We start from the raw sequence: 68949 nt of genomic DNA, 5'->3' as shown, positions 1-68949 counted from the left end.
GTGTGCATGCTGCAAACGTGCGTGCACGCTGCAAGGCCCGTGCGCGCAGGGGCCCCGGCCCCCTCTGTGCGGGGCGTCCGCACGCCGCAGGTCCCACGCCAGCCCCTCGCCGCTGCCCCGCGCCCCGCCGAGGGGGTGTGCGGGGGCAGGGCTGGTGCGGGGCGGCTGCGGACGCTTCCTTCGCTTGCTGAGATGGTTTCGTGGAGTTTGCTCGGCCGGGTGGTTTTTTTTTTTTTGTTTTGGAGAGAAGTTGCCTTGAAACCTCTGCGGTCTGGGGAGAGAGGAAGGTCTCTGGGTGAATTAGCATTTATATAGCTGTGCCTCGCATTTCAAAACCCCCTTTATCTCTATTAGCACCTAATAAAGACAGAGCTTTGCTCTAATTCATAATTATAGCAATGGATGGAAATATTTGTGTTTCTATTCCCTGGGAGTTTGCCTCCAAACCCCTCAACCAATTTGGCGTGAAAGATGGCCGGTTCCCCCCGGCCCAGTGCTGGGGCCATCCCGCCTCGGGCGAGGGGCTGCGCCAGCACCCACACGTGCGCCAGAGCCAGGGTGTCACCCAAAATTCGGGGCCACAACTGTTTGCACGAGGGCTTGATTGCACAAGGGATGCTTGCATGAGGGGTGCTTGCACGAGAGATGCTTGCTCGACGGATGCTTGCATGAGGGATGCTTGCTCAAGGGATGCTTGCTCGAGGGATGCTTGCACGAGGGATGCTTGCACGAGGGATGCTTGCACGAGGGATGCTTGCTCGAGGGATGCTTGCATGAGGGATACTTGCTCGAGGGATGCTTGCTTGAGGGGTGCTTGCACGAGGGATGCTTGCATGAGGGGTGCTTGCTCGAGGGATGCTTGCTCGAGGGATGCTTGCTTGAGGGGTGCTTGCACGAGGGATGCTTGCATGAGGGATACTTGCTCGAGGGATGCTTGCTTGAGGGGGGCTGATACTTGCTCGAGGGATGCTTGCTTGAGGGGTGCTTGCACGAGGGGTGCTTGCACGAGGGATACTTGCACGAGGGATGCTTGCACGAGGGGTGCTTGCACGAGGGATGCTTGCTCAAGGGATGCTTGCTCGAGGGATGCTTGCTTGAGGGGTGCTTGCTCGAGGGGTGCTTGCTCGAGGGGTGCTTGCTCGAGGGGTGCTTGCTTGAGGGATGCTTGCACGAGGGGTGCTTGCTCGAGGGATGCTTGCTCGAGGGATGCTTGTACGAGGGGTGCTTGCTTGGGGGGTGCTTGCACGAGGGGTGCTTGCACGAGGGCTCGGCTGCCCAGCGCAGGGCCAGCAGAGGTGCCAAGACGGGCAGCGTGGGCAGCCGCTGCCCGCACATCCCTCGCAGCTCCTGCCCAGCCGGCTGCAGAGGACACAGCAGTGGCCCCGGTGCACGCCAGCCCCTGCCCACCGTGGCCCTTTGGGGTCCAGAAGCCCCCTGGGCTCAAGGGGCCACCGTCCCCTTGCTGGCTGTGGCCACCCAGGGCTGGATTCGGCCAGCAGCCGGCACCCACCGTGCCGCCGCGCCGCGGCTCCGCCTCAGCCGCGCAACCAGCTCGTTGTGGATTCACGGCACTCCCTGGCACAAATGGGTTTAAACTACCTTAAGTGTTTCAGCAGGGAACTGGCGCTGGCGGTGTAACACTGCATTACCGCAGCATTAGGAGTGAAGTATCGATCCTAATCCCCTGGTTCAAAAATAGGATTATCGGAAGGGGAGGGGGTGCGGGAGGATGCCCCGTCCCCCATCCCCGTCCCCGGCAGCCCGGCTCCCTGCGGCGGAGGAAGGGGATGGGGGACCACGGCGGTACCTGGATGACCCCCCCCCCACCCCAAGACAGCTGCCCCACGGGGGTACGGCCACCCCGGGCTCTGCGGGAAGGGGCCGAAGCGGCGTTTGGGTGAGGGTCAGCCGTCGTCACAGGGCTTCTCCTCCTGCAAATCAGGTCGGCGCCCGCTCGTAGCAGTGACCGCGGCATTAGCCGTTCCATCTGACTGTCTCCAGATGCATATTGCCGTTACCCGGCCCCTGAAAAGCCATCCTCCCCGATCAATACCCGCGCCTTTATTCCTGATCGATTGAGTGACCAACAGAACAAACCACCACCGGCTCAGCCCCCACTTTCCCAGGCCTGGGGGGCTTTGCTGGATTTCTGCTACATTTTCCTCTTGCTATTACTCTTTCTGTTAACCTTCGCTACCCAGCAAGGGGGGAGCAGCCCCCGCCCGGTGCTGCTGGTGCCTAACAGGGTTGGCTGCCAGATGTTGCTTGAGGATGGAGATGAGCAGGGCTGGGGGGCGGCTGCAAAGCTTGTGAAAATGGGGTCGCACCAGGAGCAGGGGGCACCAGGGGCAGGGGGCACCAGGGGCAGGGGGCACCAGGGGCAGGGCGCACCAGGAGCAGGGGGCACCAGGGGCAGGGCGCACCAGGGGCAGGTTGCACCAGGAGCAGGGGGCACCAGGGGCAGGGGGCACCAGGGGCAGGGCGCACCAGGAGCAGGGCGCACCAGGAGCAGGGGGCACCAGGGGCAGGGCGCACCAGGGGCAGGGGGCACCAGGAGCAGGGGGCACCAGGGGCAGGGCGCACCAGGGGCAGGGGGCACCAGGAGCAGGGGGCACCAGGGGCAGGGGGCACCAGGGGCAGGTCACACCAGGGGCAGGGGGCACCAGGGGCAGGGGGCACCAGGGGCAGGGGGCACCAGGAGCAGGGGGCACCAGGGGCAGGGGGCACCAGGGGCAGGTCACACCAGGGGCAGGGGGCACCAGGGGCAGGGCGCACCAGGGGCAGGTCACACCAGGGGCAGGGGGCACCAGGGGCAGGGGGCACCAGGGGCAGGGCGCACCAGGGGCAGGGCGCACCAGGGGCAGGGCGCACCAGGGGCAGGGGGCACCAGGAGCAGGGATGCACCAGGGGCAGGGGGCACCAGGGGCAGGGCGCACCAGGGGCAGGGCGCACCAGGGGCAGGGGGCACCAGGAGCAGGGCGCACCAGGGGCAGGGGGCACCAGGGGCAGGGGGCACCAGGGGCAGGGGGCACCAGGAGCAGGGGGCACCAGGGGCAGGGCGCACCAGGGGCAGGGGGCACCAGGGGCAGGGGGCACCAGGAGCAGGGGGCACCAGGGGCAGGGCGCACCAGGGGCAGGGGGCACCAGGGGCAGGGGGCACCAGGAGCAGGGCGCACCAGGGGGAGGGTGCACCAGGAGCAGGGGGTACCAGGGGCAGGGGGCACCAGGGGCAGGGCGCACCAGGGGCAGGGGGCACCAGGGGCAGGGGGCACCAGGAGCAGGGGGCACCAGGGGCAGGGGGCACCAGGGGCAGGGCGCACCAGGGGCAGGGGGCACCAGGAGCAGGGGGCACCAGGGGCAGGGGGCACCAGGGGCAGGGCGCACCAGGGGCAGGGTGCACCAGGGGCAGGGGGCACCAGGAGCAGGGGGCACCAGGGGCAGGGGGCACCAGGGGCAGGGCGCACCAGGGGCAGGGGGCACCAGGGGCAGGGCGTACCAGGAGCAGGGGGCACCAGGGGCAGGGGGCACCAGGGGCAGGGGGCACCAGGAGCAGGGGGCACCAGGGGCAGGGGGCACCAGGGGCAGGGGGCACCAGGAGCAGGGGGCACCAGGGGCAGGGGGCACCAGGAGCAGGGGGCACCAGGGGGAGGGGGCACCAGGGGCAGGGCGCACCAGGAGCAGGGGGCACCAGGGGCAGGGCGCACCAGGGGCAGGTTGCACCAGGGGCAGGGGGCACCAGGGGCAGGGGGCACCAGGGGCAGGGCGCACCAGGGGCAGGGGGCACCAGGGGCAGGGGGCACCAGGGGCAGGGCGCACCAGGGGCAGGGGGCACCAGGGGCAGGGGGCACCAGGGGCAGGGCGCACCAGGAGCAGGGGGCACCAGGGGCAGGGGGCACCAGGGGCAGGGGGCACCAGGGGCAGGGCGCACCAGGGGCAGGGGGCACCAGGGGCAGGGGGCACCAGGGGCAGGGCGCACCAGGGGCAGGGGGCACCAGGAGCAGGGGGCACCAGGGGCAGGGGGCACCAGGAGCAGGGGGCACCAGGGGCAGGGGGCACCAGGGGCAGGGGGCACCAGGAGCAGGGGGCACCAGGGGCAGGGGGCACCAGGGGGAGGGGGCACCAGGATCAGGGCGCACCAGGAGCAGGGGGCACCAGGGGGAGGGGGCACCAGGAGCAGGGGGCACGAGGGGCAGGGCGCACCAGGGGCAGGGGGCACCAGGGGCAGGGGGCACCAGGAGCAGGGGGCACCAGGGGCAGGGGGCACCAGGGGGAGGGGGCACCAGGATCAGGGCGCACCAGGAGCAGGGGGCACCAGGGGGAGGGGGCACCAGGAGCAGGGGGCACCAGGGGCAGGGGGCACCAGGGGCAGGTCACACCAGGGGCAGGGGGCACCAGGATCAGGGCGCACCAGGAGCAGGGGGCACCAGGGGCAGGGGGCACCAGGGGCAGGGGGCACCAGGATCAGGGCGCACCAGGGGCAGGGCGCACCAGGGGCAGGGGGCACCAGGGGCAGGGGGCACCAGGAGCAGGGCGCACCAGGAGCAGGGGGCACCAGGGGCAGGGCGCACCAGGGGCAGGGGGCACCAGGAGCAGGGGGCACCAGGGGCAGGGGGCACCAGGGGCAGGGGGCACCAGGAGCAGGGGGCACCAGGGGCAGGGGGCACCAGGGGCAGGTCACACCAGGGGCAGGGGGCACCAGGGGCAGGGCGCACCAGGGGCAGGTCACACCAGGGGCAGGGGGCACCAGGGGCAGGGGGCACCAGGGGCAGGGCGCACCAGGGGCAGGGCGCACCAGGGGCAGGGGGCACCAGGGGCAGGGCGCACCAGGGGCAGGGCGCACCAGGGGCAGGGGGCACCAGGAGCAGGGATGCACCAGGGGCAGGGGGCACCAGGGGCAGGGGGCACCAGGGGCAGGGCGCACCAGGGGCAGGGGGCACCAGGAGCAGGGCGCACCAGGGGCAGGGGGCACCAGGGGCAGGGGGCACCAGGGGCAGGGGGCACCAGGAGCAGGGGGCACCAGGGGCAGGGCGCACCAGGGGCAGGGGGCACCAGGGGCAGGGCGCACCAGGGGCAGGGGGCACCAGGAGCAGGGGGCACCAGGAGCAGGGGGCACCAGGGGCAGGGCGCACCAGGGGCAGGGGGCACCAGGGGCAGGGGGCACCAGGAGCAGGGCGCACCAGGGGGAGGGTGCACCAGGAGCAGGGGGTACCAGGGGCAGGGGGCACCAGGGGCAGGGGGCACCAGGGGCAGGGGGCACCAGGAGCAGGGGGCACCAGGGGCAGGGGGCACCAGGGGCAGGGCGCACCAGGGGCAGGGGGCACCAGGGGCAGGGGGCACCAGGGGCAGGGCGCACCAGGGGCAGGGTGCACCAGGGGCAGGGGGCACCAGGAGCAGGGGGCACCAGGGGCAGGGGGCACCAGGGGCAGGGCGCACCAGGGGCAGGGGGCACCAGGGGCAGGGCGTACCAGGAGCAGGGGGCACCAGGGGCAGGGGGCACCAGGGGCAGGGCGCACCAGGAGCAGGGGGCACCAGGGGCAGGGGGCACCAGGAGCAGGGGGCACCAGGGGCAGGGGGCACCAGGGGCAGGGCGCACCAGGAGCAGGGCGCACCAGGGGCAGGGCGCACCAGGGGCAGGTTGCACCAGGGGCAGGGGGCACCAGGGGCAGGGGGCACCAGGGGCAGGGCGCACCAGGGGCAGGGGGCACCAGGGGCAGGGGGCACCAGGGGCAGGGGGCACCAGGAGCAGGGGGCACCAGGGGCAGGGGGCACCAGGAGCAGGGGGCACCAGGGGCAGGGGGCACCAGGGGCAGGGGGCACCAGGGGGAGGGGGCACCAGGGGGAGGGGGCACCAGGATCAGGGCGCACCAGGAGCAGGGGGCACCAGGGGGAGGGGGCACCAGGAGCAGGGGGCACGAGGGGCAGGGCGCACCAGGGGCAGGGGGCACCAGGGGCAGGGGGCACCAGGAGCAGGGCGCACCAGGGGCAGGGGGCACCAGGGGCAGGGCGCACCAGGGGCAGGGGGCACCAGGGGCAGGGGGCACCAGGGGCAGGGCGCACCAGGGGCAGGGGGCACCAGGAGCAGGGGGCACCAGGGGCAGGGCGCACCAGGGGCAGGGGGCACCAGGGGCAGGGGGCACCAGGAGCAGGGGGCACCAGGGGCAGGGGGCACCAGGGGCAGGGCGCACCAGGGGGAGGGGGCACCAGGATCAGGGCGCACCAGGATCAGGGGGCACCAGGGGCAGGGGGCACCAGGAGCAGGGGGCACCAGGGGCAGGGCGCACCAGGGGCAGGGGGCACCAGGGGCAGGGGGCACCAGGGGCAGGGCGCACCAGGGGCAGGGGGCACCAGGGGCAGGGCGCACCAGAGGCAGGGGGCACCAGGGGCAGGGGGCACCAGGGGCAGGGCGCACCAGGGGCAGGGCGCACCAGGGGCAGGGGGCACCAGGGGCAGGGGGCACCAGGAGCAGGGGGCACCAGGGGCAGGGGGCACCAGGGGCAGGGCGCACCAGGGGGAGGGGGCACCAGGATCAGGGCGCACCAGGATCAGGGGGCACCAGGGGCAGGGGGCACCAGGGGCAGGGCGCACCAGGGGCAGGGGGCACCAGGGGCAGGGGGCACCAGGGGCAGGGCGCACCAGGGGCAGGGGGCACCAGGGGCAGGGCGCACCAGGGGCAGGGGGCACCAGGAGCAGGGGGCACCAGGGGCAGGGCGCACCAGGGGCAGGGGGCACCAGGGGCAGGGGGCACCAGGGGCAGGGGGCACCAGGGGGAGGGGGCACCAGGATCAGGGCGCACCAGGATCAGGGGGCACCAGGGGCAGGGGGCACCAGGAGCAGGGGGCACCAGGGGCAGGGCGCACCAGGGGCAGGGGGCACCAGGGGCAGGGGGCACCAGGGGCAGGGCGCACCAGGGGCAGGGGGCACCAGGGGCAGGGCGCACCAGAGGCAGGGGGCACCAGGGGCAGGGGGCACCAGGGGCAGGGCGCACCAGGGGCAGGGCGCACCAGGGGCAGGGGGCACCAGGGGCAGGGGGCACCAGGGGCAGGGTGCTCTGAGGAGAGGGTTGCACAAGGGGCTGCTGCTGTACCCGACCCCCCCACACACACACTGTGCCCCCAGACCGCAGCAGCCCCCCGGGCCCCGGGTAATGGCGATGGTTACTCAGACATGGCAGGGGGAAATGGGTTCGCTCGAGCCCCTGGTGTGCGTCTTATTGCCTGCGGCACCGGCCTGGATGGCCGCTCGTTGGTACAGATTCACGGATGTGATTGAGGCTGGGGATGGGTTTGGGCCTCTTATGGGCAGGGAAAGAAGATGGGGGGGTCTCTGAAGCCCCCCACTAGCCTTGCCCCCCTTCCTGCCTCCCCATGCCCAGCCCTGGGGCTTTCTCTTGCCTCCTTGGCCCCGGTTGCCGCTGAGCCCTGCGGCACGGCCGTCCCCTCCTCGGCTGTTTGCTTCTCCTTGCCTGGCTGGCTCTGAATACAGTTCGCATTTCACTCCTAAGCTCCTCTCCTTAGTTTTTAATCCCCTCTCTCCTCCAGGGCCGCTTTTCCCTCTCCTCCCTCGCCTCCTCTCCTTCCCTCTCTCCCTTCGCCCTCCCCCTCCCTGCAAGACAAATTACCCTTAATGATATGCTGAAGGCCATGACACCCATGTTGTCTCTTTGTCATCCTTCCCGGTGCAGCGTGAAAAGATAATACAAAATGCGGCACTTATCTACAATTGAGCGCCAAGACAACTTGCTAATCCCTTAATAACGCGGCGGCCGGGGCCCCATCGGCTGGTGGCTCCCGCCGCCGCATGCCAAATCGCCGCCGCGGCTGCCAGAGGCCGGCCGTGCCCCTCGCCGGCGCGGGCGTGCGGTGCGTGCCGTCCGCCGGGGCCGCCGGTCCCCCCCGGCTCCCGGTGGGGCGATGGCGGTAGCGGATGGGTCTTTGGCAGGGGGGTGGGGAACAAAACGAAACCCCAATAAATGGACCCAAAAGGATGCGGTGAGAGGATGGGGGCGTCGAGCGGCAGGGTGGAGGGGGATATGGCAGCCCAAAGGCTGGATCCCTGCGGGCCTGATCCTGGCTCCGCCGGTGCCCGTGGAAAACCCATCCCTGAGGGCTGCTCTCGGTCCGGCCCCGCCGCGGAGCGGAGCAGGACGCGGCCTCGATGCGCAACCAGCCCATCGCGCGCCAGTGCTGCTCCGGGCATCCCAGAGGGGTTTATACCCTGTGCCCAGCCCCCCACCCAGTGTCCTGGTGGGGGATGAGCATCGCCACACCCAGAGCACGACCGCCCGGGACGGGGTCAGCAGGGCCCCCCCAGTCCGGCATCCCCCCACGCCGCGCTGCCATGACGGACAGAAATTGCCACTTAATTTCCGGCTTCCTTTCCCCTTCCCACCCCCGCCGTGATTTACCTCTCCCCAGAGGGGCCCAAAAGCTGTAAACACACTTTTATTTGTCAGTTGTATCCCTGCAGCCGGCGAGGCTGTTGAAAAGGTAATATATGATTTCAGTCCTCTTTGCTTGATGATGTCGGGATTAGGAGCCCTACATATTTTATAGAAACCTCTACATGATCTTCCTTTATAAATCATTTAAATAGGAGTATCTTTTCTTGGTGCGTGATATAAAATATTTACTGGAGTGGATGAAGGCTATTCATCCGTGTTTACCCTCCCGCTTTCCAGGCCGGCTGCATTTACAAACAGCTCAGCCCGGCACAGCCCTTCGCCGGCTGCCTGCGAGGAGCCGGTTCAGCGGCAGCTCGGCCACGGCACAGGGAGGGCGACGCCGGGGACGGGCTACCAGGGGCTGGGAGCTCCCGCCAAGGGGGATTCTGGGGGCTGGCGCGCTCCCCCACCTCTGGTTTGCTACAAAAAGAAACGATTTTGGTACAGCACCGCAGAGCGTCCTCCCCGTAGCGCCCACCGGCCCCTGTGCCAGGGCACGCTGTCCTTCGTGTGGCCGGCTCCAGCCTGCAAAAACGGGGTCCCCCGGCAGCCCCCACATTCCCAGGGCCGGACTCCCCCACTCCTGCTCACCCCAGCACCTGCCCAGCCCCGGCTCCAGCCCCGGCAGCCTCCGCAGCATCCCGCTCCCTGCCCCATTAGCATTCATTGCAATTCTTTTCATTTGTTACCTGGCAGGGGAATGAAAACACGTTGTTCCCCCCAGCAGGGTGTTTCCTACGGCGAGCCCCAACTTTTCAATCATTTCTTGGCACCGCCGTGGCAGAGCGCGGCTCCCCCGCCCCCCCGGGCAGGAGCCATCGCTATTAAAAGGCTCACCCAGGGGCATGTATTTTACATAAGACGCCGTGTACATGCTGTGCAACATTCAGGAGGATCATGCTGGAGCAATTGGTCCGAATATAATGCCGGTTACCTTGCGAGAGCGGAGCTCGCCGAGGGGGATGGATGCTCACTCCGTGCTCTCGGGGCTGGCAGGGGGCAGGGATGCGGACGCTCGGCGCCTGCTTCGCCTCCTCCACCGGCCAAGCCGGGCTCAGGATGGGGACAAAAGGGGCAGGGAAGGTGTCCTGGGTGCAGGCGAGAAGCGCTGGCCTCCCGAGAGGCTCTCACCCATCGCTTGCTACGCTGCGGCAGCCCCCAGCCCACCCCTCCATCACCCTCCCTGGGAGGCCGCCCTCGCCCCCCTCCCCTTCCCATGGCGGGGGAATTAACAGCTGAAGAAAACTGAATGTCTAGTGGCCTGAAAGTTTCATTTCCTGCAAGCAGGGCCCCGCCACACGGCATGTAAAGGAGGCTGCCATCGCTGTGCGCAATTACACACCCGGCTGGGCTATTTCATGGCAATCAATGGCCGCAAAGGGACAGCGCGGGGGCTCCACGCACCCGCCTGCCCCTCCCCGCGCCGCCCGCCGGCACCAGGCACGGCCCCGCATCCGGAGCAGCCGGAGGCAGAGGCGCTGGCGATGCTCGGGGAGCGGCGATGGGAGCCGCCATCCCTCACCGGCGCGCGGCGCGTCTCTGCCGCGGCTCGGCGAGCTCCCCGCTCTCCTCTCTGGTGCTATTTTAATAAATCATCCCCCCACCCCCCCGGGTCTGGTATTTTCCCGGGCGCTCAGCAGCCGGCTGCTTGTTACATAAACGTTGCGGGTCGTATCGCTTGTACCTATCAGGAGATAAGGCTGGGGAGAGGGATGGCGGGAGGGAAGGCAGGGAATGAAGCGCGGATGTGACAGCCAGGTAGCAGAGAACAAGCCGCAGGGACGGCGGAGCTGCGGGAGCCGCCGGAGAGAAGTGAGAGAGCCTGGGAAGTGCCAGCGAGCCCAGGGTGAGCACAGGGTGCTGCGGCCCCCTGCGTGGGGTGGGACCAGGGGACGCAGGGATGAGCCCCCCCCCCCCAGCCAGCCCTGCTGCAGCCGGGTCCCCGCTCTGCGCAGCGGCTGGGGGCCCGCGGCGGCACCGGGAGCCGGGCGGCACCGCGCGACCTCGGTGGCCGCCGCGCGAGCTGGGGCGTCCAGGAGCCCGAGCTCGGCAGCATCCTCGAGCCACGTGCAAAGGCACAGCGCCATGGGGGACGCAGGGAGGCGAGGGGGCTGCCGGGCCTCCGGGAATTCATTTAAAGGGGGCAAATTGAAGCCAGACGCTGGGGAGGGGATGTGGGGCAGCTCGCAGGGAGGGAGCCCCGAGCACGTGGCGGGGACGAAGGGGCAGCGTATCAGCGGGTGGGAGCAGGGGTCAGGGTGCCAGCAAGCTTGGGGAATCGAGTGGGCTTTGCAGAAAGCATCATTTTTAGCACAAGGTGCTTCCAGCCCTCCTCTCTGCCTCGAGCAGCCCCGGGGAGAGCTCGGCTAACACCGCCCTCACGGTGAGCGTTTCCCTCGGCACACGGCGCTGCCGGCGGAGCCGAGGTGGCATCCCCACACGAGCAGGCGTGCAAATCGGGAAAACCCCGCTGCAAAGCACGGCAGGGATCGGACCTGCCCAGCTGAGCATCCCCCGGCTGTGTTTCGCCTGCAGGCTTCCGAGTCTGGAGCAAGAACAAGAGGAGGGACGCCAGGGAGGCGCCAGGGGAATTGGTGAGCTGCTGGCCAGATCCTGAGCCTCGCTGGGGTGTAAACCTGGATGGTATCACCGGGGCTGGGGGGGCTACACCCTCCTGAGCAAGCTGCGGATCGGGCTCCCGCGCTGCCGGCAGCCGTAGCTCTGCGCCAGGCGGGATATTCCACGGGCCAGCGGAGCGCGGTGCGCCCGCTGCCTTCATGGGATTAAAAGAAAAAAAGAAAAACTATTAATGCCGAAACGCTGAAGTGGAGCGAGGAGCGGTGTGGTGGCGGAGCCGCACGGTAGCTGCTCTCCTCGGAGAGGTGCTTGCCACGACCAGGCAGCTGCCGCCACGGGGGCTCGGGACCCCTGAGCTGCCCCAGGGCCGACGCCGGTGCCTTTGCACCCTTGGAGGGGGCCCAACCGTGCCCGTGGTCGCCAGCACCGCAGCAGCCATCCTGCTTCGCCCTCCCGGCATCGCAGCGGGCAGCTCCGGCCGCCGCGGCCACACGGAGGCGGGTGGTTGTTTGGAGAGAGATGGAGCCGAGCGTGTCCCGGGCTGGGAGGAAGAGGAGGAGGAGGGTGCAGAAGGGAGAGCACGTGCTGGCGCAGGGCCGTGCTGGGAGAGCAACCCTTCACCGCTCAGCGGAGGAATTATGGCACGTGGGAAAGCCGAGGTCCGCGAGCCGCTCTCGCCCCACCCCACGCCTGAACGTCGCACGGAGGGCGCAGCCCCGGCCCTGCCGAGCCCACGCCAAGCCCTGGGGTCCCGATTCACTGGTGCAGCCGCATCCCGGAGTCCGGGAGGTGAAGCCGTATCTCCGTCAGCCCTGAAACCCTGACCCCCGGCGTAACCGAGCTGTCGACCTCGGGGGCTGCCTGTGCCCACGCAGCTGGAAAGCCCTGCAGCAACGACACAAAACTGGTCCTAGAGGAGACTCAGGCCCGTAAAAACCCATTTCAGACACCACCAGCCATGTGTGACCCCCCTCCCTCCCGCCCATGGTGCTGGCTGCGCTCGGGGGCATCGCCCTGGCGGCTGCTCTGCCTGCGGTTGAGCCCCCCCACCCCCCAACGGCACCCCAGGGCGAGGGGGGTCCGGGGACACCCCATCCCATCCCTCAGCCCTGGCTCCTCTGCTCTAGCCGCTGCTCAGGGGGTGCCCAGACCCCTGCTCATCCGTGCCCCCCATCCTGCCCCCTCGCCCCCCGACTGCCAGCAAAACCCCGATTGCAGCTGGGACTAAGGATTTTCGGGGGGTCGTGGGCTGAGGGGACGCAGCGCCGGGACCTTGAGCTTCCCTCAACCCAGGGCTCGGCTCCAGGGCGACCCTTCCAGCCCCAGTTACCAGCTGCATTAATGACCTGGCTCCAAGCACCCACGCGCCAGCGCTGGCAGCACGCGGGCGCTGCAGCGGGTCCCCACGTCCCCTCTCCCCCCTTGCACGAGGCTGGCGAGACCCCAGGGCCGAGGGACCCCCCGTGCACGAGGCCGGAGGGAGCTGCGGGAGCCCGGCCATGCCCTGGCCTCGCCAGCAGCCCCAGCCCCACGTGTCCCCCTCCAGCCCCGGGTTAAATCGATAAAGGGCTGGACTGTGCCGGCGGGTGGCACCTGGCGGTGCCCGGAGCGGGACCGGCCCCGGCGGGATGCAGCGGGAAGGGCCGGAGCAGCTCTCCATCACCACGAGTCCTTAAATCAAACCTCGATGCCTCTGCAAGAGAGACGGGCTGCCTGATCTAAATGATCCCTTTCAGGCCTTAAAAATCCATGACTCAATTAATTACTAACGATGATCCATCTCAGCCTTGCGCCTGCCAGTTCGCTATTTTTAACTCCGTATTTCCAACCCCCAGTGTTAAAAAAATCATGAGTCAGGCCTCAAAAAAAAAAAACCACAAACCCCTACTGAGTTTTTCTTTTCTGGTAAGTCCCAGCCGGGCTCTTTCCCCGGCACTTTTCTCTGCCCGAGCCCGTCGCTGGCAGAACCGGCAGCAACCACCGAGGCTGACGTGGCACCTGCCTCCCCGGCCCTCGGCGCTGGGATTTCTCGCCGCTCCTGGCCCACGGATGGCCCTTATTAAAAAGCAAAATTAGTCTTTCACCCCCTCGTGGCAAACTTCAGAGCCTCAGATCAGCTGTACGAGCCCAAATTAATTAACGGCGGATCCTTCCTATTCCGCTAATTACGCTCAAATACGCATTGAACACCAGGAACGAACGCGGGCCGCGCAAAGAAGTTATTTAGTCCTTCTTAAGGTAAAAAAGAGCAGGTGTGGGGGGGGGGTCTCCTCCCCTCCCCGGCGGGGTCTGCTCTTCCGAGGGCTGGGATAGCCCCGGCCGCTTGCGATGCCCCGGCACGGGGGAAACTGAGGCAGGGACGGGTGAGCAGCCGGGGGCCGCGGCAGCGCCCGGGGAGACGCCGGCGCATCCCAGCCCCGAGCGCCCACCCGCCAGGCTGCATCGCCTCCAATAATTAAGTACTATCAACAATTGCATATTAATTAATTTAATATCCATTACTATTCATTAACGCGGTAATTAAAGCCTTCCTGTGATTAACACACCACCCAGCAGAGCGGTCTGGCGTCCCAGCCCGGTTGCGCCGGGGGAGAGGGCTGCGCGGGGAGCGGGGACGGAGCCCAGCGTGGCCCCCCCACCTCCAGTGCCGGTGTTGCCCCTCATGGCTGGGGGCTCCCGGTGCCCACGGAGGGGTGGCGGGGTGGGGGCCGGACCCCCCCCGGGGCCGCGGCCCAGCTCAGCCCTAAGCGCCGCGGTGGCGGGAGGGAAAGTCATTTCTCAAAAGCAAGGGCCTCACACGACATTAATTTTTATTTTATTATAAAAAAATACAGAATCCAAATGGGGCGGGCGATCCGGTTACCATCAGCACGACGTCGAGGACGAAAGCGGCGTGTCGAAGGACGAAGCTAGGCGGAACGGAGACCAGCACGCAGAACCAGCGCCCACGGTGGGCTGCTCCCGAGGGACAGCCCGGCCACAGCGAAGCACCCCCAGCCCCCCCCCACCCCCACCCCTCGCCTGGCCCCTGCCAGCCCTGCTGCCGCGCTCGCTCCGCCGCCCTCCCACAGTCGCTGTACACAATATAGATATTTATATATATAATCTATATATATATAAAACACAGACCGAAGGCCGGGTTTCGCCGTCGCCGCTCCCCCACGAGCCGGCACCGCGACGGCGGGCGGGTGCTGCCAGCTCCTCGCCGGAGCCCGGCGGGTGCTCAGCACCCGGCTGGGTGGGAGCCCTCCCTCATCCCCTGGACAAACACGGTGCTTTCGCTCGCCTTCAAGAACCACGACCTGGTCTGGACACACGGGGACGGGACGGCAGGGAATGCGATTTTTTTATTGGGTGGTTTCGTGGTTTGTTTTTTTTTTTTTTATTGTGTTTTTTTGTTTTTTTTTTTTAATATTTTTTGGATGGTCGAGATGAGCTTATTGCGAGATTTCAGCTTCCTAGTCTAAAAAATAAAAATAAAATAAAAATAAAATAAAACCTTCCATAAAATTCATTCTCAACAATACATAAAAAAAACCGCTCACAGTATAGCGCTGTATGTACAGGGACGGAGCCCCCGCCGGCCCCCCGCCACGGGAGGGGTCTGGGGTGCGCTCGGAAAAGGCGCCCGCAGGAGGGGCTTTGGCTGGGTCCGAGCCCATCGCCGTCATCCCCCGGGACCACCGACCCCCCCGGGGCCTGGGGGGGGGCTCTGCGGGGTGGCACAGGCCCCCCCCTGGGTGGGACAGCCCCAGATTTAAGGCGAGGAGGGGTCAGGCCCCAGGGCTGTGGGGGAACCCCTCCTTGGGGACCTGCCACCCCTGGGGTCGGGGCCAACCTCGGATTGCGGGGGGGGGTGGTTTTGGGTGGGTTTTACTTATTAATGCAAAGAAGGAAAAGGAAAAAATCCCCAAGCCCAGCCCCGGGGACGCCGGCAGCAGCCGCGGGATGAAGGGGCGACTACGGGGAGCGCCGCGATGGTCCCGCTCGCGGCCGCCGGCCCCCCCTGGGGCGGGGGGGTCCCTCTCACCCCCGCGGCATCAAGGGGGGTGCCGTGCAGAGCAGAAAGCTGCCGAGAAGGAAAACCCGCCCCACGGGCAGCGCCGGGGTCGGCACGCTCGTCCCGCGCCGGCGAGGTCAGCCCTGCCACGGACGGGGACTCCAGCCAAACGCCGTCGGAGCGATCCCAGCTGCTGGGCGAGCCCGGCCCGCCGGCTCCCAGCGCCCGGCGGTGCTTCTGGTGCCGGCCGGGCATCCCCGGTGCTCCTGGTGCCGGCCGGGCATCCCCGGTGCTCCACGTGCCGGCCGGGCATCCCCGGTGCTCCTGGTACCAGCTGGGCATCCCCGGTGCTCCTGGTACCAGCTAGGCAACCTGGGTGCTCCTGGTACTGGCCGGGCATCGCCGGTGCTCCTGGTACCGGCTGGGTGTCCCTGGTGCTCCTGGTACTGGCTGGGCATCCCCGGTGCTCCCCTTGCATGCGTCCAGTTTGCTTTGCTGCCTGCGGAGCTGCCCCGGGGTCCCCGGGGACAGCGAGGCATCCATGGCACGGGTGGTGGGGACAGGGACACCCCACCGGCTGCTCCGCGGGGGCTCGTGTCTGTCCGGGCCCCCCATCCCCACGCCTCCATGGCAGCGGGCGGCAGGGGGAGCGCGGCGGGGCCGGCACCGCGACGTCCTGCTGCCGCAGCGAGAGCCGGGCTGGGAAGGAGTCTGGGACAACGGAGCCGTCAGTGCCATCCCTGGCGTGCGTCCGTCTGTCCCGGTGTCCCGGTGCTGCCCGTGGCCGGGCAAAGGCAGGGTGCTGCAGCCACCCCGGCGAGGGGCTTCGGAGCCCGGCCCCGTGTGGGTCAGTCTGACACAGGGAAGCCCGGACTGAAACAACCTGACAAATAAAAATAAAAATCTTTTTTCTTAAAAAAAAACCAAACAAAACCCCCAAAACCCAACACAAACCAACCAACCAAAAAAAAAAAAAACCCAAACCAAACGAGGACTCTATATTTGGTCTAGAAATGTAAAAAGCGACATCCGATGGCGGGGGGGGGGGGGGGCCGGCGCCGAGTGAGCCGCAGCGCAGGGACGGGCGCTTTCGGCGTGCGCCGCCAGGATCTGTCCCACGGGGCAGCCCTTCACCGCCCCTGGCACGATGCCCCCGGCACGGGCGGCCGTGCGAGGACGGGGACTTCACTCGGCGGCGGGATCCCGGCGAGCTTCTCGCCGGCAGCACCAACCCGCCGCCCCGGCGACCTCCCCGGGCACCGTCCCGCGGCCGCAGGAGCCACGGCTCGAAGGCGATGCGGGGTGGCCACGATCCGTCCCCGAGCTGCTCCTTCCCCACGGAGCCGCTCCCCGGCACGTCGGCGCGGGTGCTACGAGGCCAGGAGCGTCCAGACGACCGGCACCACCACGAGCACGGCGTGCGGGACCCTGAGGCTGCAGCAGGAGTTGTTGCTGGTGAAAATGGGCTCCGGGGACTCGTAGAGGGAATCGTCTGCGGAAGGGGAGAAGAGGGAGGCGTGAGCCGGCGGCAGAGCCGTGCGGGACGCGGCGTGTTCCAGGGCAGATCCTGCCCCGGCAGGAGCGGGGCGATGCTTGGCTTGGTTAGGGTGCAGATGCTGCTGGTGCAGCAGCGTCCCCCGCAGCAAGGAGCTGGGTGCCGACCCCCGCCCCCCCAAACCCCGGCACCCTCTCCAGATTAATAGGATTTAAAAAAATATGAAGGATGCGGGGACTCCTGGCTTCCCCAAAGGCGCCGCTGCCAGACCTGAAGCAGGGACACCGATGCGGGGCAGCGCGGGGACGCTGCGGGATGGGGGGCTGGGGGTGCCCTCTGGGGCTGGGGGGGGTGGGCGAGGGCGCAGGGCGCTCCGGTTCCTGCCCTCTAAATGGGATTAGGCAGCGTTTCATCCCACCCCCTCCTAAGCCCCCCCGGCAGCCCCGTGTGCCAGAGGCGGGTGCCGTCGTGCGAGGGGGATTAGCTGCGGCGGCCAGGACGTGGCCGGGGATGGACCAGCCCGCGCGGGGCAGGGGCACCCCCTTGCCAAAAGCCCGGTGGTCCCGCGGCCAAACCCCAGCCGGCGGCAGCCCAGAGCGCGCCGGGGAGCAGTTAAACGATGGCTAAAGCTGTTAACGTGCTCCCCAGGCTCAGCTCGCTCACGTTTGCTTCTAGATTAAGGATTTTTACAGACCCGGAGCCAGGAAAAGCAGAGCCTGGTCCTGTCCGGGGATGCTCTATCCACCCCCCCCCACGGTCCCCGCGTCCCCCCGCTCCCGGAGGGTCCCCGTGCGGGGTCCCCCTGTGCCAGGCGCTTGCACATGAGGAGGTTTCAGGGTCTCATCCCGGGGCCAGACCCAATCGACCTGGGGTGCCCAGCCCGGGGTGGCCCTCGGGGAGCCCCCGCAGCACAACGGCGGCCCTTCTCTCCACGAGGCATTGGCATAATAAAATCCCAATATTATTAAAACACTAAAAAATAATATCAGGAGAGATTTCTCCCCCCCCATTATGCTCTAGTCCTGAACAAAACAGAATGATTTTTTACAGATGGTTTCATTATATTGGGTTTTATTTTAAAGCCATGCAAATAAAAAAAAAAGAAAGACATCCTTTTAAACGGTGACATTTCGCAGGCACTCAGCCCTTCCCCAGGGAGAGCTGCTGCCATTTGCTAATTACACGTTAACAGGAGAAGAAAATTATTAATTTGTTTTTTTAAATGGCTGAGTTATTTGATTCTGAAAAGTAGCCACCGTGCAGAGATTATTATTATTATTTCCACACCCCCACCACCCCCCCCTTCCCGAAACTCATCGGCAAACGTCCACCGCGCAGGCGATGCGCCCGCCGCGGTCCAGCCGCCGCCGCGACGGCTCTGCCGGGGCTGTGGGCACCGTCGCCATCGGGGTGCTGCCCGGGTGGGACCCGGGGCACCCCACCCGTGGCCGCTCCCCCCGGGCTCCCCCCAGCCCAGCTCACTTACTCGTTGGCCGAACGTAGACCTTCAGCTTCAGGCAGGGCATGTCCACCATGTTCGGGGGGGACGCGGCTGCGGAGAAGCAAAGGGGAGAGACGGGGGTGGGTTAGGGGGGGCAGCGGCTCGGCCCCCACCGTGGGGACGGAGCAGAGCCCGGCTTGGGGCAGGGACCCACCACAGGGACCCCCCCCGAGGGTCCGCGCACGCCGTGACCCCCTGCGATGCCCGGGGCCGGTGATGGGGCGCGGGGTGTCCGAGCCGGGAGGGGTTCAGCCCCCACGCGGGGGGTCACCAAACCTTAAAAGCCACCAGAGGGGCTGCCCTGCCCTGGCGCGGCTCCAGCGGCAAGCGCTGCCTGCCGAGCCCGTGCCGGGGCTGTTTCGGCTGCCCGCACCCCACTGGGATGTGGGGGGGACACACACACACCCCACAGGGGTGAGCCGGGCCCGCATCCCCTCCCCGGGTCACCTCAAATAAATGTGTAGCAGCTTGAAACACTGAGGGTAAGTGTCCCCCCACGGAGGGTCCCCATGGGCATCGCCTCGGGCAGAGGGAAACTGGGGGTTCCAGCACCCACCCACTCCAGGGGGAGCCCCCCCACCCCAAACCAAGGGGGGGGGACATCCCGCAGGGAGCGTGGGGGTGATGGGCGGGTGACTGGGCCACCCCACAGCATCCCAGCGCAGCAGAGCCCTCAGCCACCCCTCTGCCTGAACTCACAGTGGGAGGGCGGGCTGGGGCTGCCCCTGCCCGGGGGAGCCCAGTAAAGGGTCCCCGACGGTCCCAGCAGAGCTGGAGCTTCCCTTCGGGGACGGGGGGTGATGGCTTGTGCGGCTCTTGTCCCCGCTCCCTGTGACGGGGGGGCTGCGAGAGCACAGGCGGGGCTGCACGGCTCTCCCTCAACAGGCAACATGAGGATAAAGGCACAGAATAAAAATAATACTCACTGGGAGAGAGAAAGGGAGTAATTGCAATAATTATCTTGGTGAAAGTCCCCTCTCAATATGAGAAAATGTGATTTTTATATATATGTTTTTATAGGAATTTAATTTTCTTTTCTCTGTGTTTTTTTAATTAAACAAGGGGAGAGAGCGTTATTCGCAATAAAGTTTAATTTCAGCTGGAAGAAGGGGGAATTGGGACGCTGCTCGCAGGAGAGGCAGCAGCACGGGGCCAGCCCTGCCCCGGCACACGCGTGGTCCCCTCCGGCGGCACCGGGCCACCGCCGTCCCTCCCCTCGGGTGCTTCGGCGGGACACGGCGGGGTCCCCGGTACGGGGGGTGACACGGGCGTCACCCCCGCGGCTCCGCAGGACCCGGCTTGTTTCTTTTTACCGAATAAAACGGCGGGGCAGCTGCAGAGGGGCCACCGGCTCGGTCGCACTCCCGACCCCCGCCTGGCCCCGCTCTGCCCCCCCCCCGCTGCGCACCCACCTCGGGCACCCCAGCACACCCCCGCGATGGGGGCTGCGCACCCCCAGGCCCCCCCCACGGTCGCACCCAGCCCCTGCGCCCGGGTCAGCACCTCGCCCGCACCACCGGTGCTCCCACGAGCGGGTGCTCCCACGAGCGGGTGCTCCCACAAACAGGGTGCTCCCACGAGCGGGTGCTCCCACGAGCGGGTGCTCCCACAAACGGGTGCTCCCACGAGCGGGTGCTCCCACGAGCGGGTGCTCCCGGCGCCCCCGGGCGCAGCCGGTTTGGGAGATGCCGGGGAAGCTGCAGAGCCCCCGTGGGTTCTTTCTCTCCCCTTTCCCTTTCCCTTTCCTCCCTGGCACTACAGCCCACGCGGGGAAGGAGACGGTCACGCAAGCTGTGCCCGGCGCCTGCTGAGCCCATCCGAGCTGAGCCGAGCCGAGCCGGGCCGATCTGAGCCGGGTCGAGCTAAGCCGGGCCGAGCTGAGCTGAGCCGAGCTGAGCCGAGCTGAGCTGAGCCGATCCGAGCCGGGCTGATCAGAGCCGGGCTGAGCTGAGCCAAGCTGAGCTGAGCCGAGCTGAGCCGGGCCGAGCTGAGCCGGGCTGATCCGAGCCGGGCCGAGCTGAGCCAAGCTGAGCTGAGCCGATCTGAGCCGGGCCGAGCTGAGCCGGGCCGAGCTGAGCTGAGCTGAGCTGAGCCGAGCTGAGCCAAGTCGAGCTGAGCCAAGCTGAGCTGAGCCGAGCTGAGCTGAGCCGATCCGAGCCGGGCTGATCAGAGCCGGGCTGAGCTGAGCCAAGCTGAGCTGAGCCGAGCTGAGCTGAGCCGATCCGAGCCGGGCTGATCCGAGCCGGGCCGAGCTGAGCCAAGCTGAGCTGAGCCGAGCTGAGCCGAGACGAGCTGGGCCGAGCTGAGCCCCGCCGAGCCGAGCCGAGCCGGGCTGAGCCCCGCCGAGCTGAGCCCTGCCAAGCTGAGCTGAGCTGAGCCGTGCTGAGCCGAGCCAAGCTGAGCCGAGCCGAGCTGAGCCGAGCCCTGCCAAGCTGAGCCGAGCTGAGCTGTGCTGAGCCGAGCCAAGCCGAGCTGAGCCGAGCCCTGCCAAGCTGAGCCGAGCTGAGCTGTGCCGAGCCGAGCCGAGCCGAGCCGTGCCGAGCCGTGCCAAGCCACGCCGAGCCGAGCAGTGCCGAGCCGAGCCGAGCTGAGCTGTGCTGAGCTGAGCCGAGCCAAGCCCTGCCAAGCCGCGCCGAGCCAAGCAGTGCCGAGCCGAGCCGAGCCCTGCCAAGCCGAGCTGAGCTGAGCCGTGCTGAGCCGAGCCGAGCCGAGCCCTGCCAAGCCACGCCGAGCCAAGCAGTGCCGAGCCGAGCCGAGCAGTGCCGAGCCGAGCCAAGCCCTGCCAAGCCACGCCGAGCCGAGCAGTGCCGAGCCCAGCCGAGCAGTGCTGAGCCAAGCCGAGCAGTGCCGAGCCGAGCCGAGCAGTGCCGAGCCGAGCCAAGCCCTGCCAAGCCACGCCGAGCCGAGCAGTGCCGAGCCCAGCCGAGCAGTGCTGAGCCAAGCCGAGCAGTGCTGAGCCGAGCCGAGCCCTGCCAAGCCACGCCGAGCTGAGCAGTGCCGAGCCGAGCCGAGCCCTGCCAAGCCGAGCCGAGCTGAGCCGTGCTGAGCCGAGCCGAGCCCTGCCAAGCCGCGCCGAGCTGAGCCGTGCTGAGCCGAGCCGAGCCAAGCCCTGCCAAGCCGAGCCGAGCTGAGCCGTGCTGAGCCGAGCCGAGCCGAGCCCTGCCAAGCCGCGCCGAGCCCAGCCGCACCGCGGGCATCCCGCAGCCGCTCCATCCGCCGGCTCCGTCCCCAGGGCCAGCCCGTGCCCTTGACCCGGCATGGGGAGCACGAGCGCGTCCCCGTGCCTGCGAGGTTAATGGCATTCCAATTTGCGAGCTCGAGGAGGAGGTAATTTCTTTTCTTTCATGTCTGCTAAATACGGTTCCTCAAAGAGGCATAATTTCTAATGTTCCGCATGACATGAATTCTAACCGGTTTAGCAATGATCAGCTTCACCATTTACTTCTGTGTAATCTCTCCCTAACGACATTAAAAATAAAAAAATAAAATAAAATAAAACGGGGAGGGGGGGGGGGAAGAGAGAGTTGTAGATGCAGTTATTTCGCGAGTGACATTTTACAGGGGGAGGGGGGGGAAAAAAACGGTAATTTAATATAGATAAAAGGAACAAATTAAGTGGGCTGAAAACAGATGCTTTAGGAAAAAGGGGGAGAAATAATAAGGAAGACAAGCACGCCGGCTGGCTCCTGCGCGAGAGGAGTGCCAGCCCTCTCTCCCTGCGACGCCGGCGAGTGCTTGGGGGTCACGGTTTCTCTTTGGGGGTTTTTTTCCCCCCCTTTATTGATTGCCAGGCTCCCAGCGCCTGATCTGAGCCCCAGCAGCTCGTTCTTCCACGGCTCCGGTGGGCTCCCGAGGAAGCTGGTCCGGCTCCTCTCCCCCGGTCCCCCGTGTGCAGCCGCTCCGGAGGCGGCCATTCAACGAGGGGCCCGATCCGCTCCCTCCCGAGGGTCCCGACCCCGCAACCAGTGCCCGGGCGCCTGCGGGCCAGCTTGGGCTTCATCGGCTGGGCGACAAGGGCAGCGCAGCCCCGCGAGAGCACGGGAGCACACGGGAGCCACTGCCTGGGGCCGCCGGGGCTGCGCCACCGCTCCGGTGCCCGGCGACGGTGCCGTGGGGATGAGACCGGTGTCCCCATCCTCCCGCAGCCCCTGGAAAGTCCTAGTCACTCTTGTGGCCACGCCGTGCCCAGGGCTGCGACTCAGCCCCGGCGAAGGCTTTCAGCGCCGAGCGTCTGCCGGCCGGGACCTCCACCTTGCGCCGGACACGCCGGGACCGCCGGCACAAGGGCGTGGCTGGGTTTCGGGGCTTTGCAGTGTTTTGGGTCACCAAGGCAAGCAGAGCCGCGGCTCAGCGTCCCGGTCCGGTGTAGGCACCACCGGGCGACGCGGGGGACGTCCCCGGGATGCCCTGGCCGGACCCCCCCCACCGTCCCCACCGTCCCCTACTCACAGATGTAGTAGTACTCGTGGCCGGGTCTGAACTCGAAGCCCAGCGAGAAGGGGGTGAAGAGCTGGAACTTCTCCGAAAACTTGAGGGGCCCGTTGGGGGAGTCGGGCCGGTTGCACTCCCAGCGCTTGAAGCCCCTCTGCCGGTGGTCGCAGGACGCGTGCCCCTCGTAGTTGACCATGTAGAGGATGTAGCGCTCCATCCGCTCGGGCAGCGGCTCCTCGTAGTGCGGGCAGTAGATGTCCAGGTAGTCGTTGATGCTCACCTCCACTGTGTAGTCCCCGCGGTGGAACCTGCGGGAGAAGCCGGCGTCAGCGGGACCAGATCCCGCCGCGGGGATGCCAGAGACCCCGGGGGGTGCCGAAACCTCGGTTTAACCACCACCCAGCCCGGCCCAGCCTTGCACCGCTCTCCTCTCCCCATCGCCCCCTTGCAGGCACCCCAGCCCGCTGCCCACCCCAACACCCCCATTAACCTACAAGATTAACCCAGACCCTCTTTGTTTTACGCCCGATAAACCGGCACCGCTTGGTAGTAAGTCACGAGAATCATTATTCACGGCGATGCCGTCGAAGCGTTGGCATCGCCGCAGCGGTGCGCTGCAATCCCAGTGTAATTTGCGTTTCTGGCGCTGATTATCTGAGAGATTAAGGGATTAGCGGTGCTGGAGAACGCCGCGGCGCACGCCGACAGCTCCCGCCCGGCAGCCCCCCGCCTCCCCAGCTCCTTGGGGCGACCCCCCCCACCCCCATCCCCACACTGCACCCCGTGGGGGGGACGTTGCAGAACCCCCAGCACCACGGGCACCGCAGCCGACGGAGCTCACCGGCCAAACTCGCCGGCTCCCCCGGAGCCGCCCTGGCAGCTCGGCGTCGCCCCACTCCCCCCATGTCGAGCTCGTTTTCTTTGCTAATTAATTTGAGGCTCCTGCGGCGTGGCCCTCCCGCCAGCTGAAAGCCCCCCGCCTCGGCATGGCCGGGGGTGGGGGACGCCCCGCGGCTCCAGGGCCCGCGCGCCCGAGGAGCAGCCCCCCATGCACCCCCACGGCTCAGCCCTGGGGTGGCCGGAGGGGTCAGCACGGCCCTGGGTGGGATGGGGACGGTGGCCACCGGCCCCCCAGAGCAGCATCTCGGGGCTCGCTGACGCCCCCTGAGCCCGCCTGAGTTTTCCAGCAGCTGCGAGCAAGGCTGAGGCTGGCTCAAACTCATCACACGGGATACCCCAAGCGTGCACCCATGCGTCCGCGGGGCGGCTGAGCACCGGTGGGGCAGGCAGGGGTGGCAGCAAGCCGCCGGGGGTGGCAGAGGATGGCCCCAAGGCACCCAGCGCCCCCAAAAAAAGGAAGGGGGGACCGAAGACGGGAGGCGGGGGGACGGGGGGGGGGCTGGTCCTCCAGCCTCGCGGGCGGCGGCGGGCGGCCCCCATCCAGCTCATTACCTGCTTCATAAGCACTCTGATCACACAGGGAAATACACTAATTAAGGAGAAGGGTTTTTCTCTCTCTCCTTCGCTCTCCTTTCCCGAGTCAGTTGTGCCAACCCTGCCCCTGGCAAGGTAACATTTTAAAATGTAAAATTAATACAAAGGGCTGGGATTTACTGGGAAACAATTTTCAAATGCATACAAAACAATAAAAAAAATTGGGAAAAAAAAAAATCCCTCTCTTCTCTCTGCCTTTTATTTTAAAAAATTATTTATTTTAATGACCGTTATTAAAGCCCAAGCAAAGGCAGTTGTAACGGGAGGGCTCGTGCTTATCAGGGGAATAATAATAATAATAATTATATTTTTTGGATAAAAAAAAATCAACTAACTCCAAGGGCCTTCTCCAGACTGACAAATTGCTGAATTAAAGCTGATTAGCCGTGCTAAATGGCACAGACGGAGCCGGGCGCTGCCGGGGGTGGGTCATCCTCTGCTGCGGGGGTGGCGGGTGCTGGGGAGCTGCGGGGACCCCCGGCACGGTGCGCCCCGGCCTGCGGCGGGCCTGGGCTCCCCCCGCCCCCGCCGAACACGGGAGAGACCCCCGTGCCCACCCGGCACCCCCGCCCGGTGCCCCTCGCTGTCCCCGTCCCCACCACCTGCGAGCCCGCCTTCCCGCCCAGCCACGCGCTTTCGGGGTCACAAAGCTGGGTTTAAAGCTAAGAACAGGTTTTGGGGGGGGGGTGGATGGTGGGGAGGGGGTGCTCTGGCCGTGGAAGTGCTCGCAGCCCCCCCCCGCCCCGGCCGGCTGCTCCCCGGCAGGGCTGGCCGAGGGACGGTGGCACCCGCTGGGTGGGGGTGCCGGGGCAGCCCCCTGACCTGTCCCCATCCCGCCCCCAGCCCCACAGACCCCCCCGCCAGGGCCGGGAGCGGCTCCGGATGGATCAGCCGGGGTCAGGGAGACACGCTGTGCTCGAGTCCGGGACAGGGCTGGATGGGGGGGGGTCCCTGCCGTCGCACCGCAGCCCCGACGGACCCCGGCGCGATGGGACGGGCGGGGGACGTCCCCGTCCGCCGTCGCGGGACCCCCACACCACAGCCCAGAACCTCCCGTCTCCCCTCGAGCGCCGGAGGGGCACCGCGGCTGCCCAGACCCCCGCGTCTGGCGAGCGGGCAGGGGCCGGGGCGCTGCCACCCCCAGGCCCAGGCGTCCGCAAGCGCCGGTGGCTTTGTCTGGGCTCTGCCCTGGCCTCTCCTTGCCGGCAACTCTTCATTCATGGCACCGGGCACCGCCGCCCCGGCACACCGGGCCAAACCCAGCACCGGCGGCGCCACGGAGGAGGGAAGCGGCTTATTCGGAGGTGCCCTGGGGATACCCTCCGGAGGGGTATGCGGGGATGGGGGGCTGTGCCATTGTATGGGGGACGGGGCACCCCACGGCTGGGCAGAGCCACCGGTGCAGGGATGTGGAGCCGCGCTGTCCTCGTCCTGTGCCATCCCAGGCACCGGCCATCCAGAGCCGCTACACACCTCCACCGGGCACAGGACCGGAGCTGCCACACGCTCATCCCGGCTGATTTCGGCTTTACATCCCTCCAGCACCACCGGGCGGATCACCAGGATCTGGGGGGGGGGTGTGGGTGGGTGTGTCGCGGGCCGTGCTCGTGTAACCGAGCCCCCGTCCCTCCGGCGGGAACCCCTTGCAGCCGACTCCGGCGCGGAGCAGCCGGCGCCGCGGTGTCGCTGGGACCCCAGCCCCGGAGCGGCAGGGATGCGCCCAGCGCGCACCACCCCGAAAGCCACCCCGCAGCAGCGGCGCCCGCGCAAGAGACCCCAGCGCCCGCCGGAGACGCGGGGCGCGCCTCTGCCACGCGCCGAGCCAGCCCCGCACGCACACGCGGAGCCGCCTGTTAATTTGTTATCGTTTAAGTCATTCAGTTTGCGAAATGTCAACAGCATTTTAAAAACCCGCCACCTGGAAAGCGCGCTGTCGCCCCGTGTAATACCCGCAGCGGGGCTGCCAGGCCGCGCTAATTAAAATGAGTGGGATTTGAACTGTCTAAACGAGGCACATCGCTAATTCGTCTGCTTCAAAATAGAAAAAAATAAAGCACGCCTTGCGGCGGGGCAGGGAAGGGCGAGCGGGCGGCGCCGCGCTGGGTGCCCGCGCCCCTCTCCGGCTCCCCGCTTTCGGCACGCTCCCGGTGAGCAGCGGCACGCCGGCAGGAGCTGCGGCAGCGCCCCGCGCCCGGCGCTCCCGTCCGGCACACCTTGCTCCCCGCAGGGCCGGCGCCGCGTGGGGCGGCGCTGACGCGTGGTCCCCCTGCCCCTGCACCTGCGCCGCTGTCTCGGGGTCTCCCCTTCCCTACCGGTGCCAGCCTGGGGCGAGGGGGGACGAGGAGCCCTGTCCCCACCTCCACGGAGACATGGGGACACCGGCTCAGGACAAGGCAAATCCCACCGGGAATTGCGGCAAGCAAGGGGAGAGACCCCGCTTCGGCACAGCAACCGACGCCGCTTCACGCAACGTTTTCAAGCCCAATGAAAAGCTCAACTTTGAGCAAATCCAGGTTTCCGTTACTCCGGCTGGAAACGCGCAGCCCCGGCCCCTCTCGGCAGCAGCGACCCCACGTGCCCCCCGCCGCGGAGCCGGGGCTGTGGGGGGCAGCCGGGTGACCCTCCGCCCAGCAGCTACGGGGCAATGACCGTCCCCCCAGCAGCTCATCCGGGAAAAGAGAAACCGCGAGCGTGCTCCGGAGGTCGTGCCGGCGGCGGGGCTGCACCCTGGGGCTCGCCGCGGCCCATCGGTGGCCAACAGCGGGGTCCTCCGCGCTGCGCCCCCGCAAGCTGCTCGCGTCCGGCACGGAGCGGCTCCTCGCCACGGGACGGCTTTGCCGGGAGCGGCCGGGGGGGGCTCCCCCTGCTCCCCACCCAGCCCCTGCCCCGACGCCGGAGAGCTCAGCGGGGACCGGGTGGTTTTGCCCGTGGGGGCGGGAGCCCACCCGAAGCGCAGGGCCGGCAGCAGCTTCGGCGCCTGGTCTTCAGGCCCTGCCATGAACGAAAAAACAACAGAGAGGGGTGCTGGGCTGCACGGGGTCACCCCAGTATCGCGCGCAGGGCAGCCCCCACCCCCCTAGGGCAGACGCCGGGTCGAAGCCATGGCCAGGGTGATGCACACCACGGGACGGGGATGATGCCATCGCCGGGGCTGATGCCACGGGATGGGGCCGATGCCACGGGATGGGGCCGATGCCACGGCCCCGGGGTCGACGCCACGGGCCGGCAGAGCCCCTCCGGCGGGCACAGCGCTCGCCCACCGCCCAAGGGGTTAACGTGGGAGCTTTGTTTCTCCCTGACAGAGACGGATGGAACAGCCTCCCCGCCTCACCCCTGCGGGATGTTACACTTGACAATTGACTACTCGCAGCTTTCAGCTCTGTCAGCTACCATTAAGGCTGGGATCCTGGCTAATTGGGTGCTTCATTAGGGGCATTCGTTACTGTTAGCGCTGCCTGACAGCCGGGCCTGCTCTGCCGGCAGGGCAGGGGGCAGGCAGGCTGCTCGGTGGGCTCCCTCGCCCCGTGGCCTCCCCGCTGCCCCCCAGGCATCGGGGCTCTGGCTCCGGCACGGAGGAAACCCCCCCACCCAGGGACAACCCACGGCCTCGCCAGGGCTCCCGGCACGGCAGCGCCGCCGAGGCGGGGGTGTTTGTGCCACGCTCCCACCCCCAGCGCCCCCGGGGTCCCGGCGCTGGGACCCACCACCCACCGAGCCCAGCGCTGCTGGTGGCCGCCCCTCTCTCCCCTGGCTTCATCTTGGTTTGCCTTTAATTGAGAATATTCCCGGCGCCGTCACGTGCCTGCCCCTTTGCATGGCAAGAGCGGGAATCCTTTGGAGTGAAATTGCCTGGAATAAAATATCAGAGCTCATGAAGCGGCTCCGCTGCCCTCCCCTCCTCCGGCACCGCAGCAGCACCCAGACCCTGCCCGTGCCCCCGTGCCGCGCCGGGAGCCTGTTGGCTTCCGAGGTTTTCACCTCTCGGATATTCACCGTGGATGGGAAAAGCCCTTCCGAGAGCCCGAACGGCAAACGCGGGGGCCGGAGGCACCCCCAGCCCGACGCCCCGGCCCCGCGGGGCAGAGCCAACCCTGCCCGCGCCCAAACCCCCGCGGCTCCCCCAGCCCCAGGTCTGGGTGTCACACGAGACCCCAGCCCCGGTCCCAGTGCCCCCCACCGCAGCCGGTGCCTCGGTTTCCCCTCCGGGTAGCAGCGGCTCCCCCCAAAACTCCCAGACAAGGGCAGTGACCCGGTGTGGGAACAAAGCCTGTTTGTCTCGGTCCTGCTACGCCCTGCCAGACCAGCCAGTGTCCCAAGGGTTAAATAATTCAGATTTTTCTTTCCTGAACAGCTTGAAAAGAGATATGATTGCGCTCACTGAAATACGTGGGGGGGGGGGAGATATTATGGATGGAAAAGAGCTATTTAAGCTGAAGAACAGCGTTGGCACATAAACAAATGGGTATAAACTGGCCATGAATAAATTGAGGCTGGAAATTAGGAGGTTTGTAACTGTCGGAGCAGCGAGGGGCTGGAAGGGGCTCGCGGCGGCGGGGGCAGCGAGGCAAGGATTGGGGCAGGGTGCTGCCGGTGCCGGGGTCCTGGGTGCGGGGGGTCCCCCGGCTCCAAGGGCACCCCGTCCTCCGGGGCCAGGCGCCGAGATACTTTAAATCTCCCTTACACTTTCATCTCCTGAAATCTCCTTCATTCAAATAGTCACAGCGTGATCAGGAGTAATAAGCCTATTACAGAGCAAAATAAAACACAGCAGCCCCCACCCCCCACCCCCACCCCCCGCCGAAACCAGCCCCCAACCTCGCCCGCCGCCCTCTCGCTGTCTTTTAAACACAACCTGATGGAAAATTCAGCCCCTCGCCGGCCTCCCTCGCGGTCCCCTCCCCGGGAAATAGGCGCAAAGCGGCTCCTGGGCGCTTGGGGGGGCGGCAGGGAATGGCCCCCGCGGGAGGCGGCGCCCGCCCCGCTCCTTTCGGCAGCGTTACGGCTCTTTTCTCCATTAATCCCGTTGCTCGGCTGGTTCCTGGCATGTCCGTAGCCGGCGATGGACTTCACGCCAGGAACGTTTAAATAGCTGGTTTTCCCATCTGTTTCTCCTTCCCCTTGGACAGCCGGCACCGGCGCGCGGCGGAGCGGAGCGCCGTGCGGCGGGAGCCCGGCAGGGCCGTCGGGGGATGTTGGCCACGGGTCGGTCTCGGCGTCCCGGAGGCAGATTCGTTTTCCCGGCTCAAAAGCGGTCGCGGCGCTTGGGGCAAAAGAGGGCAAAGCCACTTGCGGGGCCCGGGAGGGGACGGAGCCGGTGGCACCCGGAGAGCTGGGTCCATCCGGCGTCAGCCCAGCGGGGTCGGGCGTCCTCCCCGCCCCGTCCCACCGCCCCGCCAGTGCCAAGGTTTATTTTAACCGTGCTGGTAAAACGTTTTGCCTGGCCGGAGAGCGAGCGCGGCCACCCCGGCGGTGGCACCAGCACCCGCCAAACCTCCGCTGGGCTGTGCCGGAGGATCCCAGCGTCCCAACCCGGCCAAGCCCCGGCGCTCGCAGGAACGAGATGATGCTCGGGGTTACGGCAGGAGCCGCCCCATCCTCGGCCTCGTCTCTCCCAGGCCAGCAGAGCGGAGGCAGGGATGAGCCCCCGGTCCCGGCGTTCCCAGCGCGGCGGCGGCGGGGCAGAGCGTCTCGGGCTGCGGCTCACGGTACGCCTGTAATGCGGTCCTGAGGGACCCGCCGTACACACACCACCTAAATTATTTAATTTCTCCAAACTGCTGCACCTTTATAAATCATTAAAAGCTCCTTTTGATCTGTGTTAATGAGGTTTCCTGAGTGCGGTGGTTGGAAACACACTTTGGCGCCAGATAGCGAATCAGCTAATTAAAAAAATAAAGAAGGAGCGAGCGGGAGCGCGGCGGGGCGGGAGGAGGGACGGGCACCGGCACGAGGGCTCCCTTCGCCCCGACTGGGCGGTGATGGGGGCACAGGGGGTGCTTTAGGGACACCCATTATATTTTTCCCCTCTCCTTTTCCCCGGGGCCGGGAGAGAGTGCGCTCGCTGCGTGTCCCCACCTCGCCGCGTGAGAAGGGAGAAGGGGCGTCGAGCGAAATCCATCAGGAGCAAACCGAAAGGCAGGGACGGAGGCGGTGCAACTATATTTACTTCTGAATTTCCAAATTGTTCGAGCCCCGTGCCTCCCGTCCGCTGCTCCGCTGGGCCAGCCGTGCTGTGGGTGCCACCCCAAGGGCTGCAGCACCCATCTCCCGCTGTCCCCCCACCCAGGGACCCTTTTTTTTTTCCCCCTAAGCAACAAACCATGAGCTCTCCAGGAGCTCCCCAGCCCCGGGAGCGCGGCGGTCCCGGCCGCAACCACATCGCCTGGAAACGCCAGTGCTGGCCAAAACACGGGCAGGGCGGGGGTGGTTGGCCCCCCCGACCGCCGCCACGGGGTGTGCGGGAGCTCCCCAAGCCCCCAGGGTCGGGCAGGTCTGGAGAGAGGGACGTGGGGCCTGTTTCGGGTGGGGACCGTGGGTGCCATCCCCGAGAGCCTGGGGTTGTCCTTTTGCTTTGGCCGGTGCCGCAGCCGAGCCACCAACCTGGCCGGTGGTCCGGGAAACGGTCCACCCTCTTTGGGGGGCAGCGGGAGCCCCCCGGGGCCGCCGGCGGGAGCCGGCACCGTGCAGAGCCACAGCCGGCAGGAGCTGACGGGTCAGGCGGCGAGATGCCGGTGGAGCGGGCGTCAGCGTCACTTCGCCAGCCCTGACAGCTTTAATATCAATATTTATCTCCACTACCAAACTCCGAGCCCAGCTACATATTCAGCAGCTCGATTACAGTTATCTGGAATGACGGTGACGGCTCCCACGGACGGGAGGTTAGTTTGGGCTTAATGCTGTTTGACAGCCCCGGCGCAGCCGTGGCCGGCAGCCGCACGGCGGGGACGGGGACAGGGACGGGGACAGGGACGGGAACGGGACGGGAACGGGACGGGCACGGGCAGCACCGCCTGCCCCCATCACCCGAACCACAGAGACCGAACCGTGCCGAGCGCTGCTGTGCCAGCGGTGGGACGGTGCGACCGGCTCAGCGCCCGTCCTCCCCGTTGCAGCCGGCACAGGGCAGCGTGCACGGGCTGCCTGGCCCTGCCTGCTCCGACGGGCCCCCGCGAGCCCCTCCTGGCACACGCTCGCCCCCTTAGTCACCGCGGCCGGCCCGGCATGCCCCGGCTTGGCCTCGGCATCAGCCTCCCTGAGTCACCCCCAGCCGCAACCCGCAGGCTCGGCGCGCTCTGCGTCGATAAATCATTAATGGATTCATCACTAGTGTGTTTTTCCACCCCACGCCTTGGCGGGGAAGGACCCTGAGAACCCGGCCTCCGTTATTTATTTTTCCATCCTTAAAACCCTGGCTCCAGCTACGGGCTGTGCCGCTCCGCGCCGGTTTGCAGCGCCGAGCAGCGGGTTCACGGCACGGGCGGTTCCCCGGCGGGCTCTGCGCCGAACCCCAAACCTCCCCCTTCTAAAAACTGCTTTTTTCCAACTCTCCGGGGGTGCGGCAGAGGCCGCCGGCTCGCCCACGCCGGCACCACGCGGTTACGGCGAGCCGGAGCGCGCGGCGGGGGGACGAGCCGGCACACGCAGCCTCCCCGGGCGGGCTGGGGAGGGCAGGGCGTTGTGGGTAATGTATGCAAATTCCTATGCAGAACCAGCACTCGCCTTCCCCGGCCCCGGCACCCCTCCGGCCCACGGGGGCTGGCACCGGCGGTGCTGTTGGTCGAGGACCGGCGCTGGCCCAGGCGGGACTGGGGAGCAGCAGCCCCCCACCCCTCCTGAGGCCCCTTCCTTCATTTAACGCTATTTCCCTGTCCTTTCTTTTAATGTAAATGACAGAAAAACCCACCGCGGCCATCAGACAGGGAGAGCGGAGGTAACCTCGTCCCGGCTCGGCCACGCTCCCACAGGAGACAACGGCTCCTGTTACCTGGGGCAACGGCAGGGAAATTATGGCTGGCATCTAAATTGCCATCATTATGCTCCAGAGCCAACACTCCCCATTTACACTTTATTGTCATCTTTTGCTTTAGGGAGATGCTGAGATATTACAGGACCGGGTGACAGAGTGGGCTGAGATGGGATGCACGACGAGATAGACACAGAGATAAATGGGTACACCCGGAGCTATTATTTCAGCCTGTTTGCAGATCTAGAAGAAGAGCAGCAATCCCCACTGCCTCGGGCTAAGGGTAGGCTTTATAACAGAGAAGAAAACAAAATTTGTTTAAATGCAAGCGCCAGCCTGCCGAACCGGCGGCGCTCGGAGGCCAAGTGCCAGCACCGCGTCCCGCAGCCGCCGCCCGCGCACATGGGAGAGGTTTCCCACCGAAAAGGCGGCCCCAGCCTCCCTCCCGCCGCGGTGAGCGGTCCCTCGGCAGAGCCGCCGCGGTGCCAGGCACGTCCTACCGCCGTTCGGCGAGGAAGCGCTCAGCCGCTCTCCCCTCTCAAACACTCTCAAGATGACACACTTATCTTACAAGACGTGCCCTCAACCGCGCGGATTAATTTGGAGGCAGAATCGCGCCGGCCGGCTCCGGGTGTACGAACCGCTCGTCGCCGGGCTGGGGCTGGCACCCGCTGCGGGGCTGGTGCCCCAGCTGCCACGGCCACCCCCAGGGGAGCGCACAGGCACCCCAAAGCAAAACTGCTCTTGATACTTGAAAGACCAAGTTTTTTTTCCTCCCCCGCCCCCCCTGTATTTTTGCGAAGTTGCACGAGGAAAAAGAAAAGCCAGACTTGGGCATCGTTCCTCCCCCTGCACTGCACGGGGACCACGGCGTAACAGGGCTGGGGAGGGGGGTGAGTAAGGGAGCGCTGCTAGAGAAAGTGGAGGGGGAAGAAACACGGTCTTTCAAGTATTTTCAAGGAAAAAAAAAAAAAAAGAAAGAAAAAAGCAAGAGAGTTCAAAAAACAAGAAGCTTTCAGGAAAGAGCCAGGGCTGCTTCGCTCCCCAGCCCCGTGCCGGGCTCCAGGCCGCGTGCGGGAGCGCGCACGGGCTCAGTCCTGCCGTGCACAGGACTGGGAACCTGCCGCCGGTGCCGCTTTCCGCCTCCGGAGACCCCTCCCCACCCGAGCATCTCATCACCGGGGAAGCTGGAGCTTTTAGCGGCACACGCTTTTGGGACCGAATCTGACCCGACAAGGCAGTGCTTTTAACACAAGCGCCGATTAGATGGGAGGTGGCTGCTCCGCCAAGGCCAAGCACAGCATGGATGGATCCCGCTCCCGTGACGCAGGCGCGGACTTGGGTTTTCCCTGGGCTCACGAGGTTACTCACTTCTCCGGAAAACCCCACAGCTGTCAGTTGGAAAGACGTATTTTAGGCACACGAATACTCCGCTTCCTGTGTGCCAGAGCCCTGTTCCCCAGCCCCCACCTCCCCCGGGGGGGACGAACCCGCTCCCCGGCCAGGCGACGGCGGTCCTCGCAGCAACAGCCCCGTTTTGGGGTGCTCCACCGTCACCCCCCAGCCACCGTCACCCCCCAGCCACCGTCACCCCCCAGGCGAAGCTTCCTGGAACTGCAATTCACACCGCTCACCCCTCATTAACATGGATGCTCGTTAGCCCAGCACCGAGACTAATCAATACTGCCATTAACGGACTATCCTGAATTAATGCATTTTTACCTGGCAGGCCTCAGGGTATCGGTCATTTTTCCACTTAACCTGGCAGGAGGAGTTTTTCCCTTGGCCGGTGCCCGGCGAGCCTGGCAGGGGCTTGGGGAGGGACGCGGGGGCAGTTTATCCCAACCACTCCCGTCCCCCCTGAAACGCTGCCGAAGGGGAGCAGGACCCCTGCCCAGGAGCCCAGGAGGGGACGGCTGCTTGGGAGGGCTGGAGGCAACCGCGCTGGGAGCCCGTCTCCCTCGGGGCTGCCGCCGAAGGCAGCGCTTCGCTGCCAGCTTCTGGCTTCGCTGCCAGATTTTGCCTTCGCCGCCAGGTTTTCCCTTCACCGCCAGATTTTGGCTTTGCTGCTAGATTTTGCCTTCACGGCCAGATTTTGGCTTCGCTGCCAGCTTTTGGCTTCGACCCCAGATTTTGCCTTCGCTGCCAGATTTTGCCTTCGCTGCCAGATTTTGCCTTCGCTGCCAGATTTTCCCTTCCCCGCCAGATTTTCCCTTCGCTGCCGGGTTTTCCCTTCGCCGCCAGATTTTGCCTTCGCTGCCAGATTTTGGCTTCGCTGCCAGATTTTGGCTTCAACCCCAGATTTTGCCTTCGCTGCCAGATTTTGCCTTCGCTGCCAGATTTTGGCTTCGCTGCCAGATTTTGGCTTCAACCCCAGATTTTGCCTTCGCTGCCAGATTTTGCCTTCGCTGCCGGGTTTTCCCTTCGCCGCCAGATTTTGCCTTCACGGCCAGATTTTGCCTTCGCTGCCAGATTTTGCCTTCGCTGCCAGATTTTGGCTTTGCTGCCAGATTTTGCCTTCGCCGCCAGATTTTGCCTTCGCCGCCAGATTTTGGCTTCGCCCCCAGATTTTGCCTTCGCTGCCAGCTTTTGCCTTCGACCCCAGATTTTGCCTTCGCTGCCAGCTTTTGCCTTCGACCCCAGATTTTGCCTTCGCTGCCAGCTTTTGCCTTCGACCCCAGATTTTGCCTTTGCTGCCAGCTTTTGGCTTCGCCGCCAGCTTTTGGGTCAGCCCACGGTTGCCGGATGCCCCTGAACCTCACGGAGCGTCATCGACACAAGGGAAGAGCAGCCTCTGCCCCATGGCCGTGGGGCTAGGGACCCCTGAGAGGGCTCTGCGGCCTCTGCCCCACATGGGGAACCCCCTTCCCCGGGTCCTCGACCCTCCGGTGCCGCCACATCCCCGCAGCCCGCCCGGGCTGGTCCATCGCTGGTGCCACAGGTCCCCGGCCCCTGCGCCCTCCCCGGCCCCCAGGGCAGCAGCCGCAGAGCTGTTTTCCCCCAGGCACCCCAGAGCCACCCTCCCCTGCTGCTCCCGGCCTGCCTCGCAGTGCCTCTGGCTAAACAGAGATCAGAAATGTTAGATCTTTCTTAACATCTCCTGCCAGCACTGTCAGTGGCCCTCTCCAGAGTACCAGGGCCCTCTGTTATGTAAACACAGCACATTCTCTGTCAAAGATTAAAAAAAAAAAAGGCTCATTTGCACATAAAAGCAGCCTCTGCACTAGTTACGGGCACTGTGGCATGTAAGGAAGACTGTAGGTTGAACTGGATAATAAAGCGAGGCGGTGCAGAGGTCCCCGCTCCAGCTCCCCCCTTCCCGCAGCCCAGCCCCGTGGCTCCCAGCCGGACTCTGCGGCCACCGAGCGGTGCCGGCCACGAGCCCACGGGCCAGCGACCCGCACGGCGCGGAGACCCTGAGGGGCGAGACGCGGCCGAACGGCGCCCGGTGGCCCCCGCCGCGCCGTGCCCTTCCCGCCGCGGGACCCTCGCCCTGCCCTCCCCGCCCCAACGCTTCCGTGCCCTCCTCGTGCCAGCCGCTCGCCCGTCTCCATCTCCGTCTCCGTCTTCCCCGCTCGGCGTCCTGGCCGGACCGGGGCACGCTGCCCCACGTCCCTCCCCGCGTGCTTTTGGGAGCCCCGTGCGCGGCCGCCGGCGGGGCTCACCGCTGCCCTCGCGCCCCGGCACGGCTCGACCAGCGGCAGGAGCAGCTCCCGGCTAACGCGGCACGAGGAGCCAACTCGCCTCTTGGATCGCGAATGCGATGACGCCTCTCGCTGCCCGCCCTCGATGCGGAGCTGAAGCGGTGCCCGCGCCGCTGGACGGCGCTGGGTGGGGGGTCTCCGGCCGCGGCTGCCCCTCACCCTCCCCAGGGGAGCACCCGGCGCCCGCCCGGCTCCGTGGACGGCGGCAGACGTGCGGGCTGGGGTCCACGCAAATTTAATCAGATCAGAAATTCATCGTCGGGGAGAGAGCGGCTGAAAAGCGTAACGGTAATTGCGTTAGTGCCGGCGGCCCTGCGGCCTCGGCTCGGCACGCTGCTCCCGGAGAGCCCCGCGGGGGCACGGCGGGACGGGCACGGCAGCGCCAGGGCAGGGGGCTCGCGGGGGGCCCAAAGCCCCCCCGGTCCCGCAGGGAGGAGGCCGAGAGGGCCGAGGGTCCTGGAGGGAGGGAGCAGGGAGAGGGCCAGGGGAGGGCGAGCGGAGCTCTGCAAAAGCAGGCGGCCAGATGGCTCAGGAGGGAGCAGAGCCGCGGTGGCAGAAGGTGTTTATGGTGGCAGCTGACAGCAAAGGTGAGAGGGGCACCGGGCTCCGGTGGGGAGGCGAGGGGAGGAGAGGCCACCCGCACCCTCCAGACCACAGCCTGCCATGGTCCGGCACCCGTGCACACCCAGTCCAGCACCCGTTCACCTCTGCACACCCAGTCCAGCACCTCTGCACACCCAGTCCAGCACTCGTGCACACCCAGTCCAGCACTCGTGCTCACCCAGTCCAGCACCCGTGCACCTCTGCACACCCAGTCCAGCACCTCTGCACACCCAGTCCAGCACCCGTGCACCTCTGCACACCCAGTCCAGCACTGGTGCTCACCCAGTCCAACACTCGTGCACACCCAGTCCAACACTCGTGCACACCCAGTCCAGCACCTGTGCACACCCAGTCCAGCACTCGTGCACCCCCAGTCCAGCACCAGTTCACACCCAGTCCAGCACCCATGCACCTCTGCACACCCAGTACAGCACTCGTGCACACCCAGTCCAGCACCAGTTCACACCCAGTCCAGCACCCGTGCACCTCTGCACACCCAGTCCAGCACCCGTGCACCCCAAGTCCAGCACCAGTTCACACCCAGTCCAGCACCCATGCACCTCTGCACACCCAGTACAGCACTCGTGCACACCCAGTCCAGCACCAGTTCACACCCAGTCCAGCACCCGTGCACCTCTGCACCCCCAGTCCAGCACCTCTGCACACCCAGTCCAGCACCCGTGCTCACCCAGTCCAGCACCCGTGCACCTCTGCACACCCAGTCCAGCACTCGTGCACACCCAGTCCAGCACTCATGCACACCCAGTCCAACACTCGTGCACACCCAGTCCAGCACCTGTGCACACCCAGTCCAGCACCCGTGCACACCCAGTCCAGCACCAGTTCACACCCAGTCCAGCACCTGTGCACCTCTGCACACCCAGTCCAGCACCCGTGCTCACCCAGTCCAGCACCCGTGCTCACCCAGTCCAGCACCCGTGCACCTCTGCACACCCAGTCCAGCACTCGTGCACACCCAGTCCAGCACCTGTGCTCACCCAGTCCAGCACTCGTGCACACCCAGTCCAGTACCCGTGCTCACCCAGTCCAGTACCCGTGCACCTCTGCACACCCAGTCCAGCACTGGTGCTCACCCAGTCCAGCACTTGTGCACCTGTGCACACCCAGTCCAGCACTCGTGCTCACCCAGTCCAGCACTCGTGCACACCCAGTCCAGCACCCGTGCACACCCAGTCCAGCACCCGTGCACCTCTGCACACCCAGTCCAGCACCCGTGCTCACCCAGTCCAGCACCCGTGCTCACCCAGTCCAGCACTCGTGCACCCCCAGTCCAGCACCCGTGCTCACCCAGTCCAGCACTCGTGCACACCCAGTCCAGCACCCGTGCTCACCCAGTCCAGCACCCGTGCACACCCAGTCCAGCACTCGTGCACACCCAGTCCAGCACCCGTGCACACCCAGTCCAGCACTCGTGCTCACCCAGTCCAGCACTCGTGCACACCCAGTCCAGCACTCGTGCTCACCCAGTCCAGCACCCGTGCACCCCCAGTCCAGCACCCGTGCACACCCAGTCCAGCACTCGTGCTCACCCAGTCCAGCACCCGTGCACACCCAGTCCAGCACTCGTGCACACCCAGTCCAGCACTCGTGCTCACCCAGTCCAGCACCCGTGCACCCCCAGTCCAGCACCCGTGCACACCCAGTCCAGCACTCGTGCTCACCCAGTCCAGCACCCGTGCACACCCAGTCCAGCACTCGTGCTCACCCAGTCCAGCACCCGTGCTCACCCAGTCCAGCACTCGTGCACACCCAGTCCAGCACCCGTGCACACCCAGTCCAGCACCCGTGCACACCCAGTCCAGCACTCGTGCTCACCCAGTCCAGCACTCGTGCTCACCCAGTCCAGCACCCGTGCACACCCAGTCCAGCACCAGTTCACACCCAGTCCAGCACCCGTGCACCTGTGCACACCCAGTCCAGCACTCGTGCACACCCAGTCCAGCACTGGTGCACCCGTGCACACCCACGCCCGCGCCCCGCTCGAGCCCTCGGAGCCGTGCAGGAGCTCCGACAGCCGCCGCCGGACGCGTCGCTCCCCGCCCGGCGCCAGCCACGCGCCAGCCCGCGCCCAAGGCCACGCGTGCTCATACGTGCTCTGGCTGCTCACGCTGGGCGCCCTAATTAACACGTCTGGCGAAGCAGACGGGCGCTGATAACGGGGACGGGACGGGAGCTGCTGGGGGTTATCTCCCGGCGGCAGCCGGGCCCCCCGCCGCCCGCGCCGGCTCCACGCCGCGACAACCAGATCAAGGCGCCCGTTCAGGGGTCTCCCGCAGGGGGACGGGGTAAGCGGCCCCCCGGGGCCGGCCTCGTTAGCACCGCCGAGCCCCGACACGCGTTAGGGCTGGCCGTGGCACGCTGCGGGCACGTCCCCAGGCCGCGGAGCCCCCAGCGCCGTGGCCGTCGGCACGCGGCCCCCCGCGGCACAGGCAGCGGCACGGTGCCGGCCTCTCCGCCCGCCCCGCCGTCCCGCAGCGCCGTCGCAGGGGCAAGGCAGAGCCCTTCCGCGGGGACCCTCGCCGCCAGCCCCGCCGCCGGGCCGGGGGGGAGATGCCCAGAGCGGCCCGTCGGTCCCCGCCGGGCGACGGCCACCATCTTGCCTCTCCCAACAGCCGCCACCGCCCTCGTCGGCAAAGCCCTTCAGCCCGGCTGCGGTGTCGGCGCTCGCCCCGAGTCACCCGGCCGCAAAGGGCACCGCAGCGATCGGCATCGCCCCTGGGTCTCTGAGCGGGACCAGCCGCTGCCCCGGTGCTCCCCGGAGCCATCCGCAGCTGCCGTTGGCCTCACCCCAGAGCCATGGCCGGGACTCGGCACAGACCTGCTGCGACACCTGCCTCCGTGCCTCAGCTTCCCCGTCCTGGGGCTGGACCACCCTGCCCGGCGCGGGTCCAGCAGCAGCGAACCAGCGGGGCCCTCCCCGCCCCACTTTAAGACACGCAAATAAATACAGATGAACGCGTATTATTTCATTATTTCAGTCTCTGGCCACTTTACTTCCCGGTGGCGTCTCGGTCCCAGGCGGTGGCGGGGGCTGGGGGGGCAGCGGGGCTCACGGGTGACTCTTTAACCTTGCAACGCTTTAATTCGCAGGAAATTTCACGCAAGCGGCGGGAGCTATTTCTGAGCGCGTCTGCCGGCAAGCCCGGCCGCGGTAATTTGATCGGCAGGAGCCGGGGAGAGCGCCGGCCCCGCAATCGCCGCAAAAACGCCGACGAGGTGGAAATCGGCCGCCCGACACGCCGCCGACAGCCCAGCGGGACGCCACGGCGGGGACGGGCGGGCGCTCGAGGCGGACGGAGGGACGCGGCTCGCAAGGACGGAGGCAGCGGGCACAGCCGTGCCATGGGGCAGGGACCTGCCTGCTGGCCCCCCAGCCCCTTTCCCGGCCCCTCTGCCCAGCCCCGCGGCCCCTGCCTGCCCTGTGCCACCCCAGTGTCCCCGAGGGACGCCGGGCGGGAGCCAGACCCACGGTGACCCCCAATCAAAAGGACAACGCGGGACTTTTCACCCCAGCCCTGATGGTGACGGGCTGCGGAGCCGGCGGAACCGTAATTTATCACGCCAGCCCCTGACAGCTCCCTTTGACGGGGTCCCCGGGGGGGGGCGAGCGATGCCTTTTGTCTGCCCAACAATTAATTATTTCCTGGCTAATGATGAACTCCGACTCACAAAGCAGGTAGCGGCTCTGTGCAGGAATGAGAGCTGTTCCCTCCACTTCTCTCCCTCACCCCACCGTGCCCCCTCCCCACCACGGGACCCCCGCCACCTCCCCCACGGCGGGCTGGGGCGGGGGGATATTGGGGTACCTGGGCCTAAGGCTGGGCCTTGGAACCCCCCTACGTCCCGCCACCCCTCCCGTGGGCACGCTGTCCCCCAAAAAGGGCACCCTGAAAGCAGACGGCCGCGTAAGCAGGAAGGCAGGCGCCGGTTCGAAAGTGTGCTGGGGGGAGCGCTGGGGGGAGCCGGGACAGCAGGACGGAGCCCGCTCGGGCGGTGCCGGCGGGTGGGTGCTGCGCTGCGGCAGCACACGTTGGCTGTGCTGGGGAGCACTTGAAGTGCCGGCCGCCGCGACCGCAGCCCCAGCGCGCTCTGCGCCAAGGACCCGATAACTGGATGATGGGTCTGTGTTAACGGAGAAAATCCATTTAGGTTCACTCGATACTCTCCCACAGGCTTTCATTACACCTCAGGGGTCCGCGGGGCCCCGACACGGCCGAGCTGCAAGCCCAGATCGCATCTCTGCTGTTTATCTGCCCCTCGGCCGCCGCGCCGGCGGGACGCGGGGAGGGATGCGCGTGTGGGGAAGCGTGCGCGCGCAGGGGGGGACGTGTGCTCGAGGGCTTCGGCCCCGAGCCCCCGGCCGCAGGCGGCGGGAGCGACACCGGCACCCCGCCGCCCTCAGCCCCGGCTCCGGGGGGTGCAGCGGGGACCCTGCCCCGGAGCAGCTCCCGGGGGGCCCGGCCCGGCTCGGCGCTGCGGCACGGGCAGCGTGGGCAGGCCCGCGGGCGCAGGGATGCGCAGGGACCCCCGGCGCTGCCGGCGGAGGGGAGGCGTGTTCGGGCTGGCCCCCCGCCACAGAAAAAGCGACGGAGCCGTGAAAAGAAGTAAAATAATTATCGGGAGCTCCCAGCTCGGCCTCCCTGCCTGGTGCTTTCTGTTTAAGGCTAGTTAATAGCTAGTGTTCTCTGGTTAGGCCTGAATGACATTTCCAGAGTTATAATAACTGAGCTATTACTTGCCGTATTGATGCATTCCCCCTGCCGGCAGCCTGCTCATCCCGCGCCGCGCCGCCCGGCCGCCGAAAGCTCCTTTAGTCAATAGCACTTCTATTTTTCATTACTCCCTGGAAATGTGGCTCTTGGAAGCTCATCCGTCATTCAATTACGCCCTGGTTCAGTCCTATCATACACGTGTCATAAAGTTCCTCAGATCTGAACTGCTGTTAATTTTCTGCGCCATCCCAAGGGGATGCCCGGGACGTGCCTGGAAAGCAACCAGGCAGCCGAGGGCATGCCGGGTACGGGCGCTCCGGGGAGCGGGGGCTGCGGCGGTGCCGGCGGGTGCCCGGGCGCGGGGGGCTCTTTGCTCGGACGCTGCCCCTTCCCCGCGCGGCGGCAGCGCGCGACCTTGGCAGCGCAGGCAATTTATTCCTCCAGCTGGTTCTTTCTTTTATCGGGTGTTGGTTTAACAGGGTGAGCTCCCCCCCTTCCCCTTTAATCCTATCGGCATCTGTGCTCGGCACGTCCGTACGCAGAATAATCACCTGCCTGGCAGATTTGTCACTTCACCAGATGTAATCGGGGAACTTTGCTTTTTTTTTTTTTTTCTGAAACCCTCCTTATTTTCTGTTTCTTCGAAGCTGCAGCGCTCGGGCAGAGGCGGCTGTCGCAGGCGGTACCCGCTGCAGGTCGTTCCTCCCCTAACCCGAGGGTTTGCTTTGTTTGGCTTCGCTCTCCCGCTGCATTTTGGTCGAAGGATGGCGGGGCAGCGGCACCGAGGGCGGATGTCACACGCCGTGCCACGCTGCTCCCTCCATCCTTTGCTGCCCGCGAGCGCTCCTGGCCCGGTACAAACCCGTGAGCCGGGGGGGAAAAACAGGCACAGGATGAGGCTGGGGCAGGGGATGGGGGCACTGGGGCAGGGAGATGCCGGGGGCAGGGGGTCTCGGTCCAGACAACCCTCAGGTCCCCTCTGGTCCCTGGGGTCGCCGCTTGGTGAGCTGCCGGAGGAGGGACGGGTGCCGCGCTGTGCCAGCGCTGCCCCTGGGGGACCGGCCACCGGGCACCCCGCGGGGTCCGGGATGAGCCAGCGCAGGGGGGTGGGGGGCACGCGCGCCGATGCGGGGGCACTCGCCGTCTCTGGGGGGCTGCAGAGGTTGCTCAAACCCGGCGGAAGCGCAGGCAGCCCTGCCCGACGTGTCCCTGCGTGGATGACAAGGACCCGCGGGTCCTTCACGGGCTTAAAAATTCAAGCCCTGAGAGGCGGGTTCATCCTGCTCCCCTCCACAAACGCCCAGGGCATCATTCCTCCCGCTTCCCCACTCTCCTGCACCCTGGGGCATCTGCAGCCATCTCCCAGCCGCGGCTCCCCAAGCTCTCCCATCCCCGGGGCCGAGCCGGGGGTCCCCTCTGGACCCCGCACTGCTACCTGGGTGGCCTCGGCCACGCCGCTGTGCCTCGCGTGCCTCCGGCAGAAGGACAATGCCTGCACCAACGTCCCGCTCCTCCGCACGCCGGTCCCCGCAGGGCCTCCCACGGGCTGTTTTCCCTAAGCCGGGACGGACACACGCCCGGGTGTTTGCAAACGCTGCGCATCACTTGTCAGCTCCTGGGACGGCCACGCTCCTCCCCGTCCCCTTCCCGCTCCTTGGGACAGCTCTGGCCACGCCGGCCGCCTCCAAAGGGCTTTATAAACAAACATTCCCCATCAGGAGGATGCTGCGGCCACACAGCTGGGGCCAACCCCGGCCACGGGGCTGCCGCAAGGCTCTCACGGCCCCCGGGACCACCACCGGCCCCTCGGTCCCGCTCGAAAGGGCCTCCATCCCGGCGGCTGCTCTGGGAAGCTGAGGTACAGGGGGGTCCGCGCGCACTCGGGGTGAGACGCGCGTGCTTGGCAGCTCCCGAAGCGTCGGGGTGCCGGCAAGCCGCCGGGACATCCCCGCTCCCGCAGGAAGGCGGCGACCCCGGGGGAGCCTCCCTGGCAGCTCCAGCCCCGCTCGGGGCAGCGGCGGTGCCGGTGCGCGGCTCCTCCCAGCCCTCCCCGGCTGGCATTTCCCCCCGCTCCCCTTCCAGCCCACCACCCAGGCTCACGCTCCGCTCTGGGGCGCAGCTAATGACTGGCCTAATTGATCTCTGACGAGGCTCTGCTCCTCGCCGGGAGATCGATGCTGGAACCCGCTCAAGGCTCTGCGAAAAGCCGTTTCTCCCTGCCCGCCTGCCCGGCCGGGCAGCACCGCCCCTCGCCCGCAGGGAAGCGCCCATCGATCGGGGCAAGGATCGATCAGACGGAGAAGAGGATGGAGGGGAGGGCGGCCACCCCCACGGAGGGGACTTGGGGGGGGTGGGGGGGTGGGAGCAGACCCCCGGGCCGCCTTTGCTCCCGTTTGCTCCAACCCCGAGGCACCGCAGGCAAAGTCAGCGACCGCGCCCGGGGCTGGGGTGACCCTCCCGGCCACGCCGACGGGGGTGTCCCGTCTTCCCAAGCCTCCTCCTGCACAAGGACGTGCTTGTGCCACAGCGGAGGCCAACCGGCACGGCCAGCGCCGGCTGCGCCAGCCCGCAGCACACGCACCCAGCAACACCCAACATCGTGCGAGGCTGGAGGGGAGCGGGGGTCCCGGCCCCCTGGCAGGGGACGGGGCGAGCACCCATGGCAGGGGGGCCAGTGGTTGCCTTCCCAGGCCTGGGGAAGATCACTGGGCCAAGAGAACCACACTTACTTCTTCACCTGGCTCTTCGCCCCCTTATTCCTTCCCCTCATGTTCCCCTGGCCAAAATCTGACCTAATTTGGCGAGATCAGCCGGGGTCTCCATTTCTCAGGGCACAGCGGCCCCCCCCCCACCCCTCCCCGCTCCTTTCAGTGGGCTTTAAGCCTTTTCGCTTTGTCCATTCACTCCAAGACTAATCAGATTAAAGCCTTGCCCAGGGTGCTCCCCCGCTCCCCTCCCTCGCCCCGCTTCAGCCCCTCGTCCCCTGGCGGGTTTTGGCGGCCGACGCTGAGGTCCGGGCACCGCCGCGCCAGGGGCGGCCGAGGGTGGGGGGCTGCGGGGGCAGACGCAGCGACCGGGGGCAGCGGCAGCAGTTCTCCCCATCGAAGCCATCGCGCTCTTTGGGGAATCCCTCCCCCTTCTCAGCCACGCCTCACGTTTCAAGCCAGGCTAAAGGAGCATCTAAGAACAGAATAAATTTAGTAAAAATTATGTTTTTTAGAAATTTTAGCCTTCTTTTCTCCCAGGAGCTGCATGCACTGTGCCAGCTGCCCTTCACCAACGTCCAGGGAGCGCGATGGGTCCCTGCCTGCAAAGAACGAAGCCAGGACCCCGGCTCTGGCCCCAGAGCCCCCCACACGCACACGAGACCTGGACCCACCAGGGCCACCCAGCAGCACCCGCACCCTGTCCCCTGGGACCCCCGGCCCCCAGCAGCACCCCACAGCCCAGCCTCGCTCCTCAGCACCTTTGGAAAGGGAGTAATTCCCCACTAGAAACTTTCTGACCCCATCCCACTCACCTCCCCACGTGCTCCAGCCCCTCCCCAGCCCCAAAATCACCAAAATGTCCCCTCTTAAACCTTAAAAATTGATTTTGATTCACTTTGGCCCAGCTCTGCACACAAATGCATTCGACACGGGCACTCTCCCCTGGCCAGGATTGTATGCAAAGGCAGTTAGGGGTCAATGAATAATTCATACTCCGCTGTCTTTCAGAATTATACTGTGGAAAAATAAATCTGAGACTATATAAAAAAAAAAAAAGAGAGAAAGGAAAAAAAAGAGGCTGGGGGGCGCAGGGAGGCAGCTCTCGCCCCTTCGCCCCCTTGGCCAAACTCGGGCGCGGGGATGAAAGCGTCGGCATCTCCTCTTCCATTGAGCAACTCGACATTCAGGTCTGTGCGGAAACCACCTAAAATCCTTCCTGTGCTTTGTTCTGCCGCCTTTTCACCCGAGTCTTACGGAGATGGGGAGGGGGCGGCGGGGAGGGGGCAGAGAGGTCTTGGGGGGATCCCTTTGAAGAAACCCACTCATCCGTTCGGCTGGTTGAGTTCAAGGGGCAGCGTGCTGGGGCGAGCTGGGGGGGGGCTGTCCTGGCCGGGGGGGGCTGGCGTGCCCCTGCCCCAGCTCAGCCAGGACCCCCCTGGCACCCCCCAGCCAGGGCCACCTCTGCCTCCCGCTGATGGACTTTGCAAGCCCAAGGGGGAAGGCGGGAGGCTCTGCCCCGTCCCAGAGGGGTCCGGCGGGGCTGGGCTGGGTTTTGGGGTGCCCACCCCCTCCCCCAGGCCCAGAGGGCCCAGCCCAGCCCCCGGCGTGACGTCCAGCCGCATCGCCGCCCCGGCTGGCGGGGGCCACGTGCTCGCCGCACGATGGGCTAACGGGGAGGAAAGGAAGCGGGAGTCACTTTAATTTGGCTATTTAAAAATAAAGAAATAACACAGGCTTTGAAAGCCCGGAGGGGTCCCAGCGGAGAGACCACCATCTCCCCCTTCAAAGGCCGCCTCTGCTTTCTTCCCCCCGTTAGCAGCACACAAAGGTGCACGAGCACTTTCGTCTCTGTGGAAAGACCTTTTTAATTGGTTCCAGGCAGAAGGTTAAAATCTCTCCCCTTCCCTGCGTGCTTTTCTAGGAGGGGAAAGGGGGGGGGAAAAAGAGGCAGAGGGGAGGAGGCAGGGACGAGGGTCTGTACCAAGGCAAGGCAGCTCTGCCTGGCGTGGGGCGGCCGAGCCGGGGGCACCCGGAGCCCGCGACCCCCCACAGGGTCCAGGGCGGCCGAGGGTGATGGGGATCCATGGCGAGGGGGCTGTGCCGGGGGCACCGAGGGGGCTGTGCGGGGCTCTGGAGCAGCAGATGCTCACAGGGAAAAGGGAGCTGCTTCGTGCGAGGGTGCTCAGGGCGTGGGATGCTCCCATGGGAACGCAGGTTTTGAGGGTTTCTGCAGGGATTCCCAAAAAGAGCGGGTGCAGACGTGCTGCCCGGGGCCTCCCCGCAGGGACGGGGCTGCTCCAACCTGCGCGGGTCTCCCGGGGCTGCAGAGCACCCCGGGGGGGGCGCGTCCCCCTCCACCCCCAGCAAGGAGCGCGGTGGCCCCACGCCGCCGTCCCCCAGTACCACGCGTGGCACCCCAGCCCCTCACCGCTCCCCCGTCCCTGTCCCCACCCCGCCGGAGCTGCCTGTGTCCCCCCCGCCCGGGCACTTGGGTTTCCTTTCACGGAAGGGGGAGCTGAGAAAAACGCATCAATTATTGAGCCGGGGCGCCGCGAGCCCGACGCGTCCCCCTTGCTAATGCCGCTCAGGTAGAGCCGCGCGGAGCCGCAGTCAGACACCTCCTAACACGATTAGCTGCAGGGCTCTTCCAGCGCGCTTCAAGGTCAATTTTTCTGAGGCTGACAAAAGGCGCGGGCGGCCAAGCAGCTCCCCCCCACCAGCACGGCCCCGGACGGGGCGGCAGGACGCAGCGGATGGGCACCGGCGGCCCCGAGCGATGCCACCCGGCCAAGGGGACCTGCAGGGCAGGACGGCGGGGCTCCCGGTGGGATGGGGGACATGGCAGGGGGCTCCCCGGCCACGGGACGGGGACCTGGCGGGTCTCTCCGCAGCAGAACGACCCCCACCGTGCCGTGCCGGAGCGGGTCCGACCCAGCCGGCTGCACACGGAGCAGCAATTGGATCCAGATGTTTCCTCCAGCAGCCGGAAACTGCTTCCCCCCCTCCGGAAAGCGCTCGGCAGCCCCTTCCACCGCCCTGCGCCGGCGCTGGCGGGGACGAGCGGCGCGGGCGAGCCCTGCCGGCACGGCCGTGTGCCGCCGGGGCCGGCATCTACCCCGGCGCGGCGAGGCCGGGCAGAGGGATGGGGCAGCTCGGCAGGGCACAGGCACGGCAACGCCAGCTCTGCCACGGCGCTCCAGGTTTCGGGGCTCGCGGCGACGGGACCCCTGCTCAGGCTGCGCATCCAGCCCCCTCCAGCCGGGGTGGCCACGGGGGTGCCCAGCCAGCTGCCGCCCCTCGCCCCTGCTCGTCCGCATCCGCCTGCCTTCCAAAACCGCCCCGGTCTCGTGCGCGGCGACGGAGGGAGCCGATGCAGCGGGCGGGGAGGACCCCATCCCCTCCGACGCCGCTTGCACCCTCGCAGCGCAAGGAAAACGGGAGACGGGGCAGACACGGCGTCACCCCACGGGTGGGAGGTTTCCTCCAACCCGCCAGCGCGAGCCACCCCTGCCCCGTGGCAGCAGCAGGGGTGGGCGCCCGCCGTGCCAGGCACGTGGTAGCAAAGCTGAAAAACAACCTAAAAAACCCCAAAACCCCAGCGTGGGAGGACCCAGCCCCAATGTCTGGGCGTGAGCGGGTTGGGAAAGGGCTGGCAGGCGGCTCCAGGCAATGCGGGATGCAGGTCACCGCCAAAGGCGCTCCCGAGAGGCCTCCTGAAGGACACCGTGACCCACGGGTCGCTCTCTCGCCCCCCCGAGTCGCATCCTGCTTCAGTGGGGGGGGGCTCCGGGCAGCGTGTCCCCGCACGGGGCAGGGACGCGGCTTTCTGGCCCCTCCGACCTCAGAGCAGAGCGAGGAAAACCACAGAAAAACCTCAGAAACCCATCCGAAGAGCCAGAATGTGAATTCACTCACCCTCACGTTATTTAAAGCCCATCGCAGCTTCCAAGTCCTGCAATGATGCAAGACTCTCAATTACCATTAAAAGAATGCGTTTCTGCTCTTTGCATTACGGAGAAAAGCCTGAAAACCAACCCCTGGGGATTAAACAACTCTAGAAAGAAGAAAAATAAAAAATTCATGTAATTTATGTTATTTAAAACCTGGCAGTTGGCAAACCGGTCTCTCGACTGGAGGAAACTGGGGCCATTCACACCTTGCGGAAGGCAGGGAGATTATCGGGGCTGGAAACCACGATGCCGGCCCCGCGGCCACACGGAGCCCGGTGCCACCCCCCCCCACCCCCACCCCACGCCGGTCTGATGGCAGGATCTGGCTTTAAATGGGTTTTTAAACACCTCCGAGCTTGGGGGATGCAGCACGCTGCAGAAGGACAGCGTGTTATTTTTATCGTTGCATTAGTTCCAGTTTAATTGCCGGGATGTTATTAACTGCACGGAGCAGGGTCCGAGCAGTGGGGACGCTGCTGTCAGTCTGTCCTGCCTCAAACACCCCCCCCCACGGGGTGCCCTCGGCGGAGTGGGGTTTGAGACCCAGCACGTGCCTCTGCCCGTCCTCGCGTGGCCGCAGCTCCGTGCTGCCGCCGGTGACAACCAGGGACAGGAGCCGTCAAGCAGCGCCGGAGCCTCCCAGCGCATCCTCTCCCACCTCCAGCCCGGCCGCGCCTCCTCCGGCTCTGCTCAGGGGAGCGGGATGGCCGCTTCCCCCCGGTCCTCCCTCCTCCTCGCTCCACCGCAGGTCCCAGTCCCCCTCCAGTGCTCTGCAAGTGGGGGCGCTCCCACCGCCCCCGATTCCCCAGCGCCGGGCTTCCATCGCACCCCATCAACCCACCCCGCCTGGGACCGCGCCGCCCTCCCGCAGCCTCCCTCCCACCGGCCCCTCTTGGAAACTGCACGTCTCCGACACGGCAAAAAGCCCCCCGTTTCGTGCCAGCGCCCGCGGCTGGGCCCCCTGGGGTCACCAGGAGCTGGGAAACACCCTCCGCGCTCGCCTCGGCTGCTCCCACGCAGGAAACCTCCCACAAGTGACAGCCCGGAGATGCCCGATGCCCTCCCGGCGCTGGAGCCGAGCGAATGCCGGGTTTCACACCCGACACCTCAAAGGGTCCCTGGGGACGGCCCTGCCATCGCGGGGACCCCTCTGCCGCCCCCGTCCCCGGCGGCTCCGTCCCCGCAGCTCGCAGCGGCGGAGCAGGGGGGAGGCAGGAGCGCACGGCAGAGCAGAGCCGCTGCTGAGAAATCATCTCGGAAACAAAACCTGCCAGTCAGCGATCCGACTAATGGCATACGGGAATTAAGACACCAGAAAATGCCCTCCCGCGCCTGCCAGCAGCTTCCCAGGCAAGTGTGTTCGCAACAACTTGTTTTCACGGCGAAAGCCGGGTTGGTGCCTGCGCAGCGCCGCGGCTCGCACCTCTCCCGGCACAGCATCCCCGGCCCTCCTGGGACCCCGCCGCCCCCCCCCGCAGCGGGTCCCTGCGGCCCCCGTCCCAGCCCAGCAGCCCCCGAGATGCCGGATGGGGTCGGGCCTGGGGCGTGGGATTTACTGGGGGCAGTTTCCCACAGCGCAGGTGGGGACAGGAGCCTCCCAGCAGGTCGAGCCCGCTGGGGATGGGGAATCCAGAGGTGCCCGAGCAGGCTGGGCAGGGACAAGCAGCATCACAGGGAGGCGACGGTGGCATAATCCCAACATAGGAACAATTCCCAACAGCAGGGAAAGCCTGGCAAAGGAGAAGGATCAGGCCCAGGCGGACACACGGGGGAGCCGGGGCGCAGGGCTGCACCCCAAGCCCCAGCGGGACGGTCACGCCGTGGAGGGCACCGACCCCGGGGCCTCCTGCTCAGCCCCACTCTCCTCCCAGTACCAGTGGCCCCCCAGTTCAGCACTGGGGAGACAATCCCCGCCAGGGACAGGGCTGCCCGGCTCCTGCGGAGGCGGCGACGTCCCCAGGTGGATTTGCTTTATAAGGTCACAGAAGAAGGTACCAACGCGGAGATATTTAAGCGGCGTTTTACCATCGGAAAAAATTAAAGTCACAATATTAATTAATCCTCAAAGCACTTTACGAACATTAACTAATTAAGCCTCCCAACCCCTCTGCGAGGTGGGAAAAGTAGCATTGTCCTCGTTTTACAGCTGCGGAAGATGAAGCGCGCGGAGGTGACGTGACTCGCCCAAGGTCGCTGCAAGCCGGGCAAAGTGGGACGGGGACCCCGAAATCTCCCCCGCACACCCCTTCCCCCTCCTCCCACCCCCGAGCAGGACGGGACCCGGCAGCGCTGGGCACCACGCAGCACCCCGAAGCCCCCCGCAGCCAGCGTGCATCCCACCGCCCCGAGCCAGGCCCCAGCACCCCAGTCCCCACCCAGGGCGCGGCGGCGGGGCACAGCGCGTGGGCCGGGACCCCCGGCGGCGGGCAGAGCCCCCGGGCGGGCAGCCCCAGGGGAAAACCCACCGGAGCCGGGGGCAGCGAATTAACACAGAGAATGGTGAGGGGTTTTATCGAAAAGCACAAACGACCCTGCGCGGTTTAAAAGCGATTAGAGGCCCCGGCTGGGTTATCAACCGGTGTCTCCATCACACGGCATCGATCCAGATAATAGCCGGCAATTGTTCAGATACAATATCATAAAGTCACTTTAACTACAGCCATAAAGCTTCCCCTGCCTGCAGCGCTGCCGGGCGCTCCCCGTGCCGAGCCGGGGCACGCACCGCCCCGGGGGCTCGCTCAGGACGGGGGGTGCGGGCGGCGAAGCCTCGTCCCCGTCGGGTGCCGTCAGCACGTGCTCGGCTCAGGGCATCCGCTGCCGGGGCCGCCGCCAGCCCGCGGCTCCGTGCCAGGGAGCCACCGGGCCACCAACCCTCGCAGGGACGAGGCTGCCCAGCGGGGTTTCCCACCCCACGGCGTCCCCCCCGGGGATTGCCCCCCGCTTCCGCTGCTCTCCCTTGCTGCGCTGGGAGGGGAGGGGGGTGGGAGGGGACGCCGAGCCCCCCGGGCTCCCCTCAACATCCCTCCTGGGAACCAGCGGCACATGGCGCCGGGGTTAGGGGAGCTCAAAGGCAGCTGCTGAGATTCGCCGTTTCAAGTTTTAATCCGTGGGATTTACGGTAGTTAGGAGAAAACACTGGCTGTGAACCCCCTCCCCGCTCCCCGGGTTCGCCGCTCTCACCTCCAACAAACACGGGGCCCCCGACGGCGCGGCACCGGGCCCCAGCTCCCCACAGCACACCGGGGTGCAGGGCCGCCCACCGCCAGCCCCCCAACGCCAGGGCGTTTCTGTGCCCCCGGGGGCAGCCACGGCCGCTGCCCCAGCCCTCCGCCAGCAATCGCCGGCTCCGTTTTCCAGCCAGGGGTCGGTGGGGTTTTGGTTGCCGGCAGCCCCCGGGGACGCCGCCAGCGGCCCCTGCCCGCGCTGGAGAACACCGCTTCCTCACCCGCCGCTTCCCGCTGCTTAATGAGCACAAAATATTTCCATGTTGCCAATTACTTGGTTCGTTTGTGCTGCTGCGGGCAGTGCTGGCGCGGGGAAAATCCCTCTAGAGCTGCCCCGGCCCCCGGGGAGCAGGGGGAGCCCCGGCAGGGGCCGAGCATCCCCATCCTCGCCACGCACCCCCATCGCCCCCCCGGCCCCCTCACCATTCGTTAGCCGCAGCTAATAGCTTTCCCACGTCCCCAGCGTGACACTCACGTGGCTGCAGCAGAAAAGTAAGACCCTCCTGGGATTTAAACACCCCCCCCCAGTTTGCACCAGCTGCAAGAGCCGGCGCTGCCCAGTCGGGCTCCGCGAGCATCCCTACACCGAGTCACAAACGTCCCTGGGGCCGGGGCTGCCGCCACCCCGGCGCGACGGAGCCCCGAAGGGCGAAGACCCCCGTTTCCAGCAGCCGGACCAGGCGGAGGCGTGAAAGCAAAGCGCAATTAAACAGGCCACGACACCCATTTTGCCCCTGGGAGGCTGGCGGGGCCGCTCACCCTGGGGGTGCTGGTGCTCCCCAAGCATCACAGCAGGATCCGGCCCCGGTACGGGGTGCAAGAGCAGGTCCAAGTCCGGACCAGCCGAGGGAACCCACCAGCACCTCGCACGGCTCCGCCGCTCGGGAGCGACGCCGGGAGCAGCCCAGCGGGTCTGCCGGACTCGCACCCACCACCCTGGCTTTGGAAACCCCCTTTTTGGCTCATTTGGGGGACCGAGTCCCCCCCCAGTTCCAGCAGAAGACGGTTTGGGGTCCGACCCACCACCGTGCCGGCATCGCAACCCCTTCCAGCGTGGGAAAAAAAGCCCTGAGCGGCACCGCAGAGGTGTGCCGGGCCTCGCGCCGTCCCCGCTGGGTCCGTCCCACCCCGGGGACCGATCCTGCTCCCGTGACAGCCCCGGCAGCGCCGCCCAGGCGGGATTTACAGCCAGACGAGGCCTCTCCCCGCAACGAGATCACGTCTGCAACGGCATCATTATAAAAACATTAAACCAGGTCGGTCCCCGGGAACAGCGTTCCTCTCGCTGCAGCTACACCTGCGCCCATAAATCCTCCCTCTACGAGGCAGCCCGGGTGGGGTGATTTATAAGGTGAAACCAATATTACAATGTTTAAGAAAAACAAAAAAAAAAACCCCCAAAACCACCAAAACGCCGTCCAGCTGGGCTCCCCTCCCGCTGGGGACGGGACTCCAGCCGTGAACCTCGGTGACACCACGTCTTTGCCCACTCGTAGGGCAGCGAGGGACCCCCCGGCGAAGGGCCGCGTCCGCCGTGACGAAGCTGGGCTCTGTCAAACGCCCTCGGCCACGCGACGCACGCGGGTGGCTCCGAGCCGCCGCGGCCCCACGGGGGCCCCAAACCAGCCCCCGCAGGAGCCGGGGGTGGGGTGGGTGGGGGGCTGCAGCTCGTCCTCGTGCCCCCGGCTCTGCGGACACGGAGGAGAAGGCGCTTTGCAGCCAACGGCATCGGCGCGGCTCGCGGCGTTGGCAGAGCTGCCGGGGGGACGCCCCCGCTCCCAGCCGAGGCCCCGGGGTCCGGAGCAGGAGGACGCGCCGTGCGGCGGGGTACAGCGCTGGCAGAGCGATGTCCTCAATCTCCCCACGTACTCCACAAATATTAATTGCTTAATTTAGCCTCTGGCAGCGATCCTCACCTTAACAGCGAAGACACTGAGGCTGGGAGGGGGGAAGCCATTTATCTCCGTGTAACGAGCTGGAAACCGGCTCCAGAACTCACACCCCAGCTCGCTGTCCTAATGATGACAGCATCCCTCCACCTCATCCAAAAGCTTTCTATTTTAAAAGACAACATTGTGATTTATTATTATTAATCAGCTTTGAAATGTTTTCTGGAGTCAGGGTTCCTGCTGCCGTGCGCCCACGCCAGGCCCCCGACACCCCCCCGCCGCTTCGCATCCCGACGCCGGAGAGGGCTCCGGGAAGGAGCAACCGCGGCCGGTCCAGCCGGGGAGGCAGCGGTGGGGCGACCGGACCTCAGAGCCGCTGACCCCCCCCGAACCGGCACGGACAGGGACCGCGGGCAGGGAAAGCCGGGAGCCGCAGGCAGGGAAAGCCGGGAGCCCAGCCCTGGTCAGAGGCGAAGGCAACTCATGGTGAGGAACATCAGGCACGATGCCACCTCCAGAGCACACGTCCCTCGGCAGAGGGTGGTCCCCGTTCCCACCCCTCGTTTTAGCCTTTACTTCCCGCTCGCGGGGCCGGGGGGTGCGGGAGCGACGCCGGGGCCGCGGTGCAGGGGGGGACCCCGTGTGTTTCACAGGACTTGGCACAGCTCCAGCCAAACCGAGACCTGCAAACCCAAGGCAATCCAACGGAGACGAGGCTGGAGGAGGACTGGAGCCAAAAGCCATTTCTATTCTGGACGGCACTTTAGGTTCTCTAAACTGGGAGCACGATTCTGACCGGCGCGTTCAGCTGGAGCCGCAACTGCCGCGTGCCGGTGCCGCACGCGACGGCCGCTTGCACGCCCGCAACACGGTGCCGGCGGCAGCGGCAGAGCCGCCCCCAGCCCCGGGGCCACGGCTCCATCCCGAGTCCCCCAGTGCTGCCGGGCAGCGGGTCCCTCCAGACCCCCCTGCACGAGGGTCCTCGGGAAACCCGAGGACGGAGCTTGGAGGATCTCCAGGATGAACACCATGCCCTGAAGCACGAGGCCGCCCCAGGGATAAGAACCTTGTAGGGTTCAGGATAACAATAATTTCCCCAAATAAACTGCTCTCCCTAAGAGCCCAGCACCCTGCACATGGAGGGGACAGCCCCCACCCCAAAATGGGGGCCCCGGGAGCAGGGAGCTCACCCACGGCAGGAGAGCAGCCGGGCAAACCACAGGGAGAAGGAAACGCAGTTACGGGTTTTGTGCAGCTTTTTTAAATGAGGGAAAATGGTGGGAGGGCACGGGAAAGAGGAGCTGGGATAGAAACCAGTGGGAAAAGCTACGGGGAGAGGAGGCGAGTCCCCCCCTCCCTGCGTGGGACCGGTGCCACACAGGGCACGCCGCCACTCGAGGGTCCCTGGGACATCTCTGCCCCCAGCAAAAAGCCCAGCGGGGCGATCCCGCCCCCGGCTTGGGGGGTCCCCCAAACGCAGAGCCCCTCTCTCCTCCCACCAGCCCCACATCCCCAAGCTTGCCGGGGGAGACAAATAAACCCAGGCTGATCCATGGGAGACACGTGCCCGAAAGGCAGCAGGTCCCCTTTTAGGTGACCCCGGGAGGGCAGCGAGGGGGCGGGCGCAGCCCCCCGAGGGGCTCCGTCAGGACCTGATGCCCCGAGGCTCAGCACCCAGCGGGGGGCCGGGACCCCTCCACCGCCCAACCCCGGGTTTTCCAGCCGGACAAAGAGAAATCTCGGTGAACACCCAAGCACCGAACACCGGGAGGGAAATCCTTTGGGGAGAGCATCTCTGGCAGCATCTCCCCCACCTCCAGCCCCCTCACCCGGGCGCCCACGCGGCAGCGCCGAGGATCGGTCTGGGCTTTGAGAAAAGCCCCTTCCCAAGGGCCGCCACGGGCCGCTCCGGCGCCGGGTCTGGCAAAGCGCCTCGGTAAAAATAAAACAGAATTTGCAGGAGAAATGGAAGGGAAAGCGTCGGTTAGTAAAGCACGGAGGAAAACTTGGGTGATGGGAAGCAGGGGAATTTAAGCTGGAAAGCCCAAATATAGAAAAAGCTGATGCTCCTGGCGTGAAGGGGCGAGGAGGCTGACAAAGGTTCCCTTTAATTTCAGGGCAAGGGGAAAATAACAACTATTTAGCACATGCTTATATATTCTTTAAAAAAAAACACCCTTCCGTCTCAAAATAACCCCAGAACCGGGGTTCTTCCGCCGCGCAAAGCCCCGGGCACAGCCACGACAGCCCCCCAGCACAGATGGCGGGGACAGACGGACAGACAGACACAGCCCAGCCGCCCGCTCCACCAACCTGACCCTCCGCTGGCGCGCAGGGACGGGGCGCACGCACCCAAAGCCGTTTGGTGCTGGACTCCAGAGGCCGGGTACCCCCGCTCGCCCCCAGCCCCGCCGTCCCGGGGGCTCTGCCCCACGTTTTTCCGCTCCATTTCCTTCCCGAGTCGGCGGGAGATAAATCCCCCCGCCGAGGCGGGCGGCGGGAACGGCAGCGCCAGCGGTGCCAAGTTTAATAAGCAGCCCTGATGGAGAAACCAGGTAATAATTGGGATTATTGAGGTGGCCGAGAAAGAGCCCGCACCGCTCCTGGCGGCCGCTCGGGTCACCCCGGGCCACCCCGGCACCCCGTGCCCGGCCACGACACCCGTGGGGCCACCAGCAGGCCTGGGGTGGCCGCGGGACGCGGCGAGGCCGGGCAGCACCATTAGCTAATTTATAAGTTTTAAAAACCAAAAACCCAGCAAAACAATGAAACCCTTTCTGGATACGCGACGCGCGGTCGGTACCTGCAGCGCAAGGCGCCAACCTCGCCCCGCCGCCCCCCAAAGCCCCCCGCAGCCCCCCGCAGGGGCGCCCGGGGACCCCAGCCCCCCTCCTCCGCGAGCGCATCCCGGCTCGGGGGAGCCGGCGGTGCCCCCGCCGTCCCGGCACCCGCGGCTGCCGAAAGCTCAGCCACCAAAATAATCCCGTCACGGTTGGATTTTGTACGGGGCGCAAGGTCCAGGGGCTTTTTTTTTCCTTAGTGGAAATGGGATTGGAAAAAGGAAGAATTGGGATTTTTCGAGTTCTCTACGGGGTCAGGCTTGGCTGATTTTATTTTACTGCAAATATAAATAGGGCTTTTTAAAATAAATAAATAAATAAATAAAAATGAAGCCAGCCTAAATAAAAACCCACTAGAAGACACAGTAAGAAATCCTGCTGGAGGACAAGCAGAAATACCTGTAGCCGGGCTGAGTGCTCAGAAATATTTGTATTTGCTGTCTAAACACTTTATCTGTTTCCTAGCACATGGGAGAGTTTTGCTCTCCGTGTAATGTTAAAGAAGAAAAAAATAAACCGATACAAATAATATCTCCTCTTGTGCAGAAAAAAAAAATCCTACAAAACTTGGTTGCAGGCGCGCCGGGGGAAACAGCAAATATTTCCACTGAAATTAGGCTGAACGCCACGCTAATCAGATAGATGGAGGATTCAGATGCATCGGGGGGAAGGACGAGGCCGGGGGATGCAACGGGCCTTCCCCATCACCAGCCGCCACAACCCCCCTTTGCAATTTATTCCCCTTTTCACCAAAACCAGCAGCCCTGGGGGAGACGTAGGGTTTTGTACGAAAGATCTGAAAGGCAAAGTTTAATTCTTGGGGGGATTTCAGGATCGCGCGGGGAAGGAGCTTAAATAAAAGCACGCTCCTGTATTCAAATAAAAAGCATCGAGCGATGGTTTTAAACTCGGCGGATCCCGGTAACGCCGCTGCAGCGCTCGGCGGGGACGCCCGCAGACTCACGGCCGCGTCTCGGGGGGCCGGCGGCGCCCGCACGTGCGCGCGCGGAGGTGGCGGCTGCAGGAGAAAAGATGGGAAAACCCCACAAATGCAAAGCAAGGCAGGAGGGGGGAGGAGGAAAAATGCCAGGGAAAGCAGGAAATTGGCAGGTCAGGAGGAGCTCGGGTGCCGCGGGAGCCCACGCCCGCATCCCGCGGGATCCCGGCGCGGCTCAGCTCCGCGGCCGACCCTCGCCCAGCAGCGGCATCGCTCGCTGCTCCTCACAGCCGGCTCTTGGGAAGCGAAGGGGGGAAGAGGGGAAAAATTGAAAAGGGGGAGGAAGACAAAAAAAAAACCAACCCCCAAACGCAGCCTTAATCCCCGTTCCCGCCCGCATCCTCCGTTAATGACCCGGAGGAAAACGTCGAATGGATCCGAGCGGGGCTCGGAAAGGGGCGCGCGGGCCTGGCTGGCCCCAGCGCCGGGCGGCCTCACCGGCGGCCGCGAGGCGTCGACAGCCATGCTTTGTGGCGTTTAAATCACGGCCAGGGATCGATACGGCAGAGCGCTGCGGGCTCCCCCCTCCCCCTCCCCCCCAGCCTCAGCGGGGTGGGGGCAAGCGGAGCCGCCGGGGGCCCTGGGGAGCCCCAGCGCACCCCGAACCCCCTCTGCCCATGGACCCCCACATCTAGTGCCGCCTGCCCAGCCCAGTCCCCACCAAAGCACTACATGGGTGAGACCCACCGGTGGCCCCTGTCGCCCCCCAAAGCCAGCCCCTCTGCCCAGGGCCAGACCGAGCCCCGGCTGGCAGCCCCGGGGGGCACGACCCCAAAGACCCTACCAGCCCCAGCTGGGGCTCGAGCCCAGCATCTCCTGTGCCTTCGCACTTCTATCAGCTCAGATGGGCTCGCTCCCCTCCTCGGGGGCTGCGAGCGCCGCGGGGTCGGGCCCCTCGCTGCCCCCGCGCTCCCCAAGGGCACAAGGGACGGGGAAGTCATCCCCCGCCTTCGTTATTATTCTAGGGAGTAAATTTTCCTCTTCTTGTTTTATTTTTTCCCCACTGTTGTTGCTTGGACCGCCTTGTCCCCCTCTGAAGTTCGGGATCCTCCCACCCACCCCCGGCGCGGGGGACAAAGCCCGGCTTCAATCAGAGCGGGGCGGCTGGGGAGGGCGGGGGCGGGTGCTTTCCCACTCCCTTTGGAGAAGGATCCTTTTTTATCATCCCCCCCCCGCCCCAATCACGTCCGTGGCATCGCCACCGGGCACACGGAGGAGCCGCACGAGCCGCCGCAGCCTCGTGCCCACGGCGCCGCTCCGGCCCGAGGGACACGCACGACGCCGGGGGCAGAGCCAGGATGCGGCAAGTGGAGGCCAAACTTCTGCTCCTCGCCCCGGGAGGGGCCGAGGACCCTCCATCCACGTCGCCCAGCTCCTTCCAGCCGCAGCTCCTGAACCCCGTTAGCCCCTCGCCGAGGGACGGGGTAAGGTCAGGAGCAGCGAGGCGAAGCGCGGCGGGATTTGCCCCGCCAAGGGCGCCCGCATGCATGGGATAAGCTTACAGGAACCCTGGTTTAAGCACCTCTTGCCAAGAGGCGGCACACGGGGGGCTCTGGGACGGCGCATCCCGAGCATCAGCACGGCCCCGCGCCGGAGCCGCCCCGGCAAACCCCGCGGGGTTGTCGCGGTTGCCAGGTTTGAGGGTCGACACGGGGCGTTTTGCAAAGCCCCCCGGTCCCCAGGCGCCCTTTGGGAGGAAGCCCCAGCCGGCAGCTCCTCTCACCGCAGCCAGCCAGGGAAGCCCAGCTTTCCCACCGCTGGTGCCGCCGCGCCAGACCCAACCGCTGCCCCGCAGAGGGTCCGGCGACCCCATCGCCCAGCCGCCCGCTCCTTCCCGCAGCGCCCTGCCAGGCAGCCTGCCCTCACCCGCCCGAAAAGCAGCCCACCCTCGCAGCCTCCACCCTCGCAGCCTCCACCCTCGCTTGGCTTTTGAGTAAGGAGCCTCATTAAGAGGTAATTAGCTCTTGAACAATGGGAAGCTATTTAGCAACCCAGCCACAGCGGCATCAACAAGCAAAGGGGGAGAGGAGGGAGGAGAAATAAATAAATAACAACACTCCGACCGCCCAGGAACAAGCTGGGGCTGCGCAGGGCCGCAGCACCCGGCGCGGCGCGGCACGGCGCCGACCGAACGGGCTCCCTCCCCGCTGCCCCGCTCTCCCAGCCTCGTCCCTTCCCACCTTTGCTGCTGGGGGAGAACCGGCCCCGGCGGCTGGCACGGGCTGGGCGAGCCCCGACGGCCCCACGGGCGCTGCCGCCGCGGTGTGGCTCCCACCCGGCGCGGTAGGGACGGCAGCGGGGACCCCAAGGCGAGGGGTTTGCGCCCGCACGAGCGCTCCCTACGTGCCAGTGACGCACGAGCCCCGTTTTCGGGGTCTCCCTGGCTTCAGGGACGACTCCTGAATGCATTCGGTGAAGACCAAAGCGTCGGCGTTGGCTCACGCCGGCGCTTCTCAGGCTCCGACCCCGGCATTGGCTCCGACCCCGGCGCTGCTGGAGGCGCCGCTGACCCCTGCGCTCGCAGAGGCAAAACCGGGACGGTTTTGGGTTCATAACGATGCTCAAAGCACAGGGAAAACGGCCGGGCTTTGGGCTGGAGCGCATCGGGCTCCGATGGGTCTTGGTGGAGGGAGGGGGAAATTTAAACTCTGAGGGGCTGCAGGTAACAACGCCAAGACCTGCCTGCCTCCGTACATCCCATTAAACCCAACGAAGCAGGGCAAGATCCCTGCCCCGGCTGGGGAAAAACACCTAGGATAAAAACGAACCCTCTAAAATCATCATTAATATCTAACACAAAAGGAAGGAAAAATTTCACCATCAGGAACGAGGAGCTATTTAAAGAACAATTGCTGCAATTTCACAGCCAACCCAACAGATGAACCTTGTCAAACGCAGGCAGGTAGGGCCGCAGGTAGCCACCGCCACCGGCACGTGGGCCCTACGTGCGCGCGCAGCGAGACAGACAGACGCCCGGGCGACTTCGACCTGCACGCCGCGCGACCTGTGTTTATGGACGTGTTAAAACAAACCTATTTATATCCCTCAGCCCACAGGCAGATACGACGTGTGTGTCTAACACCGGGACGGCACCAGGCGTGCGCCGCTTCCCTGCGCCCGGCTAGGCTGGGCGGGCGTCGGGGTGCTCGGGCAGCTCTATTGTGTGTAAAGCCTATATTTGTCTGCCTGCATATATATCTCTACGTTATACCTATATGAAAGAGGACTTTTAGAGCTTTCCAGGGGAAGCGAAGGCATCGCTCTCACCCTCTGCACGGCTCTCGCTCCCCACCCCCTTTGTGCCTCCCCGCAGCGGGACAAGCCGGGGGACGCTGACCCCCCGCCGCCCCCAGCCCGTCCTCGCATTAGGATGCGGCGCGTGGCCAGCATTTGGATACCAAATGTGCAACCGGCAGGGAATGTAATTGCGGTCCCTCGAAAGGGACGGGCAGAGAGACAGAGAGAGAAAAATCTTGTCAGAGACGCCGGACCTGTTTGTATCTGCTCTCCATTAACCGCGCTCGCCGCAGACCTGGGCTGGTGAAGAATAGCTAACACGGCTTAACGGGCTGGAAAAGAGGGGTGGGAAGGGCTGCAAACGATCTCGGCACAAAGGGAAAACGAAACAGATGAAAACTAAGAGAGCAGTAATTGCACAGGACGCGGCCGAGCACCGGCACCCCCCAACCACCCCGACACCGCTCCCGGCACCCCGCGCCCGCTGACACGGAACCGCCCAAGCGCCAGAGTTAAAATTCACATTAAAATCGCTGCGAGGGGGGGGAAACGGGGTGTGTTTCCCGCAGAGGCTGGCGCAGACCCCGGTGCAGACCCCGGCGCGATGCCTACGGGAGGGCGGTCACGCAGGGCTGGGGGGCGACCCCGAGGGTCCCAGCCCAGGCAGGGCCGGGGTGGAGCTGGGACACGGAGGTTTTGGGAACCAGCCCCACGGCGGGGCCGGCACCAAACCCTCCCCGGCACAGAGGCGTGGGTGGGCATGTCCAGCGTCGCGCACGCTCCCCCCGAGCCGAGCCCTCCCCGGCCCCAAATTGCCCTGGAAAAAACCAAACGCGCGCCTTCCTCGTCGCCTCGAAGGAGCGCCGGCACACGCGGGTGCCGTCACCCTGGCCGCGAGCCCTCGTCACCCGCAGGCGGGCAAGGCCGGGGCACGGCCCCAGCCCTGCCACGGCTCCCCTCGCCCCCGCTGCCGTCACCGAGCTCTCGGACAAAGCACCGGCGGGCGCCGGAGCTACGGCAACGCAGGAGAGAAGGGGCACAAAAGCCGACGGGCCCGGGGAGCTCGATCCAGACCGCCCCCTCCAAGACGTGCCCCCTTCACCCCCAACTCCACCACCCCTGCGGCACGGAGCCCTCGCCCACTGCCGAAGGACAGGGTGCACAAAGGGACTTTCCCCCCCCACCCAGAAGTCGTGCTCTGCCGTCACCGCTGTCCCCGAGCATCACCCGGGCTCCCGCCAGCCGCAGTAAATCCCCCTGCTAGAAACCATCTCTCCGGCTTCCCGACCCCAGGATGGGGGAGTGCAGAGGAGCGGAACAGAAATACCAGCTGTGCTCACAAAATCCCCCCCAAAAAAATATAAAAATTCAGAAAATAAGCCTTGCAAGGCAGAGAAATGACTTCACAGTTAAATATAGGCCACGGGTAAAATCTAGACCATTTACAGGATTTGTATCTCTACTGTAAACAGAGAGGGGAAAATACCTAATACCTCGTGCATTTCCCTCTCTGTAGATACAGAAACGCACGGCAGCGTATCCGGGAACCGCATCGGGCTGCAGGAACGCTGTCATCCTGGAATTCCTCTAACCTGCCCATGACACAGCTGTAGGTAAAGCGGGGGACCAAAACCCATCTTAAATCCCCCCCATCCTTCCTCGGCCTTCGAGGTTTCCCCAAGGCCACGGGCCGGGGGGTCCCGGGATTGCGCACCCTCCTGCAGACCTTCTCCCCCGTAGCGTGGAGGTTTCCCAAACCCCCGGTTTTTTGCCGTATGATGCACCGTAGCCCATCCGAGACGTTCATCCCAAATCCTGCTGCAGCGCGGGGGTCGCGTGAGCAAAGGGGGCCGAAGCTGGAGACCCCGACCCACACGGGCAAGGCCATCCCACCGGCGGATGCCCCGGGACACCCCGGCTCAAATCACTGCACCTCACACCCTGCCCCAAGGCTGCAAGCCTGCCCAAGAACCCTACGGGCGAGCGGCTCCCGCCCCACCAGCCACGCTGGCTGGAAAACAGAGTGACTGCGTTGCCCCCCCCGCAAGACCCCACGGAGGGAAAAGCCCTGCCCCGGGCAGACCCCTGCCGCCACGCCGGCCCCGGCAAGAGCCCCGCGGGCCTGCCCACAGGCGCATCGCACCCACCACCGGCGCTGCCCGGCACATCCCGCGCCGGGGCGAGAAACCAGCCCGAGCGCGCCCGTACGGGCGACAGAGCAGGAACCCACAGCCCTGCGCGGGTATCGAAACGGCAAGGCAGGATTTCAAGGTAGGTTCTTCCTCCTTCGGCTATTTCCAGGACAACCCGGGAGTCGCATCCAGCAAAAGCCATGCAACCTTTTCCAAATGCACACTTACAAAATCATTGAAAGGAAAAAAAAAAACCAAAAACACCACCAAAAAAACCACAACCTGTAAATCCACGGCAAGTGGCTGAACACCTCCACGGACAGGCAAATTGCAGCATCCCGAGGTACCACTTATTTTTAATTTAGACCCAATTAGGAAATATAGAATTATTCTAATCTGGGCAAATCATATTGACCACGAGATTTATTACTGTCTTTTATAAAATATAGATTGCAATATAAACCTGAAGAAAAATATTTATCAGCAGATCGGGTCCGTGGGTTCAAACAAGCACCGGGCACTTTCACCTCCCCCCCACCCCCATTTTTTTTTCCCCTAAATCCCTCTTGCTTTCCACCTTATTAAATGAGATGGTAGGTGGAAAAAAAGAAGGCAAACAAGGGCCCAGGAAAGGCATATATACGTTGCTCTTCATTTTTAAGGGTGAGATAGTCTTCGAGTAACTCCAGAGACAGACAAAATAAGAGCACCGCCGGGTTCAAAAGGGAAAATAAGCAGAAAACTCAACGGCAATTTCTATATTTGCAACATGTAATAAATCGCCTCGGATTCCGAGCGCGGCGGCAGCGAGCGCGGCGGGCGGCTGCGACCCGGGGTGCTCCCACATTGGGGAAATTTGGGTCACATCCCGGAGCCAGGCGCTGCGGACGCGCCTGCTGAATCCCACCAGCCATTGTCTGCTCTCCCCTCCTCTCCCTTCGCACTTCCTTCGCCCTATTTTATTCCCCCCCCACCCCCCGAAAATATTTTCCCTGCCAACCTCAGAGTTAAAATACCTACAGACGTGTGGAACGACAAACCAGCCGCCTATTTTTGAGGCTAAACCCCCCGCTGCCTTCCCCCCGACGCGCCCACGGGGACGTGGGCAGCTCGCGGGGCTGAGCCGAAGCCACCCCCGACGCCAAGTCCCGCGCCGGCTCCCGGGACGCCCGGCGGCACCCAAGGACCAGGGGCCGCTTTCGGCTACCGGCACCGCCGTAGGAACCCTTGGGTGCTAAATCTCAGCCGCGGGGCCCCGGCCGCTCAGCGATGCCGCCCTCGTCCCCAGCGGATGGGGTGCCGGGGGGACCCTTGCCCGTGTTTGGCCTTTGGGAGAACAAAAGGAAGGAGCCCAAAGTGTGGGAGCTGGGGAGGGCCAGGAACTGTAACCAAAAACTTAGCAATGGGTAAGAAAAAAAATAAAAAATCCCTCCCCTCTTACAATCCCCCACAAAAATGTGAGGGAGATAATAAAATCCATATGCACCGCAGGCGGCCCGCGGCGAAGGCACCGCCGCGCACAAAGGGACGGGCTCGCCCCGATTTTGGGGCGGCGCGAGGGCGCGAGGCTGGGGGCGAGGGCGCCCGGCCGGACCCCCCACCCCCACCCCGAGGGGGGCACGCGGGAGGACGCCGCCGCTCGCGAGGGTCCTCGGCCACGCGCCGAAACGCAGCCGGGAACTTTAATAAACTGCGACGGTGTCGCCGAGGGTCCCCCCGCGCGCGCCCGCCGGGGCACGAGGGTGCCCCCGCGCGCAGCCCCTCGCCGCCGGCACCGACGGGGGGGGTGGGGTGGGCGGGGGGCAACGCAGCACCCCGTTGTACCCAGAGAAGGGAAGAGCCCGGAGCGGAGGGCAGCGGGCGCAGCGGCACCCACGGCGGAACCGACCCGAGCGTCGCCCCGCGACCTGCGCCCGCCGCGGCGGGGGCCGCCCGACCGCTGACGGAATTGGGGGGGGGGGGAAATGGGGGTTTGGTGGGAGGATGGTTTTAATATAAGGTGGTTTTTTTTTGGTCTTTTACAAAAGCCCCCAGAAATCGGCCCGTTCCAAACGCTGCGGTTTGGATCCGAGGGGAGGAAGGGAGTGGGGGGGTCCCGGGGGTCCCCGCCATCTGAGCCAGGAGAGGAATCCATCCTCGCTTCAAACTCTCCAACGGTTTTTTGGTTCCTCAAAATGACGAGCAAAGAAATACAAGAGAAATTAAACTCTCCCTGAAAAAAAAAAAATAAAAATAATAAAAAATGGATGCTTGGAGGAAAAAGGAGAAAGAAAATCTAAATTCAAGGGCCCGGGGAACTGCACGGGCAGCGGGTCCCCGGTTGGGCCGGGCTGCCCCGGCTCCGGGCACCGGCACCCCTCGGCCGGGCGCTGCACCCAGCCCCAGCCGGCCCCCTTCTGCCGCTTCACCCCCAAAATCGTTATGTGAAAACCCCCCCCCACCCCCCACCCGTGGCCGCCCCCGGCAGCACCGGGCGCCTTTTGTCAGTATTTCGGGTTTTTTCCCGCAGGACTTTGGCCGAGCCGCCACCGGGACCGGGACCGGGACCGGAGGAACTTGAACTTGGCCGAAGTTGGGCGCGGGGGGGCCGCCTTCCCCCCTCCCCGAGCACCGGCGGCCGCCGCGGACCCCCCGCCACCCCCGGCGCTGCCTCCCGGGGACCGCGACCCGCCGGCGGGCGACGCTCCCGGGGCCGCCGCAGCCCGCGGGGACCGGCGGGGGGGACGGTGCGGGGGGGGTGTCCCGTCCGTGGGTGTCGTGTGTCCGGGTGTGTGTCCCCCCCCTCCCGGAGCCTCGGGAGAACTTTGGGGGGCGGCCGGAGCCGGGAAGCCCCGGCTGGGAGGCACCGCCGAGCCCCCGGGACCACCCGGCCCCGTTACCGGAGCCAACCGGGGGAGCCGATCCGCACCGAGCGGCGGCCGCTGTCACGGGCCGGGGGGTGGGGGGGGGGGTGTTAAAGCCTCCAACTTGGGCGTCGCCGCCCCCCGGCCCCGCCGCCCCCCGCCTCACCTGGGGTTGCTCCGGTTCCAGTAGACAGCGTACCGGTCCGAGATAACTTTCCCGGTCTCGTCGGTCCACACGCAGACCCCGACGAGCGCGGCGAGCAGCGCGGCCGCCCCCCAGCGCACCATCGTCCCGGGCGGCGGCGGGCGCGGCTCCGGCCGCTTCACGGGGCGGCGGCGGCGGCGGCGGCGGCGGCGGCGGGGCCCGGGGGCCGGCGGCGGGCGGCGGCGGGCGGGCGGCCAGCCCTCACCATCGCCCGCGGCCCCGGGCGCCGTCAGCGGGGAAAGTTGGGGCCGGCCGCGGTGCGGCGGCGCCGGGGCAGCCGCATCCCGCGCCCGGGCGGCGGGGACCGGTCGGTTCCCGCGGCGCCCAGGGACGGCACCGGGAACCTTCCCCGCCGCCGCCGCCGCCGCCGCCGAACTTCGGCCAAGTTCCTCCGAGCCCCGCGCCGCCGCCCGGTAACCGAGCCCCGGTGGTGCCCCCCCGCGCCTCGCGGGAGGGGAGCGGGCCGGTGCGGGCTCAGCCCCCGGGCCCCCGCGCGGGCTCCTCCGCTCCGGGGACACCGGAGAGACAAAGGCCGGGCCGGGGAGGCCGCCGCTCCCTCAGTGCCGCCGCGCCATGCTGCGCCCGCCGCCCGCGCCCCCCGCCCCGCCGGCCCCGCCCCGCCCCGCCCCGCCCCGCCCCGCCCCGCGCGGGGGGCGCGCGCCGCCGCCGCCGCCTCTGACACGTTGTTGCCACCGGCGGCCGCCGCGCGCGCGCGCCCGGCCCGGTCCCAGGGCGGGGCCCCGCGCGCCGCCTCGGTCCGTGCTGCCGCGCCCCACCTCGGCGGGGGGGGGGGGGGGGCCACACCGGTGGGGGGGGGGATACCGGCGGAGGGGGGGGCCTTTGGAAACCGGGGGGTCCCACCGGGAGGGCTGGGGGGGGGATACCGGCGGAGGGGGGGTCCCACCGGCAGGGCTTGGGGGGGGCCTTTGGAAACGGGGGGGTCCCACCGGGAGGGCTGGGGGGGGTATACCGGCGGAGGGGGGGTCCCACCGGCAGGGCTGGGGGGGGCCTTTGGAAACCGGGGGGTCCCACCGGCAGGGCTGGAGGGGGGATACCGGGGGGGGGGGCCACACCGGCGGGGGGGGGGGGAGATACCGGCGGGGGGGGCCACACCGGCGAAGGGGGGGGAGATACCGGCGGAGGGGGGGGCCTTTGGAAACCGGGGGGTCCCACCGGCAGGGCTGGGCGGGGGGATACCGGCGGGGGGGGCCACACCGGCGGGGGGGGGGGGAGATACCGGCAGGGGGGGCCACACCGGCGGGGGGGGGGGTCCCACCGGCAGGGCTTGGGGGGCCTTTGGAAACGGGGGGGTCCCACCGGCAGGGCTGGGGGGGGCCTTTGGAAACGGGGGGTCCCACCGGCAGGGCTGGGGGGGGGGATACCGGCGGAGGGGGGGTCCCACCGGCAGGGCTGGGGGTCCCGTGGCGAAGGGGGCGGTTTGGGGGCGCTTTCCCTCGTGGGAGGGAAGGGCTCGCGGGGGGTGTTGGGGTGCACAGGGGGGGTGTCGCTGGGCGGGGGGGGGCCTTGTGGAGGGGGGGTACGTTAGGAAGGGGCAGCCTGGGGCTCACGTCGAAGGGGACGGGACCCTGCAACCGTGGGCAGCGGGGGCACGTGCCAAGGGCAGGGCCGCAGCAGGCAGACAGACAGACAGACAGAGGGACACGCACGGCGGGCAGCCAGGCGAGCGGAGCCCCCCCAGCAGCGTCCGGATACAGTTTTTCACCTCTGATCCAGGGATAAATTTAAACAATAATTTGCATTAAGGCATCGCTTTCCTTTGCCGGGCTCCCGGGAAGCGCTGACGTGAAGCTCGGGGCGCCTCGGGCAGAGCCCGGCCACGGCCACCGCGTGCCACGGCCACCGCCACGCACGACGGGGTCACGGTGTGCCGGAGCCCCGCACGACGGGGTCACGGTGTGCCGGAGCCCCGCACGACGGGGTCACGGTGTGCCGGAGCCCCCCACGATGGGGTCACGGTGTGCCGGAGCCCCACATGACGGGGTCACGGTGTGCCGGAGCCCCACATGACAGGCGCCGTGGTCACGGTGTGCCGGAGCCCCCCACGATGTGGTCACGGTGTGCCGGAGCCCCGCACGACGGGGTCACGGTGTGCCGGAGCCCCGCACGACGGGGTCACGGTGTGCCGGAGCCCCCCACGATGGGGTCACGGTGTGCCGGAGCCCCACATGACGGGGTCACGGTGTGCCGGAGCCCCACATGACAGGCGCCGTGGTCACGGTGTGCCGGAGCCCCCCACGATGTGGTCACGGTGTGCCGGAGCCCCGCACGACGGGGTCACGGTGTGCCGGAGCCCCTCGTGACAGGCACCGCGGTCACGGTGTGCCGGAGCCCCGCACAACGGGGTCACGGTGTGCCGGAGCCCCCCACGACGGGGTCACGGTGTGCCGGAGCCCCCCACGACGGGGTCACGGTGTGCCGGAGCCCCGCACGATGTCGGGGCCACAGTCACGGTGTGCCGGAGCCCTGCATGACGGGGTCACGGTGTGCCGGAGCCCCACATGACAGGCGCCGCGGTCACGGTGTGCCAGAGCCCCGCACGATGGGGTCACGGTGTGCCGGAGCCCCGCACGACGGGGTCACGGTGTGCCGGAGCCCCGCACGACGGGGTCACGGTGTGCCGGAGCCCCCCACGATGGGGTCACGGTGTGCCGGAGCCCCGCACGATGGGGTCACGGTGTGCCGGAGCCCCACACGACGGGGTCACGGTGTGCCGGAGCCCCGCACGATGGGGTCACGGTGTGCCGGAGCCCCGCACGATGGGGTCACGGTGTGCCGGAGCCCCCCACGATGGGGTCACGGTGTGCCGGAGCCCCACATGACGGGGTCACGGTGTGCCGGAGCACCACATGACGGGGTCACGGTGTGCCGGAGCCCCCCATGATGCCGGGGCCGCATCCGGCACCGAGGGCGACGGGGCCCCGCCGCAGCCAGTAGCCGCGTGGGAAAAGGCGGTGGGATTTCGGTTGGGGAGCGCTGCCCGGCCCCCGCGGCCTCGGCCCCGAGCGAGGACGCCCTTCTCGGTCTCACCGGGGAGGCTGGTGCTCGCCGGGGCGGGACCCGCTCCCGGACCCCCCCCCGCCTGCCCCCTAAGTTCAGAAGACTTAACATATATGAATCCCTGCGGCTGCAGGAGGACGAGCAGGCGCGGGCGGACCCTGAACCCTCCTCCCCGGGGACCCCCGCGTGTCCCCCCCCGGGTGCTCAGGCCACCGAGGTGTCCCCGAGCCGGCGCCTCCGGGACTCGCAACGGCAACGAGGCGCCCGTTACAGCCAACAGGAGCTTCGGCATCTCGGTGCCCTCGTAAATCCGCCTCCGCCTCACGCGCTTTTAGTTCTGAGTTTGTTAGCTTTAAAAGGCAGAGAGAGGTCCATTGTGAAACACCTCCAGTGCTGCACGGAGAGCGGTGGGATATGAATAAAATATGGATCGTCGTCATTATTTATTTAGCAAATCTATTTCGAAAAACCCAGCGAACTGTGGGGCTCCGCGTCCCTCCCCCCCCCCCCCCCCCCCAAAAAGTAAAACAAATAAAGGCAGAATTATTGCTGAATAACGCTGCCGGAGCGTCCTCCGCGCGGCCAACGCCTCGCCCTCCGCCGCCGAGGTTGTGCATCTCTTCATCTGACGCCCGTCAAGACGTTTCTCTATCAAGCCTCTGACAGCCAATCTTCCTCCCCGGCGGAGGGGAGCTGGCATCAAGCTGTCCGTTTGTCCGTCAGGTTTATCTGTTTTCATTTATCCAGCCAAGCCAGTAAAAGCCTTTCCGCGCACGCCGGCGGGGCTCCCTCCCCGGCACGTGGCTGCGGCCGGCACGGGGGGCGGCGAAGGGAGCCCCGGCGGAGCCCGTGCGGACAGCGCGGCCCCGGGGGGACCCTCGGGGAGGGGGGTCTGGAGGGGGGGGGCACCTGCAGCTCTGCAAAAACCGGAGCCGCCTCCCACCCCCCCCCATAAAACGGGGACG

At 66.5% G+C, this 68949-nt stretch overlaps 1 protein-coding gene across 1 annotated transcript; it reads right to left on the bottom strand.

Annotated features, from left to right (window-relative positions):
• Positions 1-13809: 13809 nt before the first annotated feature.
• Positions 13810-65569, bottom strand: EFNA2 (ephrin A2). Its single transcript, XM_064469723.1, has 4 exons — positions 64928-65569; positions 22463-22752; positions 17999-18064; positions 13810-16509 (listed from the first exon to the last, which is right to left on the bottom strand). The coding sequence occupies exons 1-4, from the start codon at positions 65047-65049 to the stop codon at positions 16388-16390; spliced, it is 600 nt and encodes a 199-aa protein (XP_064325793.1). The 5' UTR covers positions 65050-65569; the 3' UTR covers positions 13810-16387.
• Positions 65570-68949: the final 3380 nt, after the last annotated feature.

Source organism: Phalacrocorax carbo, chromosome 19, assembly GCF_963921805.1.
Source record: "Phalacrocorax carbo chromosome 19, bPhaCar2.1, whole genome shotgun sequence".
In the NCBI taxonomy this organism is placed as follows: Eukaryota; Metazoa; Chordata; class Aves; order Suliformes; family Phalacrocoracidae; genus Phalacrocorax; species Phalacrocorax carbo.
This window is presented reverse-complemented; position numbering and strand designations above follow the sequence as displayed.

Coding starts and splice junctions, on each gene's coding strand:
- EFNA2 (XM_064469723.1), bottom strand. CDS start 65,049: ATGGTGCGCTGGGGGGCGGCCGCGCTGCTCGCCGCGCTCGTCGGGGTC. Junction 22,753..64,927: donor TGGAACCGGAGCAACCCCAG/GTGAGGCGGGGG, acceptor CTTCTCCCGCAG/GTTCCACCGCGGGGACTACA. Junction 16,510..17,998: donor GGTCTACGTTCGGCCAACGA/GTAAGTGAGCTG, acceptor CCCCTTCCGCAG/ACGATTCCCTCTACGAGTCC.